Genomic DNA, 72,089 nt, shown 5'->3' with positions numbered 1-72,089 from the left:
CGGACCTAGTGGGATCTAAAGAGGACACTCCAGTGACGGACTTAAGGTGCCAACATGGCACGACCCACCTGATTAACGGGCCATCATCACTCTTCAGCTTGTTCTTCCAATAATCACAGATCCGGGTGAAGTCCACCATGTACAACAAAAAAAAAAGAAAAAAAAAAGATGCCTTTTACCTACAAAACGACGGGACTTCCCAAGAATGGCAGATCGCGGTTGGATTTCCTATTATCCAAGCCCAAAATAATCTCCCCTAAGCATAAGCAAGCTGGGCTCCTGCGCAGCTCCATCTGTTCAACAAGGCCCAGAAGACGGGGATCACCTCTCAAGTCTTCGTCAACATGCCCTTGGAAGACATATACATGCAACAAGCAAAAGCCAAATGCCCTCCGTCTAGCAACATGAGAAACGGTGGGGTCGGCCCTGTTGATGAATCAATCTATGAAGTCCAACATTCTCACGCCTTTCGAGGTAACCAGACGGTCTACCTCAAGCCTAGTCAATCCAAGCAAGTCTCTGAACTTACTCTTATACCCTTGAGAAGTGGAAGGAATAGCAGGCAAATGTTCAGGGTCCCATCCACCAATAGCAGCAACTTCTTCAGGAAAGGGGCAAATATCACCCCCAGGGAACGCAAAAACATGATAGTTCGGGTCTCAGTAGTCAAGGCAAGCATCCAAGAATGGTTTCACAACCTTGATGAGTTTCAAGCTCAACAACGATCCAAAATTATAAGAGCCCATATCATGTTTCTCCATATTTGAAAATTCATTGGTCCATTCCTTCAAGCGGATCTCCAAAGTATTCATGATGAAAATTTTGTCTTGAGAATTTTATAGACGAAGAAGAGACGGAAGATTTGTATGAATAAAAGCTCCATCGACGTTTCTATTTATACTAATTGCTGTTTCCAAAAATCCGTCAGAACAAAACAGCTTGGGAACAGGCGCAGCACCTGCTGCGCCTCTTCAAAGGGACGTAGCTCATGCTGCGCCTCTTCCTCAGCTTCACTTCTGTGATTTTCCGCGTTGGATCTTTCCAAATCCCATGACGAGTAATTTCCTATTCCTACTGGTTATTATTTTGGTAAATACGGGAATATTACCATGTTTCAAGTTTCCCAATTCCGCGGGCGCGCATTTCGAGACGACATCGACATTTCTCCACACGTGCACATTTTCATTTTAGGAAATAAATTTCATTTTCATTTAGTTTCTGTTTCTTAATTTCATTTCTACATTTCTAACTTATAGATTCTCTTTTTTCTTTTTTTTTTAGGGGGTAACCCTCCCTACCGTCCGGTCATTTACGGCAAAATTTTTGCATTTTTGCATTATTTCAAGTCTCTCATTTTGCGCTAATCAAGGCCATATGTATATACAAATGTATGTTTTGCATGTTTTCTATGTAATTTTCGGCAGCATGGCGGCGCAAACCGTCATCTACCAAACCTGTTCAAAACTAGCCTGCAGGTACAAACAACACAATCCAGCAGCAAAGGCACTCAGGCCATCGTATATATACCAAATGAAGAAAATATACAAACTGGGGGCTCGAGCCCCAAACAAAGTCCAAAAATGTTCAAAATCAATGCCCAAAGGTCTAAATGTACAAAATACGACCAAATCTACACAAAACTACTGCTGGACGCCCTCCAACTCTGCAACTCTCGCCACAAGAACGGCGATCTCGGCGTCCCGAACCTCGAGCTCCCTCAACAAGCGAGCCGTCTCCTCCCGAGACTGGGCCAATTCTCGCTCCGACTCGCGGCCACCCTGTAAACAATAAACTGGCTCATGTCAATCGATTCGGGCAAAATCAGAAAATCAAAATTAAAAAATGAAACAGGCACAAGGTTCATACCTGACGGCCTCGACCGCCGACAAGCGCCTCGACGGCAGTAGCTCGCAGCCGGTTGGCCACCCTCCACAACGCCACGAACCGAGACGGCGCAACCTGCGTTTTCAAAAAAAAAAGAAGTTCTCAACAAATTGAACAAACTCAATCAAATGTGTTCTTACACAAAGGTTATACAAGTTAGAGGCTCACCCTCCGAATCAGATGCTGCCAGTCGTCTAGGCCAGCATCCGTCACAGCCACGTCAAAGTCACGCAGCTCGGAGATCGTCGTCCTCCCAGTCGCGTTAGTGTACTCAAGGGTCTCGGGGTACGCTGGGGGCTCGATTCCCGCCGCCTCGACCTCCTGCAAAGTCAAACATCACTTATCAACCGATGATCTTTCATCATAAGCTCTCAAAAGAAGATCAAGAATCAAGTCAAAATAAAGATGCTTACCACTACTGGCCAGTACGCCAACCTCCCGTAAAGGAACGCCGAGTAGTCCTCGCCAAGGAGAAGAAGGTCGTCACCACTGGCACCAGCCAAGTCCGCCTCCCTCTCGGCCTCAGTAGGCTCCCTGAACATCGTCCGGGGAGGATCAACGGGAACCGTCAACACATCCCGTGAGCACTGACGAGCCAAACGCTCGCCCAAGTACCACACAAGACCCATCGACGTCCTCAGCAGCAGTCGGCTCGAGCTCCTAGGTCGAAGGACCTCAGCCACGAACAGAGGCGCTCCAGCGTACTCCGCCCAAGGTCTGGGCACCCACTGCGACAAAATAAAATAAAGATCATTCCTATGATCAATTAAAAGACAATATAAGAAGTAAGTGAATATAAATGAGATGCTTACGCTATCCAGCTGAAGAGCGTTCACGTCCCGCCGGTAGACGTTGTGAGAAGAACGCTTGCTCTTCGTCCGACACATCACCCAATCCCTCACCACGGGATAAGCCTTCTCCAGCGGCTCCGTCCTCTTCGGCGCGAGGCTCGGGAAGTAGGAGTACACCCACGCCTGTAAAACAAAATAGTCAATGACGATCTTTCGTAATTTGATAAAGGAAGGAATTTACTTTGATCTAAAGGTAGGTTCGTACCTCCAGCAGTAGTCCAGGTCCTACAACGCCAGGAGAAGTCCCCTTCTCCATCAACTCCGGACGAACCATGGCCCTCATGAAGCGGATGAGGACCGCAAAACCAAGCAAGGACCCGGTCCCCAACGCCCTAGGGAGCTCGGGTCGGCAAGGAAGGGAAGAAGCTTCGTCGACACCTCTCGCCCTTGTCTCCGAGGTAAATCGAAGACAAAACCACCACAGCCCACAAAGGGCGAGCCCTCTCGGTAGACAGGAGGAGGAGCCGTCTCCCTCCCGTCAATCGTCACCAGCGCCGGGGTCTTCCCCGCAAAGTAATCTCGAACGTAAGAACTGGGTATCAAACCCGGCACTGTGACAGCCTTCGGCGACAAGTTCCAACCGATCAATCTCCTCGCCTCGGCCGAATCCGCCCTCATGGCAGCCTCCGGCCACACCACCTCCTCGATCCCCACACGGACCCGTAAATCATGCCGTAATCCTCCAAAGTGACTCCCACCTCACCAAAAGGCAGGTGAAATGTGGAAGTCGTATCCCAGAATCGGTCCAAGAAAGCACGGACCAGGCTAAGGTTAGCCCGCAACTTCCTCTTCGCGATGTCTCTCCAAACCTGAACCAGAGGACCGAACGCTCCACGCTCGATCATGGCCCTCTCCTCCGCCGACAGCTGCTCGTAGTGCTCCATCGCTGTCGTGTAGCCCGAGAACGACCTGATGTTCCCGGCCTCCTATTGCAATTTAAAACAAAGCTATCTTTAGTTTTGAATAAAATTTGAAAGGAATTTGAAATTCGAATGAAAGAGGATGGATAATGAGTAGTGAATTCCTATTTACCAGACTCTTCACCGTCCTGTAGGACAGGTGACCCTCTGCAGCCCACACCAGGTGCCTACTCTCCCAAGTCTCAGCCCACGTGAGAGCCCCTCTCAGCTGACGACCTCCTCGTCCGACGTTGGCCCGCCTCGGGGCCTCCTCCTCCTCAATGGCCTCCTCCTCGTGAGCCCCGTCTCCAGCAGCCATCACCGCAGCGGTGAAGGCCTGCTCTAAAGCCTCCTCGACAGTGGCAACGTTGATCTCCATGGGAGTCCTCCCGGAAGTAGAAGCCTCATCACCTGCAACGTTAAAGCAAATTTAGGCCGCGTCACATGACGACGAGCCTTGATTAAGGGATTTTCGAGCCTTCGAAGCCCTGAAACCGCTCTTTTCTCGCCATCCTTGGCCATGTTCGCACCTACCCGATCACTCATGTGGTAATTAGGGTCGAGTCAAGTCTAGTTTGAAGCCTAGTTCCGGGTTCGAGTCGAAATTTCGGCAGCATTTCGCTATAACGGCGATTATGCCCTAGAAAAGTGCCCTGGAAAAGCTGTCACAAATCAAAATTCCGAAATGGTAGAAAGTTTACCCATCATTCAAAGATCCCAAATATCAAGTTTCATCGCAAATGGGCAATCCTAAGGCCATTTTCGAAGCAATTTACGGTTTAGCTGTAAAACCGTCTCAAAATTCACTCAAAGGCTCATAACTTGATGAAAATTCAAGACAAATACATGGTTATGTTCCTAATATTACCTACTATCCATTTCTAATGTCAATTTGACAAGGCAAATGCATTTGGGGGAAAAGCCCCAAATTTTCGATCAAAAGGGTCGTAAACCCTAGAATTTTCGGCTCAAAATTGGACAATAATAGACGATTAATGCAAGATTGAGACACATACCTCGATTAGTCATGATTTATGCAAGCTTTTGGATCAAACCTTGGCGAAAATGGTGAAGATTTGAGAGAGAAATGTGGGATTTGTGTTTCGAAATAATGAACATAAACCTTCTGATTTTCGCGTTTTTACGCAGAAAAATCAACTTGGGGAATAGACGCGAGAAGGCGCCGCTTCTTCTTCCAAGAGACGCAGCTCTTGTTGCGCCTCTTCCTTGAGTTCCCTCTATACGGATTTTCAAAAATTCGTTATGAGTTCGTTATTTGTGGGCCCATCTTTGGTGCGCCTCTTCCCCGACGGTACTTTTGTTCTTTTAGTCCGTCTGGCGATTTTCTTTCGTTCCGACCCGTATTTCCAAGCCAGCAGCAGACTGCCGCGCGTCCTTTATTCCTTCCAAGACCTTTTGCTTGTTGCAACGAGCATTTGTTCTTTCACAAACCTCTACACACCTTCATTATGTCTCCAGCGAGAGTAAGCGGATATACTTTCCCTCTCATGACAAGAAGAATAACTCCCAATCGTGTCTCCAGCGAGAGTAAGCGGACGTACTGTCTCTCTCAAGACGCGAGGATCAACATCTACCTAAGCAGATTTCTCCTCAGTAGTTCCCGCCTGTGTCCTGCTACTCGCAATTATTTCTCGAAGACTGCCCAAGCAGTTTTCTTTCAGCAGCTCCCGGCCGTGTCCTGCTGCCTTTCCCGAAGCCATCATTTTATCCCTTTAGAGAGAATTATCTTTCAGCCTTCCCTCTAGAGAGGATTAGCCTTCAGATTTTAGCCTTCAGAAGTGTCAAGAAGATTCTTCAGAAGTTCCCAAACCCCAAAGCCTTCTTTCTTAGGTTCGTAAACCCGAAATTAGGACTTTTTAACTATAGGATCCCAATCCTTTTAGGTTCGTAAGCCTTTAAGTTCCCAAACCAATAGAGTTCCTATACCCGAGCTTTAGTTACCCTTAAGTTGAATTTATATCCAGGCCTCCTTCCCGTCGATGCTTTCCTTTAGGGTCCCACACCTTAGCACCAATCCTTATATAACTTTTAGGTCTTACCCTTAGCTCCTATGCTTACCCTTAGCTCCTATGCACCTCTGGAAGCATCTCAGGAAGAAGTCTCAGGTATGGTTTTTTCTTATGGTTGGCGAGCCTCCTTACGTAGTCTAATGGACTTTAAACGACCCTCCTCGATAGTCGACAGACTCTAAAATGTTCCCGACGACAGGTCCTTGGCTCAGACCCCTTGAGCCGCCTCGCGTCGCCATAGTCGTCAGGTTGTAATCTTCGATTGACCTGATGGCTATACTTTGACTTTCGCCTTGTCCAAGCCTCGATCAAAGTGGGGGCTCAGAGATACCTCATTTCGCACCCTCGCAAACCACCCGGTGATGATTGGGCCTCATGTTTGATACGCGGAACGATTTGTGACGATTCGTAAGATTATCGTCAAGTGATTGCTCAAATATTAATGTCTACCTCTTAGTTGTCATCTACGTCCCGATACGGTCGTTTTGGCAAGAATTAGAGTACATTCGAGTCCGGGCCTAAAACCGTCTCCATTTTCTCGATAACCGTTAAATCCCGAGTCGAATGTTCTGGAATGTTCCGGATATTTCTATTCCATATTTCATAAAATTTATCTTTTAGTAAACAATTTCCCGTAATATTCATATAATATATTAAGGAAAATCGAATTATTTCCGTCCTACCATAACTCAAACACGGAGATCTTTCTTCTGCAGAGGAAACTCCTTGGGAACAGACGCAAGGGTGCTGCGCCTCTTTCCAAGAGACGCAGTGGGCTGCTGCGCCTCTTCTCAGGCCCTTTTCTGCATGTTTCTCGTATCTTTTTCATATCTTTCCGAGATTCACTTCCAAAGAGTCTCCGAAACCCTAATTCCGTCACGTGATTAGTATAAATAGGAGCCTTCGCTCCTCAAATTTCTCACGCGAGTGTCCGCCCTTCTCTTCTCCCTTTGCATTCTAGACTTTGTTCTTACTTTTGGCGCCTACGTGCTTGAACTTTCGACCACGTAAGCTCGGATCTTCTCGAGTACCAGCCTTTCCGTTGCATGACCGACCAATTTGACCAACTCCACAATTAATCAACTTAATCAATCAACTTAATCGTTTTCCTCTTACGAGGGCACTTTCTTTGCATTCGCGTCGAGCATCACTAATCGATATCTTAGTCCTTCTCGTTTCGTCAACATGTAAGTCTGAGGGTGTATAATCCTTATTTATTTATTGTATTTTATTTATTGTATAATCAATTGTAAGATTTATGTCGAAAATACCGATTAAAACCGATTTATAAAACCGTCTTTAAAAACCCTCTTTTTACGGATTTCCAGAGAGATCGACAATCGAGAAAGGACGCAAAGAATCGCTGCGCCTCTTGAAGGAGCGCGATTCTGCTGCGCCTCTTCATGAGGCCGCCGCAGCCTCGCTTCCTTTCTTCTTCTTCGTCCTCTGTAATTCGTTTTCTTGTTTTATTTGTATTCGTTTGTTCTGTATTTCTTCATCGTCACCAATATTTCACATGTATATTCATCATCATTAATATGTTTTAATCATCGTTTTTATCCGACTTAAATCCCTAATAATCCAATATTTGCGGGTTTTCGTCATTAAATTCAATTCCGGGTTGTAGAGATTCAATTTGTTCATATTGGGTTTACGAATTCGTCTTTGATATAGTTTTCATCTGTTTATTCACATGTTCATTGCATATTCGTCATTAATCCATCATATCTAACCTAATTAATCGAATTAATTTGGACTAATTAATATTATTCACTTCTGTAATTATTCCATCTTGTATTAATTCGTTTGCATCCGTCTCACTCATATTTTATTGCTTTCATGACCCATTCATATGTTAAATAACCTATTAATCACTTCCATCCGAGCAAATAATTTAATCCGTCTTTGAATTCATCAATTAACATTAACGATTTGCGCTTAAAACTACGGCGAGAACTCACCCTAGAACAGACGCAAATGTCACGCGCTCTCTTCGGAGGGCGCAGCTCTCTGCGCTGTTCCAGAGATGATTTCTGCTCTCAAACTCCGTTGTTGCTTGACTTAGTTTAATTAGATTACGTATTAATTAACTATTATCCGTAATATCGCTAATTCCTGTTCGTTTATTTCATTCTTTAATTTTCTTTTATTCTTTTATTCCTTTTTCTCAAATTATCCGTTTTAAAGGTATTTTCGACATAAATCGCCTAATCCATTGTAATTATTGTAATTTTAATTATTGTAATTTATAATTATTGTATTTCTTTTATCATTTGAATGTTTTCACATGTAATTGAGCATTAAATCCAAGTTCGACATTAATTGCATGTTAAACTAATTGTTAACCGACTTAGTCTAATTCTCACATGTTAGGATTAAAACTTGGATGTTGCATTGCATACATATAATCGACGATATATCAAGTACGAATAACTTCCCTAATCATTAGTAGAGGCCGCTATCGAGGCGGGCGGGATTAGGTGTTCGATCAAAAGAGCTTCCTAATACGTACCCTCACCCCTTACTCCAGATCTCCGTGAGCACCCGTGTTCATTGGCATCCACGAGAGTCATTCTAGACATAGAATGCTAAGGGTAACGATTGCTTAGTGTTCATGTCTTTACTTTATGTCTTGACATGACATGAGGTATTCGAACGGTTCCAATTTCCCATAAAAATTGGTGGCGACTCCATACAAAAATGCAAACGCTTGTTTCTCTTTTCCATCCCAAGCGCCCCCGTGGGCGGCCCGCTGTCCACACATCTACTTACAATGGATTGTTTTTCATATACTTAATTGAATTAAGTACCTTGAAGCGATAAATTGTTTTGGTAATTACATTTGTTAGAATTCGTAATTGACCAAAATAACGCAACCACTTCAATGAAAGTTTTAAGACTAAAACGAACAAATGAAGAGTTATCTTCATGTATTCAATTTTGCTTCTCAAAGCAAAGACTCATTGAAATGAGTGGGAGCATTCTCTTAAACCGTTAAGATGAGGACGAGGTTCAAGAAGTAAAGATTATAATGGAATTGATACAAGGTAATGTTAAAAGTAAAGTTATTGAGAATAACGATACTAAACCTATCAATCCCGACCGATAAAGTTTCCATTGTCTTAAATGTTGGACACTAGAAAGGAAACTATCCCAAATTATTGAAGAATCAACAAGTTAGTTGTGGGACATCTAATGGGATCTTCTTCTTTAAATGATTGACATTAATTTTGCTAGTACCACTTCGTCAATATTAGAAACCAGTGGAGGTTTTCATCATTGTACTTGATACATAGAATGATTAGAATATGACGACTAGCAACAATGATGTTGAGAGATAGAGTCATTGTGTAATCAATCTAGTTTTGGGTTTATAGTTGTACTTAATTATGACTATTAAGTGCATAAACTCTAAATAAGAATATAAGTTTGTTAAGATACAAAGAGGTTTCACTTTTGTGGCCCTACACACCACAATTTGATGTATGGCTAGCCCATTATCAAGGTGATTATATTCTAAACCAAACTAGAATGATATATCATGTAGATGATGCAAGACTCAAATTGGTAACCCAAGATTAAACCTTAGATTTTGGAATGATGAACGCAAAGAGTTATCGAGTACTCTTGAAACCATTAGATTGTTAATCTTATGGTATATGCATATCTTGTATTCAAAGCAAGATGTCTCGTGCCTTTTGGTTGAAAAGGAGATCGAGATTGTAAATCATTGATCCAAAATAGGTTGATCATTTTCTTTTATCAACGATTTAAGTTGACGCTAATATGTTCACTTAATAAGGTAAATAGAGAAATCTTTGAAGAAGCTCAAAGAGTTCAAGGAATCACGATTTAGTCGTGATAAGGGTTATCAAAGTGAAGACTTTGATATAAGCCAAATGAAATGTGATATAGTATCACATGTTAATCTCTCTTAAACACGCATTATGGGATAATGTGTGGTTGGATAAAGAATTCAAACGCTATTCGATATGGTTTGGACTTCAATCAAGTTACCTTGAGTTACTCGATCCTTTTGGGGAATTTATCATTTTTGTCTAAATTATTTTCCACTAAATCTAAAACGAATCATATAAGATATGAAATGGTAATGTGCCATGTTTGTAAGTTCTCACAAGAAACAAATGCTCATTTTCCCTTACTATAAACAAATGCCATGTTTGTGGCTCGTGAAGCTGTCTTTCTAAAATACAAGTTTATTTCTAGAAGACAGAGTGAGAGAAATTATTCAAGAGCCACAAAGAAAGCCACAAAGAATGTTATGTCGCAAGAAACTGGTCTTTCTTGGTACATGAGACGTTTTGTGTAAGACGTTGTTTCTTTAAAACCTAGGAGGTTAAATTCGTCACTTGTTAAAGATGATGAATTCATGCTACTTTTAAGAAAGCAAAGAGCTTATAACTTACAAAAGAAATCGTTTGATTCAAGTTGATTACTTCTGGAAAGTAATGAATATATGACTTACATAAGAGTGTTTAAGTCACAACTCACTGCAAGGCTTAGAACCATGAAAATCCGAAATAAAAAGGCTTGATTAGTGACAAAGGGTTTTTGCACTAATAAAGAGAGATTTCAAAGCAAGATTGGTGGCAAAGAGTTTTGCACTGGTTGGAATGCTTAAGTCTATTTGGATCTTCTTAGGGATTGTGTTTCATTATTATGAAATACATAGCAAGTAAATCTAAAACCCACTTCTTCAATTAGAAGGAATGTATTCAATACATGTCTTGAGTTTTGTAGATTCTTCCAATCCTAAGATAATGTGAAACTTAAGAGAGAATCTAGTAGGACATCAATGAGTTGGAATCAATGTTTTGATCATGTTATAAAACTTTTCTCGATAAGTCGAGAAATTGTGTTTATACATGGAGTTTAGTGGGAGTTACGGAAATTTTAATTAGTCTTATATGTGGGTGACACATTGATCATTGCGAATGATTTAAGACTTTTGGAGTATTATAATACATGTTTAATATCCGGATTTATGAAGATAAATCCACATGATATCAGCGTCAAGTTGATAAGATTCATGACTAGTTCAATCAAATTGAACATATTTGATTGATTTCATTTGCTTCCGCTGCCGAATCAATTAAATAGGAAATGATGTATAACACTTCATATACCTTAAGTATGATGAATTGTTTCAAAATCGAATTTAAGTAATAAGTTACCAAAGTAAGCCATAAAGATTACCCTTAAGTGCTTGCAAAAGCATTAAGGATATAATGCAAAGTGTTTTTGATGCAATTTTGTGTAAGGGTGTTACACAAGTGACAATTGACAATTGAGATTGCGTATGGTTTCTGACAAAACCATAATCAAAACACATTAGGATGGTTAAGATACCATTGTGGCTATGTTATTTAAGAAATAGATTTTCTAGAATCGTTCTAGGCAATAAAGAACAATGAGAGATATTTATAACGGAAATTGAGTACACTTGCAATCATGAGATGTGCAAGAGGATGAGTCCCGCACACTGTGAAAACAATGGGAGCTATTCTTAGGCTAGGGGGCCTATGTCTTGATTGGATCTCGACACGTACTCAGAAAGTTTTGTGATACAAATGTATACATTACAAAGGAAAACGAGTATGTAGTAAGGTTAAGTAAGGTACAAGAAGTTGATAAAACCTACTAACCAAAGCCTTCTCAAAGGCTAAACATGATGAGTCATGTCATTTCAATTGAATTGAAATGACCAACTACATACAAGATCAAATTAGATTATAGAACATGAAATAGTAATCAGGCATTGACTATTCATATGTGATAATCGCATTTGTCATTCGAGTTTTACTTTAAAACTCTTTTATTATACTTTGTTACATCCAAACGGGTTGTAGAGACAATTGAACCCCGTTAAAGTGAACACGGATTAGCATTGTATTCGCCCATAGTCACTTACATGAGGTGACGTCTCGAAGTGACTAGAATGTGATGCGACTGATGGCAAGTTCAAGTGCCATAGAGTCATGTGAGATGACTAGTCGATCACATAGGCAGACTGTTAGGAACACTTTGTCGGGCAGTGACCGCTTACAGAGTTCTGGCAAATTTATATAGCCTGGTCGTGGCGAGAGCTACTATAGTATTCTAATGAGTCGATTCTTTTGACTAAAGACTGTTCGCCTAAGGTGGCACAGTTTTAGATTAACTTTGATTTGTGTTACTACGACCTTCGTAAATGGGGTCAAATGGGCATATTTTGGGTTATGATGGATGTGACTAGTCGAAGGGAATAAGTGCGATAGGAATTGTCCACCCCCTTGTCAGGGTTAAAACAATATCTCAGGGCCACTCGAGGAGTAATGAACTGGAAATGCGTGACCACGCTCGGAAGGTATCTATGATAGATAAATCCGGTCAATCAGTTATTCTCCAGATCGAGGAAACCACTCTCGATATGATCACTTGCAAGTACGACCCGAAAGACACCTTGCATTGAGTGGGAGATAGTAATAGGACAAGAGAATTGGTGACGCACACTTGTCGAAGACAAGTGGGAGATTGTTGGGAAATGTGTCCTCAACAATAGTGCGATCACATGATTTAAATATCATGATTTAAATCTCATTACAAGAATACGGAAGGGATGATACATTACATATATAGTCAATCGTCCACACATATCGATAATGATTGGTCAAGGCTAGAGTTTGACATTACTGTCGTGCGACGGTGGTGATCAATTGATCCCTTGAGGTCACACCTAAAGGACAATTCCCTTAATTGAAAAGGTTAATTAGTTGTATGCCGATCTGATTAATTAATTCCTTAAAATTGAACAATTTTTATTATAAGAGAGAAAATGACATCTTATTTTAATGTGATTAAATGAGATTTTATTTAGTAATTTAAGAAGTTATATTACTAAAATTAATCGGTGTTTGCGAAACACGCGAGATGAGAATGATAAGTTAGTTATAATTACAAGATATTGTGAATTATACTAACTAGTAATTAAATGACCATTTTATGAGAAAGTAATTTTAAATTACTAGTCAATTTGTTAAATATGATTTATTTAATTTGTAAATGATATTTAATTTGTTAAATGTGCATTTTAAATTAAAACATGACATAAGACATGTCACATGTCACATGACATACAATTGTACATTTGACAAAAATAAAATGGACTCCATATTACACTAGATAAACCGAAATTAGGTGGGAGTTTTAGTGGTTTTTGGTCTTATTCATTTGTCTTATTCATATGTCCATGATAGTGACTTGACAATTACAAAGCCTTACACCATTTGTCTTGTGAAGACAAAAAGAAAAAGAAAAATGTTCCTAATACCCACTATTGCAACCGGTTTTGGCATAGGATTTTAGAGAGTTTTTCTCTAAAATTTTTCCCATTCTCTTATGTTTAAGAAAACAAAAACTTCTCTCTCTTGTTCTTCATAAAATTCATTTTTGTGAATCAAATTTGTTTAAATCAAACACTAATAATACTAGAAGTAGTATATGAGTATTAGTAATCGATTTTAAGGTAAACTACATTACAAACATCTAGTACATGTTAGTTTGTGGGATTGAGGGATAGTCTTGGGTGCAACTAATTGGAGGGCTTCTATTTTGAAGTCATGAATGTTCATCCAATATTGGAAAGCTCAAGAACTAACAAAAAGGAGATCTTGTTGGTGCCCATAATAGCCGAAATCACATAGTAAGGAAAATGATTTCTTCTTATCTTATTTATGTTTGCATGCATAAGATCAACATTTAATTTTATGACTAAATTAATTTGAAACATATATGAATATGTTAATTAATGAGATATAGATTTCCAACAAGCTTGCAAGGTCAACGGTTCAATAGCTTTATCATTGGTTTAACTCGTTTACATTTGATTTCGCACTTTGGTTTTGACTAGATTGCATTAAATTGGTTTGGGCGTACCAAAAACATAGTTAGCTCTGAGTTTGTATACCGTTCCATTAGTCCCCTTTTATGTCTTGTGTCTATTGCTTTCTTAGGGACAAGCAAGGGATTGGTTTGGGGAAGTTTGATTCGTGCGTTTTATATGATTTTATTCCATCTTTTTGCACGCATTTCTATGCATTTTATATGCTATTTCATTGCTATATTCCCCGCGTTTGCTACTTTGGGTACATGTTATGGATTTGACAGGTTATTCGCCTAAATGTGAAAATATAAGCCAAATCCTATCAACAAAGGTGAGATGAGATCCCGTCCCTAGTCTTGATGTAAACGAGCTCGTAAATTATTCTTTTGGAGTTCGTAGTGAAGTAAGGAAACTTATAGAGCAAAAGAAAAGCTTCACATTACTAGTGCCTACTTTGAAGAGTTATAACTCAAGTTTTACAAATGATAATGAAGTGATTCAAATTGGAGATGAAATTTTATCCTGTTACCTTTCCAACACCACCTAAAACGCTCGATTTGCCCAAGTAACAAAGAAATGGCGGTCGTTTGAAGTTCAATGCGCGACGAAGAAAAAGTCGACCGACTGGTTCTTTTAGCCGATCGACTGATCTCTGTTGTCGATCGACAGTGATGATTAGTTGATCGACTTATTTTACTCAGGTTGTTTTGTTATTTAGTCAATCGACATGTTTTAGTATTAGGCCGTGGAGATTTAGTGTTGATTTCGGCCCATTAGTTGCTTGTTTAATAATCTACTCCTTTTTGTTATTTAAGGGGTAAGAAGTAAACACTTTAAGTCATATCTTTTCATACTGTTAAACTTTCCAACGTTGCTTTTGTTCTTACTTTTGGATCGGAAACTTTGTAGTTCTTCCCTATTATTTGGTAATCAATTTCCTTTAGTTCTCCCTTTAATTCTTCTTCTTAATTTCTCTTGTTTAATTTATTTCCTCTGCTTTCTATTATTGCAAGTTTTATGCTAGATCGTTATTTATATCTCGTTATTATGTTTAATTCAAACTTTATTATTATTGTTGAGTTTATCGTTTCAATTATGCGTAGCTAAATTTCCCTTGCTAGGATTAGGGAAGTGATAAGTATAATTTTAGTGTCATTTTACCCCATATTTAATCCTTTTATTCGACTCGATTTTGTGTGCTTATATGATTAAATAGCTCATTTTATTTACTAATTCATAATAATTAGTCGTATTAGTTAAATTTAATAATTAGTCGATTTTATATAAAATGAGTATTATCACTATTAATTTATTGTTATATTGATTTAATGTATAGGCGAGACGGGAAAGCAAGGAGGAATAAAGACGGAAAATGGTGATGCAAGCAAGTCAAAGACGGGTCAAAGCTGTAAGTTAAAGGAGGAAGTCAATGACAGCTTGACTTTGACCTTTATCCAACACTCTTCACCTTCATTCGTATTTACCCTGCCATCTTCAATCAAGACATCAACAACTCCTCTGTAATCACCTTCATCATCATCATATCAGTTCACCATAATCGCCATGGCTGCAATTCCCGAACTCGGGATTAAAACCCGACTAAATTCCCCCGCATCATTTTATCACCATTCCAACCAATTCGTTCACCACCACCACGACTCCATTGCCGCTCACCTCAACAATCACCAGCAACAATCCCCCCCAACATCACTAACACCAAATTCAATTCATCATCAGTCGTAAACCACCATTGCTGCATTCCGCCATTAACCACCACAAACCCGACTCCATCACCATTTCCATGTTCACCTCCGACCTGCAACAACTCAGTTCAATCCAGCCCCTCCGTCCTTCATCTGCTACCATTTTTGTTCGCCGAAAACCCGTCATCAACCTCGCATACACCACCATTCACCTGCTGCCACCATCCATTTCACCATAACCAATCAACACATTCATCCACCATTAACAACCAGCCGTCAACAATTCATCATCATCATCACCACCCCTGTCCTCCATCTCCATTAAACCCGCAACAGCAGCAGCACGGCATCCCGACATCAATCAACGACGACAGCAGCAGCCACCATCATCAACCACGACTCCGTCCTCTCTGCCTCACCGCGCAACCACCATTAACCACCTCCTTCAATCACGATATCACCAAACACAAGCAACATCAATTCGCAACAATGCTATTCCCAGCTGGGACCCGTCACGGCCAACCGCTCACAACACAATCGCATCAAAATTTCATCCCCAGCCGGGTCACCGACCGCCGACACCCCCACCGGCTGGGAGAACCATTAAATTCACTTGAAGTTTCCAAGGGATCCCCAGACGGTCACTTGACCGGTGGCCGGTGGGCCGGCTCCCAACCCCTTTTTGCGTGTTTTCCTTTTCTTTATTCCCTTTTGTCCATTTGTTTGAGAATGCGTCGTGCAGAGTTGGAAATTAGGTGGATTATTATTATTATTATTATTGTTTATTATTAATATTAGACTAGTAGTATAAAAAAGTCACATTGAGAATAGAATTAGACACACATTATTCTAAACTACCTTAGAGATTAGACTAGAAAATTAGTTAGATTATTACTCTCTCTCTCTCTCTCTCTCTCTCTCTATATTGTAGAACCCTAATATTTCCCCTCATTTTATTTTCAATAAAAATTGTAATCTTTCTTTAATTATTAGTTTAATTCTTCCTTTGTTTATCCAAGTTCTTCATTTTCTCATTAGTATACAATTAGTCATTTGGGTTATATTTGAAGATTTGAAGAAATTCATTCTTCCATTATTATCCAAGCTTGTTCCTTTCCTCTTATTTGGTATAATTCTCATCTTTTATTTGCATTTATTTTCATTTGTTTACATTTCTTATGTTGTTTAACTGTTATTCATTCAAAGTTCTCATCTTTATCATGTTTACAATGTTTACTTGTGTTTTGTTGCAATTTGTTGTAAATTTCTCACCCATGAACATGAGTGAGTAGTCTAATCTAGGGTCTAGGGGGAATTTGGGTAATTAAGGGGATGAATTTGGGTTGTTAACCTTTTGAATTGGGTGATTATGTGGTTTCTACTCTTAATGCATTTGAAGTGTTTGTGGAAATGCCTCAATGAAAATTGGACATTTCATTAACATGTTTGGCTTACCTTGGTGCATTGTGCTATTAGATAGTTTTAGAAGTGCTTATAGATGAGTTTTAATGAAAGTTAGAACATCTCTTTGATGCATTCGATCCGTCTTGGTGCTCATGCTATTGGGTAGTCTTTATGTTTTATTTGTAGCTAGTTCATCTCGATCAAGTGACAACTTATTGAGGAGCTTAAGGTGACTAAGAAATTAGTCTTAAACCCTTGACCACTATTATTACCCTTCTTGTTAGACCTTGTTTCTCCCCCTAATTGCCCTTTGTGAACCCAAAGACCTTAGTCTTCCCTTATTAATTAAAAACAATTTCATTTAGTTTAAATTTTATACCTTGTTGCATCTTAGTTTATAATTAATCAATCTTGTTTTGTTTGACTAAACTAAAGACTTAAACAAACCAAGTATCTAACCCCCGCCATCTTTGTGTTCGACACCCGAATAAATACTATTTTTATTTGGTTCTTTATAAATTGTTTTTGATTGGGAAACGACGGAAAATCCTTATATCAGGAAGCCATGGTTATAAGACGGTCTTAATTAGGTGATTAGGTCTGGCATTAATATATATATCTGTGTTGTTAATTGTAGCATCTAATAGCATTTAATTAGTTAAGTCGACATAATTAATTATTTGACCCGGGAAACTTTGACCTAGATCGAGAGATTGGAAGAAGTTAAACCTGCTACAAACAATATACCATCTTAATTAGAGCGAAAGCTAAATTAGTACTCTAGGGCGAATAGCGGACCGAAAGGACCTTTTCATTACCCCTCAGACCGTATTTGTGTCGACCGTTGACCTTACCTTGATCGTTGCTGACCCAAAATCCTAGCCCTTTTCTTTTATTTGAAATCCTTTTCCTTAATTTAATTTCCTTGTCTTGCTACTTTAGTTAATAGACAAAACCAATCAACCCCCAAAATTTGTGACTTAGACAGACTTAGATTTAGCAAATAGAACACATTTGTCTTCCTGTGGATACGATCCCGACTTCCTCTACTGCATTAGTTTAGGCTAGTTGGTTTATCTTTGATAGGTGTGCGATTTAGCCTGTGACTAAGCACGGAACCCATCCCTTCCACACGCCGTGCCACGCGGGAAACTCCTAATCATATCCAAAACAACGGCCGAAGAAGCAACAAGGGGAAAGTGATCAACGGGCAAAGGAGGCAAGTTGGGAGAGGGGGCACTGGGGTGCTTATCTTGCAGAGCAACAAGAGTGGCATCGGAATAAGGATCAATACCCGATGAAGAAAGCACCCGAACAGTGGCAGTATAGTGGCCATCACAAATCTTCCTCCGACATTACCGGAGGTTAAGCTCGCTCAAATCAAGGTCCTCCTCCATATGAAACGAAGAAGGAACCCCATCCAAAGTCTCCCTCCAAAGCTGCAGACTACCCCCAGGCACCTCCCATGCGAGAATGTCACTGGAAATACCCGCCTTCTGACGCTGACGCCTGACAGCAGTCCTACACTCAAGATTACTCCCCGGGGAGAAGGTCTTAAGTATACAAAGAGGCAACACAAGCAAACGAATCCAGCAGGAGAGGTCACTAGTATAAGAAATATAATATTACTATTATATTATAATTCACAATATGGTAATATTGTGATTGTCTAAAAATTATAGTAGTCATAGTTTTCCATATTATGTCAAATATATCTCTAAGATATATTATAGTTAGATTGTATTTCAAGTTATTATCCTTTGTAATTGCTATATAAGCAACCCTTTGTCATCAATATTCAAGCAAATCATTCATTCAATCTTATATTCTTTACATGGTATCATAAGGGTAAAATCCTAGGGACCTCTTTTTATACAAACTCTACCATAAAAACACCACAGATATCTTTCTGCTTCCGGCCGGAGATGGCTTGTCATCTCTTCCATCTCCGGCGGGCTTAATGATTAGCCTACACCAATCTAATTTCTGTGCATCACATTAATCTCATCTCTTCCATCTCCGACGGGCTTAATAATTAACCTAATTACTATCAATTTTTCGTACAATTCTTTCTATCCTACACTCTCTTTGACCATGATCTTGAAAACTCATAAATCAAATTTTGCCCGTCTATCTCAAAGCTTCAACTTTCATTCCAAAAATTTCACTTATTCCTGCCTCTTGTTTCTTTCATTAAAGTCCAATAAATTCTTCCTTGTTCATCTTGCATCTACCTACAATTTTCTCTACAATAAATTCACTTCTTTCTAAAACTTTCTTCTACAAATTAACCAGCCTATCAAAATTGCGTCATCGAACCATAAAATTCGAGCGTCACCTTGCTCACATTGTCTTGCGATTCCGAGCCGCCATCTCTTTCTTCATCCCAGTTGAAAGTTTCGACCCCATATTTGCGGTTAATATTAAACCAAAATTTTCTGTCCTACTCTTCTCACCTTTCTTAATCAAATCTCGCAATTAAAATTCTTTCACTTCTCGTTGTTCTCTTATTAACAACAAGCTCCCTTAAACTTTGTCCCTCCTTTAAACTTTGGGTTTCCCGCTACGTAAACCTCACGTCTCAAAATTATTTCCCTTCTCGGTAGACTCATGCTTGCTCGTCAACCGACTTATCCCTTTTCAGTGGCCCTTCATGTCATAGTTGTATGTCTCAAAGCTATCCCGAGCATCGATTATGTCCTTGCCTAGTTGCGCTCTCTTATTTCTCTTACAAACTGATAAGCCCACCTGATGAGTCATAATTATATACATATTTTTGCCTCCCCTTAATTGCTTTTGATACGGTTTTCGTGCTAGTTTATATCATTGACATGCCTTTTATATTAGAATGTCAATACTTCTGCTTTTTTATGTTTAATGCAGGAATGATGTAGCTGAGGAGCAAAGGAATGAAATGGGCATCGCGGAGTAGGCATGAAGGAATACACGAAGTATGGCACGGAAACCCATAAGAATAAAGGAAGAGAAGTAAAGAAGAAAACACGAAGAAAAGAGCTAAAGAGAGTGGTGCCTCGATCAACTAGACCCATGCTCGATCGAGTAGGCTCGATCGAGGAACCAAGTGTTTCCTACTTTTCCGCAATTTTCCTTAAGCCGGTTATGTTTTATTATAAATACCCAAAGTCGTACCCTAATTTATGGACGCTTAATTTTTCCGTAGGTTTAGTAGAATTACTCTAAAACTCTCTTAGAATACTTTAGATTAGTTTACATTAATTTAGCATTCGGATCTATTGCCTTTAATTACGGTATTGTTCTAATCTTTCTTCAATAATTATAATTCAATTGCTTATTCATCTTTTATGCTTTCAATCATGTTTGTTATTATCATTGCTATTATTGTTCTTCTCTTTAATATGAGTAGCTAAATCTTTAATCTAGGGAGAAGGGAAATCTAGGTTGTTAGAAGGGGATTAAACTAATGAATTGATAGTTAAAATTGCTTATTTGTTGTTGTTCATGTTATTGTTCTTCATCTAGTAAATTAATTACTGGCCAGGGTTAATTGACTAGTATAGCGAATTGAGACTTTTACCGACTGGGTTAGAATCAATATAGGCCACAATAACTGAATAGAGATAATGTAATGATATCGATTGCATGTTAAATTAGATCTAAAGGAATATTGAATCGACCGATCATATAACCTTAAATAACATAATTAGCTCTATCAATGAATTAAATCACACCCCGTATGACTACCTAGTGAACCCAGATCCCTAGACTCTGTAATATTATTGTTATTCATCCTTTATTTACTTTGCAATTAGCTGTTAGAAATCAAATCAAACAAACCCCCAAAATTGGTAACTTAAAGACGGACTTAAATATTAACAAACTAGAATAATTACCTCGCCTCTCTGTGGATTTGACCCTTCTTACCGCTAGCTATTAGTTAGTAGTAATTTAGGTTTATTTTGATTAAGGTGATATGACTTTAGCCTTGTCACCACCAATCACTTATCTCAAATTTTACGTCCACCGTCAAAGCCTTTATCTTTCTTTAATGTTATCGTGATAATGGATGTGTCCTCTTTCAGACAATTTCTACTTCTGCCCTACCCTTTCTTACGTACCAAAGTCCTGTTTTGCTTTTACTTACATTGTTCTTTCTTCTGTCTCGACGCAATTGCTAGTCACTTGGCTTTTTAGCTTGTTCTCTTAATCTCTATTGAGGTTTACCCCCTGCTTTTACTTTCTTAATCTTTATTATGCGTATCTCGTACCTTGCTTATAAATTACCCCGTTTCTTATCTCAAATTTACTCGTCAACCTCAAATATATGAAGTTTACCTCATCTCAAATTTTCTATCCCAATTTCTTACATGCCTCCGTATTGACCCTCTTTCTCTTGATCACCGTTATCTCCTAAAATTATACGGAGTATATCTCTCCTGCCCTTTCCAACATACGGTCAGAATAGTTTTCTTCCCCTCTCACAAAATAAAATACATGCCATGTTTCTCAGAGTATACCCTAACCTTTTTGCAATCTTTCACTAATTACTCATGTCCTTTAAATTTCGGCCATCGTTTCCTCTGGCCACCATCAATTTCTCAATTAACTTATGCTATTTTTCTGCGCTTTTTCAAATTTTCTAGAATAATTTTCCCTCCATCACACAAATTAATGTCTCTTTCTTGACCCTTCCAAAATTTCTTCGGGACAGCTTCCTCACTTAATCTTTCACACATAATTCCCTCACCAAATATTCATCTCCTCTCTACAAGTCTTGATCCAACGATTAAATTCGACTACATACAACACCGTACAAATTTTATTCCCAATATCATCAAGTCTCACCCTATGCTCACTTAATCGCACATCCTTGGCGTCCCAGGCTCCTCCAATTTCTCTCTTTTCCTCCCTTCTTCAGTATGGCAGAATTAAGTCTACTACCACTCGTGTCTTGCGACTTGTCATGGGTCAACATTGTGGTTCCGTCTCCTTCTTCTCAAGATTGTCCTTCCCCTTCGGTCGTCCATCTTGCGGGGACGTATAAGGAATATAATATTACTATTATATTATAATTCACAATATGGTAATATTGTGATTGTCTAAAAATTATAATAGTCATAGTTTTCCATATTATGTCAAATATATCTCTAAGATATATTATAGTTAGATTGTATTTCAAGTTATTGTCCTTTGTAATTGCTATATAAGCAACCCTTTGTCATCAATATTCAAGCAAATCATTCATTCAATTTTATATTCTTTACAACTAGGAGAGTCAGCAACATCATCTAAAGCCCCTTTTAAAACCCGAGCAAACCTAAGGCGGCACTTAGGAGGGGTAGATTTCACGGTGCGTAACCCCAAGGATAACAAACGATCAAGCAAAGAGATAGACCAACCAACAGGCTCAACCCCCACATCATCAGACGAGAGAACCGACAGAGACGGAGCAGAAGGTCTAGGAATATCAGAAATAATAAAGCGAACAAGTTTATCACCATAATCCGGAGGCGCCACAACATCGTCCTGACTATGCCGACATCTAATATGAAAGGTATGAGTTTTAAGGCACACCCCACATATCCAAACCCTCATCCGCTTTAAAGTAATCTCAGCATTAGAAAAAACAGTCAAACTATTAGAAAGAGTTTGACGTGTAAGTACCATAGCTTCACCACGACAATGACGATCTTGAAAGTGCCGTAGCATGGCGGTTTTAACAAGACCCCTACCACCACCATCCTGACACCCATGAAGACCAAAAAAAGGACAGTGATACCAAACAATATCGGGCATGACAAATAATGTAAGCAAAAACACACAATTGATCACGCGCCAATTGTAACACCCCCAAATACCAAGGTGCCTTACCAAGGACCACCCTAGCATGTGAAGCTGCTACGATCTCGGTTGTCCAAGGTTAGTATATCAAAAGTAACCATTCAGAAACATTTATTAGAGTATAGCGTTTAGCGATTACAACGTCTGGCACTGGTACACTCATGCCTCTTATGACCCACTCCACCACAGTTGAAGCAGGTAAGGTTGGAGTTATCACTAATACTCCGGCCGCCTCCTCTCCCCCACGCTCGAGATCCCCCTGCGTAACTAGATCCTCCAGAAAAGTTCCTAGCCTGATTGTGATTGCCTTTCTTGCGGCCCGACTGGTTGCCACTCTCGTGTTGGGTTTCTTTAATCTCATTACTTTACATATTCATATATGTTCAAATTTATTTAGTCATAAAATAAATACTAGATCTTATCCATGCATGCAAACTAAAACAAGATAAGAGAAGAAATCATCAATCTTACTATATGATTTCGGATTAATGGGCACCAACAAATTCACCTATTTGTTAGTTCTTGAGCTTTCCTTAAAATGGATGAACAAGGTTCAAAGTAGAACCTCTCCCAAAAGTGAATACCCAAGGAAACCTCTTAATAACCAATATTATTTTGTACTAGAAATAATACAAGTCTTACTATAAACTTGACACAAAAATATTTTGTATTTCCTCTTGAATGATTTCGGCCAAGAGGAGAGATTTGTGAGTTTTATTTCTCTAAGTTTTCACAAAAATGGTACAGAGAAAATTTTCTTACACTAGAAAAATGTTATGAAAAATGAATGAATAACAAGAGAATAACCCTTGTCCTGGCCTCTTGTGAGGGAAAAACCGGTTGGAGGGAGTAAGAGTGCCCAATGCATGAGCTAGTTTTTCTACCCAAGAAATCATAGGCATGCAAGGCTACAAGCAAGGTCTTATCATTGTGTTTTCCACTTAAAAATAATTAACACAAATTTAAAGACCCTAACCCTCCCATTTCGGTACACTTAATAAAATGGGAGGTCCATTTTATTTTTTATCATTTGTCAATTGTGACATATGTGACATGTTACTTGACATGTGAAATTGTAATGTATTTTTAACATATTAAAAATCAACATACTCATAAAATATGTCATTTACAAAATCGACTAGTAATTCGTAATTACTTGTACCAAAACGGTTTATCAAATTATAAATTACAACGTTTTGTATTTATAATAAATTATTCATTCAATTTCAATTCTAAATTGTTTCGTAAACAATAATTTTATCTAAGTAATAAAACAATTCAATTACTTAGACCGTATCTAATTTAATCGAATTACAATAAGACACGTTAACTTTACTCACAAAATCATCCGTCAATTTTAAGCAATTTAATTAACTCGTATCGGCATACGATTAATTAAATAATCAATTAAGAGTATTTCCCTATAGGTATAACCTAAGGGGATCAACTGATCACCACCGTCGCACGACGTGAATGTCAAACTCTAGACACCAATCATTACCGATATGTGTGGACCATTGATCAGTAAAATATTACACCCCTCATGTATTCTTAAAATGAGATTTAAACATGTGATCATTATGATCAACAGTTGTGATCGCATTATTGTCGGAGGACACATATTCCAACAATCTCCCACTTGTCCTCGACAAGTGTGCGTCACCAATTCTCTTGTCCTATTACTATCTCCCACTCAATGCAAGGTGTCTTTCAGGTCATACTTGCAAGTGATCATATCTAGAGTGGTTTCCTCAATCTGGAGAATAACTGATTGACCGGAATTATCTACCATAGATACCTTCCGAGCGTGGCCACGCATTTCCAGTTCATTACTCCTCGAGTGGCCCTGAGATATTGTTATAACCCTGACAAGGGGTGGACAATTCCTATCGCACTTATTCCCTTTGACTAGCCACAGCCATCATAACCCAAAATATGCCCATTTGACCCCATTTACGAAGGTCTTAGTAACATAAATCAAAGTTAATCTGAAACTGTGCCACCTTAGGCGAACAGTCTTTAGTCAAAAGAATCGACTCATTAGAATACTATAGTAGCTCTCGCCACGACCAGACTATATAAATTTGCCAGAACTCTATAAGCGGTCATTAGGCCCGAGAAAGTGTTCCTAACAGTCTGCCTATGTGATCGACTAGTCATCTCATATGACTCTATGGCACTTGAACTTGCCATCAATCGCATCACACTCTAGTCACTTCGAGACGTCACCTCATACAAGTGACTATGGGCAAATACCATGTTAATCCGAGTTCACTTTAACGGGGTTCAATATTGTCTCTACAACCCGTTTGGATGTAACAAAGTATAAAAGGAGTTTTTAGTTTTAAAAACTCGAACGACAAATGTGATTATCACATATGAATAGTCAATACCCGATTACTACTTCATGTTTTTATAATCCATTTTCATCATATATGTAGTTGTTCATCTCAATGCAATTGAAATGACATATGACATGACTCATCATGTTAAGCCTATAAGAAGGCTTTGGTTAGTAGGTTTTATCAACTTCTTGTACCTAACTCAACCTTACTACATACTCATTTTCCTTTGTAATGTATACATTTGTATTACAAAACTTTCTGAGTACGTGTCTAGATCCAATCTAGACATAGGCCCTTCTAGCCTTATAATAGCTCCCACTATTTTCACAGTGTGCGAGACCCATCCCTCTCGCACATCTCATGATTGCAAGTGTACTCAGTTTCCGTTGTGAGCATCCTTATTGTTCTTTATTGCTTAGAACGATTCTAACAAATCCATTTCTTAAAAAAACATAGCCACAATGGTTCCTTAACCATCTTTAGGTGTTTTGAATACGATTTTTGTCCGAAACCTTATGCAATCTCAACAGCCATTAGTGTAAGCCCTTACACAAATTTTGTGAATTGTATCAAAAAACACTTAACTTTGCATCTTTAATGCTTCTTCAAGCACTTAAGAATGATCAATATGGCTATTTGGTAACTATTAATTAAATTCGATTTTGAAACTATTCATCATACTCAAAGCATATGAAGTGTTATACATCATTACTTATTTAATTGATCCGGCAACGGAAGCAAATGGAATCAATCAAATATGTTCAACTCGATTGAACAAATCATGAATCTTATCCACATAAGACTTCTTATTTGGCGCTAATATCATGTGGATTTATCTCCATAAATCCAGATATTATAGATGTATTATATTTCTCCAAAGTCTTAAATCATTCCCAATAATCAATATGTCATCCACATATAAGACTAATTAAAATTTCCGTAACTCCCACTAAACTCCATGTATAAACACAACTTCTCGACTTATCGGGAAAAGTTTTATAACATGATCAAAACATTGATTCTAACTCATTGATGTCCTACTTAAGACCCTCTATTAAGTTTCACATTATCTTAGGATTGCAAGAATCTACAAAACTCAAGACATGTATTGAATACATTCCTTCTAATTGAAGAAGTGGGTTTTAGATTCACTTGCTATATGTATATCATAATGAAACACAATCCCTAAGAAGATCCAAATAGACTTAAGCATTTCAACTAGTGCAAAACCCTTTGCTACCAATCAAGCTTTGATATCTAACAATTCACTTGGAATTTATTTCGGATTTTCATGGCTCTAAGCCTTATATTGAGTTGTGACTTAACACTCTCATGTAAGTCATATGTTCATTACTTTCCAGAAGTAATTTGAATCAAACAATTTCTTTGTAAGTTGCAAGCTCTTTACTTTCTAAAAGTAACACTAATTCATCAACTTCAACAAGTGATGACTTTAACCTCCTAGGTTTTGAAGAAACAACGTCTTACACAAAACGTCTCATGTAGCCAAGAAAGACCAGTTTCTTGCGTCGTAACATTCTTTGTGGCTCTTGAATAATTTCTCTCACTCTGTCTTCTAGAAATAACTTGTATTCTAGAAAGACAGCTTCACGAGCCACAAACCGGTTGTACTCGTGATTATAGTAAGGAAAAATGAGCATTTGTTTCTTTTGAAAAACTTACAAACATGGTACCCTACCATTTCATATCTCATATGATTCGTTTTAGATTTAGTGGAAAAATAATTTAGACAAAATGATAAAATCCCCAAAAGGATCAAGTAACTCAAAGTAACTTGATTGAAGTCCAAACCATATCGAATAGCGTTTGATTACTTTATCCAACCATACATTATCCCATAATGCGTGCTAAGAGATATTAATTTGTGATACTATATCACATTTCCTTTGGCTTATATCAAAGTCTTCACTTTGATAATCACATAACGACTAAATCGTGTGTCTTTGAATTCTTTGAAATTCTTCAAAGATTTCTCTATTTACCTTATTAAGTGAACACATTAGCGTCAACTTAAATCGTTGGTAAAAGAAAATGATCAACCTATTTTGGATCAATGATTTACAACCTCGATCTCCTTTTCAACCAAAAGGCACGAGACATCTTGCTTTGAATACAAGATACGCATATACCACAAGATTAACAATCTAATGGTTTCAAGAGTACTCGATAACTCTTTGCGTTCATCATTCGAGAATTTAAGGTTTAATCTTGGGTTACCAATTTGAGTCTTTTATCATCTACATGATATATCATTCTAGTTTGGTTTAGAATATAATCATCTTGATAATGGGCTAGCCATACATCAAATCATGGTGTATAGGGTCACAAAAGTGAAACCTCTTTTGTATCTTAACAAAATTATATTCTTATTTAGAGTTTATGCACTTAATAGTCATAATTAAGTACAACTATAAACCCAAAAACTAGATTGATTACACAATGACTCTATCTCTCGACATTATTTGATGCTAGTCGTCATATTATAATCATCTTATGTATCAAATACAATGATGAAAACCACCACCGGTTTCTAATATTGACGAAGTAGTATTAGCAAAATTTATGTCAATCTAAAATAAAGAAATAAGTCTCATTATATGTCCCACAACTAACTTGCTTATTCTTCAATAATTTGGGGTAGTTTCTTTTCTAGTGTCCAACAATTAAGACAATGGAAACTTTATCGGTCGAGATTGATAGGTTTAGTATCGTTATTCTCAATAACTTTACTTTTAACATTACCTTGTATCAATTCTATTCTAATTTTACTTCTTTAAACCTCACCCTTTTCTTAACGGTTTAAGAGAATGCTCCCACTCATTTCAATGAGTCTTTGGTAAGAGAAGCAAAATTGAAATTCATGAAGACTACTCTTCATTCGTTCGTTTAGTCTTAAAACTTTTATTGAAGTGGTTGCGTTATTTTGGTCAATTTTGATTTCCAACAAATCTAGTTACCAAAATGATGTAACGTTTCAAAGTAATTAACTCAATTAAGCATATGAGAAAAAATTGTAAGTAGATATGTTAGTCAAGAATAAAAAACCCTTTTGATCACAAATAACTTTCATCTATACTCTTCACATGAGATCCTTACAATGGATAATACGAGGTTTTTAGAAGAAAATTCCTATTTGTCTTTAGTTACGATGTTTTAATGGAGATTTGAATCGAAATGATATCGTATAAAAATTGTGGTAAAGAAATAGAACAATATGATAACGGAATAGTGGAAAACTTAACATTTATCGTTTTATTAATACTTGTAAATAACAAGTAAAGCATTTACATAGTGACCTCTACCCAATTATGATAAATGATTCCAAGATCCAAGTTCATATTAACTTGGGCATCGGTAAAGCCGAATACAACCCTCATCAATATAACTCGGTGGATTAACTTTTTAATCGATTCTACTTTTAGAACTCTTGGTCGATAAAATTACATTAATATTTATCTTTAGCCTGAAACACATCCGGCAACCGTCGAGAATACTTTCGTTGAGTTCAACCCAAATTTCGAATAAATGTGTCCATGATCCAAATTTACATCAACTTGGGCATCGGTAAAGCCGAATACAACCCTTATATTTATAAATTCGATGGGTAGACATTTATCACCCACTTCCCCTACGTAGCATGGTTTGTACCCCGGTAAAGCCGAGTGCACTCCCTCACGAAATAGGTTTTCATGGTTTCTAATTTTTGGTAAGGCTAAGTCTCAATTGTTTATTTTAGCGAGAGGTCATGTTAATTTATTATCTATCACGTTTTAAGTGAACTAAAGCGGTGAACTACGATAATTGTAATTGACACGGTCGATAAACTCGATTTAAAATGCATGTTTAATTATGGCGATTTAGCGATGCATGCAACATATAAATAAAATGCAAAGCATAAATATAAAGTCCTAGTATGGCCTTCCTAAAATAGTAAATCTAATAAACTATTACAAACTAGATTTTGTGCCCGTGCGTTGCACGGGTTTCAAATTTGACTTTCTTTTAATTGTTGTGGACCTTTTTAATCATTTTAAACAGTGTTCACAATCATGAATTATCCTTCATACTATAAAATTGAAGGCAAATAAAATAGTCAAAGGGAATAAAAAACATTAAGATCAATTTTTTTTTCATTATAGACATTGTGTACTTAGACGTTTTTTTTTCTCTTGAGTAAATAACTAATAGCCATGCCAAATTCTATTTCGTATTATTTTTCTTTTCAGGTTTTTAAAATCTACTGTATTTGTGAAGAATATAATAGTTTTTTATTCAGTTGGCAAAAAATCGCTTTATTCTCAAACTTACTCCAATAAAAACATAAAGAACTCAATATCGTCACTCATCACCAATTCAGCATTGACCCAACTTATGAAGGATTAATTATATAACCCTTTTGTCCTACTCATTTGTTTGTCTTTTTTCTTACTTGTGAGAGGTATTTTAATAAAAAACAATTAAATTATTGAAACGGAAAGAGTACCACTCTTGCGTATATATAGGGTGTAGTAACCAATTCTCAACGTACCGAATCCTACAAAAGTGAACGATATATTAGTAACAAATTGATAAATCGTCACTTGTTTAAAGTGTTGGAGCTTGTGTCCTCCAGTTAGTGCGGATAACGTCATTGCACATACACTTGTACGGACAAGTGGGAGCTTGTTGGGGCTGGTGTCCTTAACAGTTAGTGCAAGGACTTATAAATCTCTAAAAGGATCAAAGGGCATACTTTTGGTATTATTATCAGTTGATCCACGTTTATCAATAACGGTTGGCTTGCTAGATAATAATACCAAAAGTATGCTGTGCTTAGATCGGAAGGAGTCGAGTTGTAGGAAATATTCAGCCTTTATCAGGTACTCGATATTTCTCAGGGCCACTCGAGGAGCTGTAACTGAAATGCATGGCCATGCTCGAATCCGAATTCGTTTTATCAGTTAAGTTACTCTCTAGTCGGGGAAACCACTCTTGATCCAGATCGATTGTAAAATACGACCTTTGCGGATCCGGATCTGCAAATTGTTTTACATTGAGTGGGAGAAATTTTAAATGAATATGAGAATCGGTTATCGCACATACACTTGTACGGACAAGTGGGAGTTTGTTGGAGCTTGTGTCCTCCAGTTAGTGCGGATAACGTCATTGCACATACACTTGTACGGACAAGTGGGAGCTTGTTGGGGCTGGTGTCCTTAACAGTTAGTGCAAGGACTTATAAATATCTAAAAGGATCAAAGGGCATACTTTTGGTATTATTATCAGTTGATCCACGTTTATCAATAACGGTTGGCTTGCTAGATAAGTTTGACGTTATTGTCATACAGATGGCGGTGATCAACTGGTCCCTAAAAGTCACACCTATAGGATACGTTTGAGAGATGTGACGGTATGAAAATACAGTCATGTAGATGCCAAAATTGACTAACCAGTTAGTCTGAGTTATTTGACTAATAATTAGTCAAAATGTGATGTTGAGATATTTTATTTAATACGGATTAAATAAAAATGGCTAAGACGAATTAAGCGGTTAATTCGTAAAATTGAATATAAACGATTTATATTTGATTAATGTATATTGAATAAATTAATTATACGATATTGTCTTTGTCGGACATGTATTAATAATTCAACTAACCCGTCTTATTAGTTGATGCTTTAATAACCGATAACCGATGACGATTTATAATTAGACCGTGTCATATACATTTAGTAATTTGGATTCGGACCATGAGTTTATATGAAGAGGAATGAAAAAGCCCATGAGGCTCCCTCTCACTCGGTTTGGCCGAGCCAAACATAGACAAAAGGAGCCATCTCTTCTTTTGTTAACCTAAGCATTTCATTTGTATGAAAACTAGGGTTTTGAGAAAAATTGCCTCTCAAAATTCGGATCTCACATCCAACCAAAACTCACAAAACAATCCTCTCTATATTGCAAGGCAATTAGAGGATTCATTCTAGCACAAGGGCATTTCTCGGACGATCTTGGGTGCAACAATTAGGAGGAGGTCTACTTTGATCTCTCATTGCCGAATTGCACTAGGACCGAAGGTTATTCCTTAATCTTTATCGTTTCATTGTTAATTTCGTTTATGACAATAAATTGCATATAAAATTTGCGTTATAATCCTATATAGAGAGGGTTTTATACGGATATTACCCCACAAGTGGTATCAGAGAGAGGCCACGTAAATTTTCTATGTGTTTTTCATCAAACGAAATGGATCGATTAATTTTTTTTATGCAAAATTCCACACGACAGAATTTTTTTTATTGCACGATTGTTTTTTTTTTTTTTGAAAACCGTGTCCTTTTGTTTACACGGCTGATTTTCTTGGAATTCGTGCCATGTTCTTGTTTTTGTTGTCGATTTGATCTTTGCATATTATTTTGTAATCGATATTCATTGTAATATGTTAGAGATCTATCAATTGCTATTTCATTTCTATACGGATTAGGTGATATCGCAATTGGTTTTTATCAAATCGGTAATTTTTGTATAAAATTTTTGATAAACCGTGTGGCATGTTGGTCTCGGCATTTTTTTTTATATGTGCCACGGCCTGTTTTTGCATAGGAAACCGTGTCCAGTTTACACGGTTGTATCCTTGTCGATTTTCTGTTTTGTTTTCGTTTTGTTCTTTGCGAATTGTTGTTTTAAACGATAATTACAACAATATGTGAAGATCATGTCAATTGTAATTTTGTTTTAATCCGGATTAGATTAAATTGCAATTGAGTTTTTACTAATCGTTTTGTTGTTTGATCACTTGTTTGATCTCGTTTTGAGCGGTTTTTTTTTCCTTCTTTTTTTTGCTCACGGCAATGAGCAATTTTATAAAAAAAAAAAAAAAAAATTTTTTACGGGTACTGTTCACGCCCAACAGTAAAAGAAAAAAAAAATTGTTTTGTTTTTTTTTTCGGCCAATTTTGCATAATACGAATTATGCACTCGCTTGATAGTGAACCGGTTCACCCACGAACAATCAAATTACTTTAAAACGATTTATAGTAACGGATTATCTCGGATTAAAATTAACTTAACTAAAGCGGTTTTGTCATATAATTTTAATTATCTTTGGTGGTTTGGATAAATTTAACATAATTACGGAATTATGTCACGAATAAATTTAATTTAGTTGATGCATTTTATTTATCGTTTTTGATTATTCTGAATGCTTTTAATTACGTATTTATTTATTTATTTTTTTTACAATCGATTGTAACTTAGTGTGGCCTTAGTAGAACGTGTTACCGTAATGATGGAACACGGTCTTGGTTGTATTTTGAGATCTCGTATCTCCCTTTTTATTTCTTTTAATTACAGTTTTTATTTAGAATGTAAATAGGTTTATATTTGTAAATTTTATATTGTAATTTTTGAGAAGACTAAAGATGGAGACCGGATGCTCACTCCCGCTACATGGATCAAGATGGAACATCAAGACAAGCTTCTCGGGTCCAACGGTGGATTCCAAAGTTGTTTTATGTTCTTTTTATTAGGATAGGCCACACTAGGAAATTTTTATTTACGTATTGCATTCTTTTTATTTATTTTCGTAACGATAATATGCATCATATTCCGCCTAAAAACCAAACCACCTAATAATTGCATGAAAACTGACACATATAGAGGTCACGAGTTAGTTTTCTTTGACATTCTCATGTCACACGTTTCAAGCCGTCATCTAAATTAATTCATTCACGCAGTTGCTAGTTATTCGTTCACTTAAAATGAATTAAAACTTAGTTGATGGGATCTTCCTCGTATAAACAAAAATTGAGAATAGTCTTTATAGGTCAAACTCCAATGAGTCCCTTCTTCGTCGGTAGGCATAATATGACCCCTTCTACGTCGGGTAAGTTGGAACTGATTGACCTATTTTATCTCAACACTATGGTCACTCGTACGATCCTGTGATCATGGTGGACTATAGATAGGATTTACGGAAATCTATCGACCAAGAGTTCTTACGGAAGAATTAGCTAAACAGTTGGCTTATCAATTTACGGAAATTGAGTCTTGGGATCACTTGTATCATTCTTGAGGGAGATCAATTATGCAAGTGCCATTGAGTCTACACGTTAAAATAAATTTTAAATAGACTTAAATCACCTCGATGAGTTGCTTATTTCGTTTTTGTTTTTCTTTCTTTTCAGTGTAGAACACGAATTATTAAACTGCTTATAACATAATGGCTGGTCATTTGAACGACCCAATGCCAAGTGCCACATTGGACCGTGAGTCCTGGCTTCGGATCTTCATGAATCAGATGAATCAGTCTACTCGACTGAAGAATGATGGATCAAACTTCGCGGACTGGGAGGCAAAGATTATTACGGAATGCTTTGCCGCTGCCGACGGAAGCTCAAATTTCTGCTTGAGCCCATGCCGCCAAACCCAGGCCCCACGGCTGGAATTAACGAGATCGACAAGTATAACGATTTCGCCTTGGAAGCGGGTGCGATTAAAAACGTACTCATTTTTGCAATGGAACCCAATTTGCAGAAACGCTTCATAGCCCAAGGTGCAAACAAGATTTTCACCACGCTCACCAAGGAATTCTCGAAAGCACCGAGAATCGTGACCTATGAGCATACCACTCGCTTCTTTGATGCGAGACTCCAGAAGGGCCAACCGGTTAGCCCACACATTCTCAGCATGATTGAGAATGTCGAGAAGCTGGAGACCTTTGATTGTAAGATCAGCGAGAACATTGTGATCGACCGCATGCTTCATTCACTCCACGATGGTTTTGCGCTCTTTAGAGCGAATTACTATATGAATGATTTGAAGAAAACTCCCCATGAATCGCACTCCCTTCTCGTACAGACCGAGAAGGACATGAAGTTCAGTGGGAGCATAAAACAGGATGTTCTCGTTGTGTCAAACAAAGGCAAGGGTAAGGGCAAAGTTCAGCCAGGCCTAGCAGTAGACAAACCGAAGTTTAAGAAGTCGGGATCAGGTAAGAGTGGGCCTGGTGAGTCGAGCAACTCATCAGGCGCGACAAAGAGCAAGAATGATAACATGGAATGCCATCATTGCCACAAGACTGGGCATTGGAGGCGTACATGTCCTGTTTATCATGAGGACTTAAAGGCAGGTCGTGTTAAACCTGTTGGTATGTCTTCTTCTTCTTCTACTTTTATTCATATGATTGAGATTAACCACGCAAGTTACGGAACTTGGGTACTTGATACTGGTTGTGGTTCTCATCTGTGTAATCATGTGCAGGGGCTCCGAAACATCGAACCCCTCGTAAAGGGTGAGGTGGACTGCGTGTTGGGAATGGAGCACGAGTGGTCACGTCGTCTCAAGGGGAACATATGTGATCCAGCTTTCCTAGCGGATTTGAGTTATTTTTATATAACTCGCTATTATGTACCCGTCTTTCTAAGAACATTATTTCGGTTTCGCACTTGATAAACTTGGTTTTTCATTTGTAATAGAGAATAATACTTGCATTTTCTCATTACACGATATGATTTACTGACAAGGCGTCTCCATGAACGGAATTTATGTTTTAGATCGGACCACCGAAATATTACACGTAATGAATAAAAGGTTAAAGGTTGGTGACAAAGATCAAACGTATCTATGGCACTGCCGTATGGGACACATTAATGAGAAACGCGTAAAACAGCTCATCAAAAATGGAGCTATCTCGGCCTTTGATTTTCAATCATTTGGCACGTGTGAATCATGTCTCATCGGTAAGATGACTCGTATTTCCTTCAAAGGTGTTGGAATGCGCGCTGCTGACCTATTAGGACTCATACACACGGATGTATGTGGACCTATGTCAATCACCGCACGAGAAGGCTATAGGTATTTCATCACTTTCACGGACGACTTGAGTAGATATGGCTATGTCTACTTAATGAAGCATAAAAGTGAATCCTTTGAGAAATTCAAAGAATACCAGAATAGGGTACAGAACCTATTGGGTAGAAAGATTAAAACACTACGTTCAGATCGTGGTGGCGAGTATCTTTCTCACGAGTTTGATCAACACCTCAAAGACTCGTGGGATTGCCCTACGCTTAACTCCACCTGGAACACCTCAATTGAATGGTGTGTCCGAACGGAGAAATCGAACACTACTTGATATGGTTCGATCCATGATGAGTCACACGGTTTTACCCGATTCATTATGGGGTTATGCTCTTTTGTCGGCCGCTCTAATACTTAACCGAAGTCCGTCTAAAGTCATTGACAAGACTCCATATGAACTATGGAAGGGAACGGTCCCTAACTTGTCCTTTATACGGGTTTGGGGCTGCGAAGCTTATGTCAAGTGGAGACACGAGGATAAGCTCGGCCCGCGATCGGTCAAGACATACTTTATAGGTTATCCTAAAGGAACCCTTGGTCATTACTTCTATTCGCCAACCGAACAACGTGTTTTTGTTGCGTCTAGTGCGACATTCTTAGAGAAGGAATTTCTCGAGAATGCAAAGAGTGATAGAACCTTCGTACTGTCGGAGGTTCCAGAACCAAATACCGAGCAACCATTGGAGGAATCAATTCCTACAATCCCTACGCATGTGAATATTCCCGAGGAACCTAGGAGGTCGGGAAGAGTCTCTATTCCTCCCATTTAGATACATTGGTATGGTCGAGGAACATGACATAGATGACATTCTACTCTTAACGAGTAGTGAACCCGCAACCTATAAAGGTGCCATGACTAGTTTCGACTCAAAGCTATGGCTTGAGGCCATGCAATCCGAGATGGACTCCATGTATGAGAACAACGTGTGGGATCTTGTTGACTTACTCCGCTAATGTTCGTCCCCTTCAATGCAAATGGCTTTACAAGATAAAGCATTCAGTGGAAGGTCAACAAGATATCTACAAAGCACGACTAGTTGCTAAAGGTTTCACCCAAGTGCCAGGTTTGCACTACGATGAGATTTTTGCACCCGTAGTCATGCTGCGTTCCATTCGGATTATCTTAGCGATTGCCGCTTTTCATGACTATGAAATTTGGCAAATGGACGTGAAAACCGCCTTCTTAAACGGCTTTTTGGAGGAAGAGTTGTACATGGTACAACCCGAAGGTTTCATCGATCCAAAACATCCTAAGAAAGTGTGCAAGCTTAAGCGTTTCATTTATGGACTTAAGCAAGCATCAAGGAGTTGGAATCATCGCTTCGACCAAGTGATAAAAGAAAATGGATTTACTCGATCGGTCGAGGAACCATGTCTATATATCAAGTCGAGTGGGAGCAAGATTGTCTTCCTAATATTGTATGTTGACGACATACTCCTGATTGGGAATGACATACCTCTCTTAACTTCGGTGAAAGTATGGTTGAAAAACCATTTCCAGATGAAAGATCTGGGTGAGGCACAAAGAATTCTGGGCATCCGCATCTATCGAGATAGATCACGTCGGATGTTATCTCTCGATCGGAGTCTTACATAGACAAAGTCCTAGAGAGATTCAAAGATGACTAACTCCAAGAAGGGGTTTCTTCCTATGGCTCCAGGGGTGCATTTGAGCAAGTCTCAAGCACCAGAGACACCGGAAGAGAAAGAGCGCATGACACGGATTCCTTATACTTCGGCTATAGGATCAATCATGTATGCCATGATATGCACACGTCCCGACGTGGCATATGCATTGAGTATGACAAGTCGATTCCAACAAAGATCCGGGTGAATCACATTGGTGGGTCAAAGAACATTCTTAAGTACCTACGGAGGACTAAAGATTGGGCATTGACTTATGGAGGCTCTCAAAAGCTATGCGCAACCGGTTCTGTGAGATGCTAGCTTCCAAACGGATCGAGATGACTCGAAATCTCGGTCTGGATTCGTTTTTACTCTTAATGGCGCTGCAGATCATCTGAAGAGTTCCAAGCAAACGATTCTGACAGAGATTCTACGACGAGTCCGAGTACTATGCCGCGTCTGAAGCTACAAAGGAAGCGATATGGATGCGTCAATTCTTACATGGACTATCCGTAGTGCCTAGTTCGAATGACCCGATCACCATCTATTGCGACAATAGTGGTGCCATCTTCCAAGCTAAGGAGCCAAAGTCTAGCAACAAGTCTAGACATGTACAACGGAAAGCTCATCTAATCCGAGATTACGTGGAGCAAAAGGAAGTAGTGATAAGAAAGATTGCTACAGATGATAACATAGCAGATCCTCTCACTAAACCATTACGACAAGATAAGCATGAAGGGCACGTTAATTCCATGGGAATTAAACGTGTTCCTAAGTTGTAGTACTCTTTTATGGATTAGATTCATTCCCTTTTGTACTCTATACGACCTCATCGTTTTGATATTTATATATTTTGTTTTTCATGTGGAATTGTGCGACAATTTTTGAACACCACAAAGTGAACTGAACAAACATTATATTTTAGTCCTTAATTGCCCACATGAGCTGATAACTCTGGCAATTATTTTGTGACGTTGGTTGATGGTGGGTTCAACGAGCCATAAGTCAACCGGTTGACTGACCAATCACAGAGGCGATTTATACGGATATTTCGTAGGACACAATTGTGACATCGACGTGGAGTCCTAAATGTTTTATAACATTCGGTGCCCGGTCGTGGATAGGACTTCCATGGTGATCCTAAGAGTCGATTCTTTTGACTATCGACTGTCTCTTGAGACTAAGGCAGATTTTGGGTGACTTTGGTTTCTTTCTCACGGTCATCCGTAACAGGGGGCCAAGTAGATTTTTTCTTGGTCATTTCATGTTGTGCTTAGATCGGAAGGAGTCGAGTTGAAGGAAATATTCAGCCTTTATCGGTACTCGATATTTCTCGGGGCCACTCGAGGAGTCAGAATCGAAATGCATGGCCATGCTCGAATACGAATTCGTTTTATCGGTTAAGTTACTCTCTAGTCGGGGAAACCACTCTAGATACGGATCGATTGTAAAATACGACCTTTGCGGATCCGGATCTGCAAATTGTTTTACATTGAGTGGGAGAAATTTTAAATGAATATGAGAATCGGTTATCGCACATACACTTGTACGGACAAGTGGGAGTTTGTTGGAGCTTGTGTCCTCCAGTTAGTGCGGATAACGTCATTGCACATACACTTGTACGGACAAGTGGGAGCTTGTTGGGGCTGGTGTCCTTAACAGTTAGTGCAAGGACTTATAAACCTCTAAAAGGATCAAAGGGCATACTTTTGGTATTATTATCAGTTGATCCACGTTTATCAATAACGGTTGGCTTGCTAGATAAGTTTGACGTTATTGTCATACAGATGGCGGTGATCAACTGGTCCCTAAAAGTCACACCTATAGGATACGTTTGAGAGATGTGACGGTATGAAAATACAGTCATGTAGATGCCAAAATTGACTAACCAGTTAGTCTGAGTTATTTGACTAATAATTAGTCAAAATGTGATGTTGAGATATTTTATTTAATACGGATTAAATAAAAATGGCTAAGACGAATTAAGCGGTTAATTCGTAAAATTGAATATAAACGATTTATATTTGATTAATGTATATTGAATAAATTAATTATACGATATTGTCTTTGTCGGACATGTATTAATAATTCAACTAACCCGTCTTATTAGTTGATGCTTTAATAACCGATAACCGATGACGATTTATAATTAGACCGTGTCATATACATTTAGTAATTTGGATTCGGACCACGAGTTTATATGAAGAGGAAATGAAAAAGCCCATGAGGCTCCCTCTCACTCGGTTTGGCCGAGCCAAACATAGACAAAAGGAGCCATCTCTTCTTTTGTTAACCTAAGCATTTCATTTGTATGAAAACTAGGGTTTTGAGAAAAATTGCCTCTCAAAATTCGGATCTCACATCCAACCAAAACTCACAAAACAATCCTCTCTATATTGCAAGGCAATTAGAGGATTCATTCTAGCACAAGGGCATTTCTCGGACGATCTTGGGTGCAACAATTAGGAGGAGGTCTACTTTGATCTCTCATTGCCGAATTGCACTAGGACCGAAGGTTATTCCTTAATCTTTATCGTTTCATTGTTAATTTCGTTTATGACAATAAATTGAATATAAAATTTGCGTTATAATCCTATATAGAGAGGGTTTTATACGGATATTACCCCACATAAAGTTATGTTATGAATCTGTACGGAAAACGCCCTACTTAAGATGTGTTGTCTTATATTCTCAAGTGAAATGATACTATTCGTCTTAAGGAAAACTAACCAATAACGGAAAGTCAGACATTAGAAAATTTAGAATCCCTATATATATTAGCTGCACTATACCATTTTTGTAACCGGTTAGCTACTCTTCACGGTATAAGACTGTAGGTCTCTCTCTTAGTTTTTCAATTAGTATTAATAAACAAAATTGTTTGTTGAATTATTTAAAAAAAAACATAGAAAAGTCAACCATAAATCAAAACTGTAAAAAATAACTCTAAATAAACTTAATTTGACAGACTCCAACTTCTTTTTTCCTCCTAATTAAATTTAAAAATATTATTATATATAAAATTTTCCCCAAAAATTGTATATTTATTTATCTAATTAAAACAAATTCTATCTAATTAATAATTTCACTATCCCCACGTTTCTAGTAACGTGATCAACGAAATGGACTTGAACAATATGAAACTTAGGTAGACAAATAATTAGTGTATAACAACAAATCTTTATACATGTTTTTATAATGGAAATATATATACATGTTTGTTGGTTAAAATACATATTTTTTTTAATCTCCTATAGTCCTATTTCATACACTTTTACTTGTAACCTTGCAAGTAAAATATTATTGGAGACCCGGAAAATAATAATACCACCACTTTATTAATTTTATTTATTTTGAAAAATCCAAAAGGTAATGTATTATTGTATTGCATGTTTGTTAGGTGTTCAAAACTGCAAAATTAATTAATATTAGCTGATGAAATATCGAAATTGGGAAGACAAATTATAAAAGGATTACCTTCTATAATCCGATACTCCACAATTATAAACGAAAAAAAATGTATTTTCTTAAGATGAAAGTTATTGAGTTTTGCTTTATTATAATGATGATATCCATATAACTGTGGGTGTTATTTTTGTTAAAACCCCTATACTCTAACCCGACTAAGAAAAGGAATAACAATGAATCTTAAATAAGTGTAACCATTAGACTTTTGAACAAATCTAAACCTTGAGACAGAAATTTGGTGAACATTCATGTTACATTCATACCAGTTATGACTTATGAGGAAAGTTAGCAGTAAGGACTCTTATACGGGTTGATCAATCATATCCTTGTATTTATACATGCGATGATCACCTTTGCCATCTTCATATAGTACGGAGTATAATGAAATAAAACAAAAGAAAGGACGTGTTTAGACTTTATTTTACCCATAAAAAATACTGAGTAGAAAACTCAAACTAACTGGCAAAGCGTGTAAATTAATAGTACTCCGTACTAAATTTGATAAAATAAAAGATGCATAAGAAGTCCCTTACCACTCAAAAAATTAACGTCATTATTAGAGATATTAGATATTATATGATATTAGGAAAGATATTATTATGGTTATCATAATAATATCTTATAAAATATATTAGAAATAATGTCTAATATCTCTAATAGTCATATTCATCAATTGGCGTTCAACCTTCTGCAATTTTCTCCGTGTATGTTGTTCAATTGGAAATATCATGTCGATTGTGCCGCGTATCTGCAAATGTCTACAAAAGCACCATCGAACTAACAAATACATACGACCATAACGAAAACCGAATACGATAAAACGTTCATAAACTTATTTATTTTTTAAGACGGAAAAATTCTTTATGAGATAAAGGAAAAATTAGGCTTACAAATAAAGTCTAGTGAATTTATAAATACGAAAAATGTGAATACCTCATGTATGCAAATCTCATAGAGTGTGGATCGTATTGTGCTGCATTAAAGGAAATAAATCGCAGTCATAAGTTAGTAAGTAAGATGATTAAAGTATAAATTAAAAGTCATAGAAATTGCATTCTCAAGAAAAATACAGTAGATCATAAGGGAAAGGGGAGGGGGAATTTCAAAGAATCACAAATAAAATAACGTATATAGTAGTTGTAAACTACCGTATATTTATATTTATACCATGAAATATGGTATTTGTATTAGTGTAGAAATTTGCAAAGTGTACATGTATATATATTTGATTCATACTATATTAGACTCCTTTTTGTTTCGTAATTCATCGTAGTCCTAATGTTGTGAAGATTGTGTTACCAACCTACAAACTTTATCTTTAAATAATCTTGAGTCCTATTGCTGTGACGATTGTGTTACAAAATTTATCTTTCAGTTTGATTTTATTCATTTAATTTAAAATTATTTAGGTGTTTTAGAATAGTTGGAGACTCTAGAATTGCCTGAAAAAAGCCTCTTTTATATATATATATAAATTCGGAAACCAACTCCTTTGGTCCCTAGAACTTTGGTCTTGGCACGCATTTCAAGGCAACACTCTCTTTGATGGATCGCCTTCTCGAATGGCACCGTCTTCAAAGAACTCCGAAATAGTGAAATCACAAAATGAATTACATAATTTCCTATTATACATTTGTAATAAAATAAAAATAAATCTATTAAATTACAAAACGGTGATACGAGATCACAATAATTACAACCAAATCGATATTCCCATACATTTCGGGTAATACCAATTAAAACTAAAGCCATACTAAGTAAAATTACATAATTCAAAAATTACATAAAATTAAAATATGACAATCATAAATAAAATGCAGCATTATAATATGTATGAACATGCTCAATTTTATGCTAAATCGCCTTTAAAGAGCCAATATCGTATATTAATCGGTTTTTACGGATTTGCGTGATTTAACTTATTAAAATCACAATAATTACATAAATTCATATTTATGTACAAGTTAATTACCCTAACCATCTTGTAGATACCTCGTTTCTGCACCTCCCGCAAACCACCCGGTGATGATTGGGCCGCATGTTTGATACGCGGAACGATTTGTGACAATTGGTAAGATTATCGTCAAGTGATTGCTCAAATATTAATGTCTACCTCTTAGTTGTCATCTACGTCCCGATCTGATCGTTTTGACATAATTAGAGTACATTCGAGTCCGGGCCTAAAACCGTCTCCATTTTCTCGATAACCGTTAAATCCCGAGTCGAATGTTCGGAATGTTCCGGATATTTCTATTCCATATTTCATAAATTTTATCTTTTAGTAAGCAATTTCCCGTAATATTCACATAAGATATTAAGGAAAACCGAATTATTTCCGTCCTACCATAACTCAAACACGGAGATCTTTCTTCTTCAGGAGGAAACCCCTTGGGAATAGACGCAAGCAGTCTTTGCGCCTCTTCCAAGAGACGCAGATGGGCTGCTGCGCCTCTTCTCGAGCCCTTTCGCATGTTTCTCGTATCTTTTTCATATCTTTCCGAGATTCACTTCCAAAGAGTCTCCGAAACCCTAATTCCTTCACGTGATTAGTATAAATAAGAGCCTTCCCTCCTCATATTTCTCACGCGAGTGTCCGCCCTTCTCTTCTCCCTTTGCATTCTAGACTTTGTTCTTACTTTTTGGCGCCTACGTGCTTGAACCTTCGACCACGTAAGCTCGGATCTTTCTGAGTACCAGCCTCTCCGTTTGCATGACCGACCAATTTGACCAACTACACAATAATCAACTTAATTAATTAATCGTTTTTCTCTTACGAGGGCACTTTCATTACATTCGCGTCGAGCATCACTAATCGATATCTTAGTCCTTCTCGTTTCGTCAACATGTAAGTCTGAGGGTGTAAATCTCTCCTTTATTTATTGTATTTTATTTTATTGTATAATCAATTGTAAGGTTTATGTCGAAAATACCAATTAATACCGATTTCTAAAACCGTCTTTAAAGAAACCTTTTTTACGGATTTCCAGTAGACTAACCGTCGAGAAAGGACGCAGCAACTGCTGCGCCTCTTCGAAGGAGCGCAGTTCCTGCTGCGCCTCTTCGTGAGGCTGCCGCAGTTCCTGCTTCCTTTCTTCTTTCTTCGTCCTCTGTAATTCGTCAACTTTTATTTCTTTTCTTTTGTTTCCGTTAACTCTTCATCATAATAGCTAATAATTCACATGTATAAAATTCATCACTCGTTAATTCATATAATTCATTGCTAATCCGACTTAAATCCCTAATAATCCAATGTTTGCGGGTTTTCGTCATTAAATTCAATTCCGGGTTATGGAGATTCAATTTGTTCATATTGAGTTTCTGGAATTCGTCTTTGATATAGTTTTCATCTGTTTATTCACATGTTCATCGCATATTCGTCATTAATCCATCATATCTAACCTAATCAATTGATTTAATTTGTTGGACTCATTAATATTATTCACTTCTGTCATTATTCCATCTTGTAATTAATCCATCTTGCATCCGTCTCATTCATATTTTATCGTTTCATGACCCATTCATATGTTAAATAACCTGTTAATCACTTTCATCCGAGTCAAATAATTTAATCCATCATTAAAATCACCAAATTGACATTAACGGCTTGCAATTACGGCTTCACAGCCAGAACTGAGCCAAGGAACAGACGCAGCGTCTGCTGCGCCTATTGCAAAGGACGCAGCTCTGCTGCGCCTGTTCCTGGCTGAGTTCTGTCCCTGAACTTCGTTTCTGCCTTGACATAATTAATTAGTTTACGTATTAACTAACTATTAATTGTATTATCGCCTAATTCCTGTTCGTCATTTATTCTTTTATTCTTTTACTCGTTTTCTCAAATTATCCGTTTTAAAGGTATTTTCGACATAAATCGCCTAATCCATTGTAATTATTGTAATTTTCATTATTGTAATTTATAATTATTGTATTTCTTTTATTGCTTGAATGTTTTCACATGTAATTGAACATTAATTCCTACTTCGACCTAATTGCATGATAAACTACTTGTTAACCGACTTAGTATTTGTAACACCCCGTATTTTATTAAGATGGATAAAATTCTTTTAATTGCTATTTTGAATTTAATTACATCATTTAACGATTTATATATATATGCTTAGCTAATTAATTAATTTCATCATAATTCGATACGTTAATTTTAATAATCATTAATAAGTTTATTTAAAGTTAGTTCGAGTTTATTGAAATTAGTTCGAGTTTATTTATTTAATAATTTCCGTTTCTTTACGAGTCCTTATGAAAGTTGTTTTAAGTGAACCCGAGATGGATTTTGGGAACAAAACCGTCCAATTAGCTATTTTGAGCTTATTTCACTAAATTAGCAATTTTTTATTAATATCCGTTAGTTTCGTAAAAATCGCTAATAATTCCGTTTCAAGCCGATTTCTTATTATTTACGTTAACTAGCTGAGTTTATTTTATTTTCACTCATTAAATTTATTTATTATTGATTCCATTTTATTACTGAAACTTTTACTTTAAATCGGTTAAATTTAACTCGAAACGGTTTTAATAACGATCGAAGTTTCTTAACGACGAAGAAACGTACGTATAATATATAGCAGGCTAGCAGGCACGTCACTCATTCTTTCATTTCCCCCATCTCTTTTGTTCTTCTTCGTCCTTCTTCGTCCTTCTGTTTGATCCTTCTTCAACCTTTGTCTATAATCCGTCCTGGTGCTCCGTTTGTCATCCGTTTTCAACTATTTTTGTTCCATAGCGCTCCTTTCGTCGTTCTCGTCAATCCGTTGTAAGTAAAATTCATTTTCGTTATGTATTTTTACAAACCCAATTTATATTTTTAGCTTTGTTTATTATAAGACGGTTGTATGTACTAAAATAGACGGTCTGGTAGAATATTTGTTAGTCATAAATGATTAGTTCAATCGGAAAAAGGTAATAATGATAGGTTACTCAGTATTACTTGTTAAATTTGTGTATTTTGAAAGCTGGTTAGTATGTTTTATAGTTGAGACGGTGTATAATAATATATAGGGATCCTTATGGATGTTAATTAGTCAGTTGTATAGTTGAGACGGTGTATACTGATATGTGGAGATGATTGAGACGGTGTATACTGACCTCTAGGGATCATTTGGGATGCTAGCTAGTAAGTGGTATATTTAGGACGGTGTATGCTGACATGTATGGATTGTTTTGGGATGCTATTTGGGATCTTGTTTAGTTGTGGTATTGTGCAGTAAATTAGGACTGTTTTTGAGTCCGCTTTGCAGGTACATGGGACATTTTTGGGACTGTTTTGACTCGGTTTAGGACTGGTTTAGGATTGATTGAACTCTGTTTTGGTACCGTTTTTGTGCGCCTTCTTCCATTTGTTTTGGGACAGTCGAAATGGAGGCCGTGTGGGCTGTTTTGGCCTCGGTTTTGGGAGCCGTGACAGCCGAGTTGGGCTCGATTTTGGGACGGATAAAATGGTGCTTTATGGGACTATTTCTAGGGCGTAAAAGTTGTGACAATTTTCTGGTATGCCTCACAAAAGGGAGGGTCAAAATGGTTTATGAACATAAGACAAGAGCTTATGAATATGATTTACATGTTTTGATTTAAATTAATTTCCGTCTCATATTTTATATAACGATAACTCGTTAATATCGTCCCTTCACATAATTATTTTAGGTGGCTCATATGTGGTTGAAGATGAAGAGTAATTTTGGGTTTTAGAAGCTTTCTCAAGTTTATTGCTTGTCTCTTTGCTAGCGTAAGGTAACTATTCCGAGTTACTCGACGAATAAATGTCACATTCTTTGCTTTTTGTATGATTTTGTGAATGTTATATTTAGTATAAGTAGCATATGGGTAATTTTATGAAATGAGTAATGTTAGTAGTAAATATAGTGTTGATGGTAAAATTATTCTTATGATGGTAGTTGCAATGTTTGGATGATTGTGCCGAAAACTGAGCCTTAGTCCCTTTGACTGAATCGATGTCAGTCAATTGTGTGATTGGTCAGCCGCAATTTAACCCGTACTGTCGCAGGGTCAGGTTGCGGGTAAAAATTCGGTTGGATGAAATTTTGAATGAATTAGATAGTCGGCCTTTTTCTTGTTTTAGGCCATTCATTATATTTTTATCTCACATGTGTAATTAGTTGATTTAAGTAGTTTTTTATATTGTATAAACGGCCCTAGATTCCCCGAAGCCTTTAATTTGGTTAATATTGTTAGAATTGGAAATTTGTATTGAGGATTCTGTTGGGATTGTATGCTGTAAATAGACATTTATATAGCCTTTCACATGATGGAATGTTAGCATTTAGGTTGGTAAGTAGGACTTTTTGCCCTCTTAACGTTAAGTGGGTGTCTTACTTGACTTGTGTGGTGAGTCTTGTGTGGTGTGGGCTAAAGTATTCAAGCTGGGACTAGCTGTGACTAGGTCCTAGGTGAGTATTTCGGCCTTCATCATAGATAGGTCTTTATAGTCTCTGACGAGTATATGTTCACTGCTTGATAGCCTTTGTGTTCCTGACTAGTGGATTTATATCCAAGTTGGGGCATGACCTCAGGTACTTATTTTGATAGTATGGGGTCAGCTTAAGTACTAGCCAACCCTTCGGTGGTGTCCTTAGGGTACTCACTTCACTTTGTTTTAAAAAAAGTTGTGGGTCTTGGGTGCGGTGGTGTGTATCCGCATGTCTAGGTCTGCGCAGATTTTAGGCTAGGGTTGTGTTGTCTCTTGGCCATGTTTTCTTAATAGTAACCGCTGAGCCAAGATACCGGTTCGATTACCTTCCCTACCTCGTGGTATAGACTCGAGTTACAAAGTGACTATTGACCGTACTAAGAACTTATGCCTGTCTTTGATATATTGCCCTTTCTTGTTTGATGATTCTATGAATCATAGAAGGTGAGATGCAAGCCGGCTATGGTTGATAGAGTTTGGATTCCTGGATGTTATGTGATTCACATGATAGTGTAATATGAGTCGGTCTAGTATTCACATGCTAGGACTATGTGGCGTTATATTGTTGTTCACATGATAAGCACGATTGCCTTAGCATCTATATGCTAAGGCAGTGTGTGATTTGTATTCATATTCTTATGTTTACATGTTATATTAATTATGACATTTCGTGGCTGGGAGAACTCGGAGTTACTCCCCACTGACTGTGGCTTTCGTATTTGTATAAAATGCGAATGACAGGTAGGTGATGCATATATGGGGTACATGGACGAGCTAGCGAGCAAAGTAACCTTGGGACCTAGATTGGCTTTATTTTATGGTGACCCTTAAACCCTTTTTATGTCACATACATTTTAGGGACATATGTCTCCCTCTTTACATTTAGTTGTATAATTTGCTATTCGCGACTTTAGCGATGGTTATGTTATGAAACTTCTAGTTAGACCTTGTATGTTTGACACCTTCCAATTTGGATATCTTTATAACGAGTTCGGTTTTAAAATTACGGGTTTTTACCCAAATGAACCTATTACAAACATATCCATGCAATTTTATTCTAGAATTACGTGTTTACTTTTCCGCAATAAATGAGGGTGTCACGGTTGGTATCGAGCATATTTTTCTCCCGACGCACGTTTGTGCACCCCAATATAAATAACTTGACCTTAAAATTATAAACTTGAGAGATGGGTAAGATGGGTAGATTTAGGACCTTATGTTGTAGTCTATTTGTGTTTGCTCTTTGTTAGGTACTAACCTGTTTGTTGATTGTCATTTAATAATTGTTGCGTTCTTGGATCAATGACTGTGAGCTTATCTATAGCTAATGGAATTATTACCCTTATTATAAAAAAAAAAATTTGAACTAAAGGTTTTGAAAATATTTTAATGTTTTTCACTAGTTTTAACGTCAATTAGTGTTAAAGCTTGTTATTGGAGACGTCTGATAATTAGTTTTATCATTTGTTGGTGTAAAAATGTATTTTTATGTCTTTGAATTGGAATATTGATGTTCTTGAGTGATCGCCAAGAGTATCTCCGTTCCATTGAAAGGACATTTATATTTTACGAAGATCAAGATTTAGTGCCGATTGCTGAGGATTGAAGATTTGTTCAACATTTGAAGAATGCTTTTACTTCCTTGCAGATGTTTCTCGTTCTTTTTGTATCTCGCCTTATTCTTAATCTCTTGGTGCTTATCCTCCTTCTAAACTCCCTTCAGTTTTACTTTAAAAGCTACGCTTGTACTCCTAACTTGTCTTTTGTTCCTTGCTTATCCTCCCTTAACGCCATTTGATAGTACTCTTTCTTGTGAGGAATGTTGACCTGGGTTGGAAAATTCGACTTTTGAGGAGATTGTTTGTGTCTGACCCTTAACCCTGGCTTTGAGAAGTCGTGATGTTAGAAAGACTTAGGTAAGGTGATGAGACATACTTAGTGATTCTTATACCTAGTTCCTTGACTAAGTAAGTCGAGTTGTGATTGGCTTCCATAATCACTTTGGACATGAGAGTTTGATAATGGGTATGACCATATGAGAAAAGCTAATGTGGGATTATTAGTTGGCTCTTGAGAGTTCTTGAGTTGAGAGAGATTTAGTATTGAGAAGAATTTGTTAACCCTATAGTTGTATAGACCTTGAGGTCGCATTGAGTACTTGAGATGATGGGATGATGTCGTAGCCGAGTGTAGGCCGAGTGTAGTTCCGCTTTTGGGAATCCTTGATAAGTAAAAGGATAGAGAAACTTGAGATCCTATTGATTTTTCAGATTTTGGGGTTGGTATGTTACTACCTTGTTTTGAAATGAGAACCTTGTGGAATATTTGAGGAACCTTCTCTTGGAGTTTAGAGCTTGGTATTGGGATTCTTGATTGAAGGTTTACCTTTTTGAGAAACCCATAGTTGACACTAGTTGGATACGAATGTATCTTTGTTGGAAGCCTTGACCTTAGGCTTGTGAAAGTTGTTTCTGGATGTTTGAGGATTTGGAGCGATGAAATCACACTTATAGTGGAGTACCTTGTTTCAGGGAATAGATTTGGATGAGGTAACATAAGCGATTGAGGAAAACCTTGGGAGTGATGTGGTTATGAGTTTTGTTGTTAGGAAGTTTTCGGAACCGTTTTGAGTGATGTTGTTGTTTGAGATAAGAGTGTCTGGCGTTTCTTTGTTGTTTAATTTTCCCTTTCTCCTCGTTCATAAGCGTTACCGTTCATACCTCATTTCCTTGCTTCATCTTGCTCCTCCTTTAAATTTGACACTCGTATCTGGTGAAACTATATCTTTGACATCCTTGTAATTTTAACTTCAATTTTTACCCTATGAAAGTCATTATAGCTCTCTCGTGGCTTAAGTTTGAGCTCTCTTAACATACTTTGTTTTTATGCTATCTAAGTTACTTTCCTTTTTGTACAATTTCTAAATATTTCAAGCTACCATTTTTGGTTCGTTGCTAAAATTTTATGTTACTATTACAAAATTTTCCCTACTTGTAAAGATTTGGAAAAATGAAAATTCGATTTAATTCTCTAATTGCTCTTTAAGTATAGACTTCTTTATCATAGTTGTGAGTTGCTAAACCTGAGATTTTTGTAAATTTTATCCAATTTCTATTCACTTTGATCTAATTATGATGCTTTTGTCAAAGTTTAATGTTACACTTTCAGGGATTTGACCCCCAATTGGGTTTAAAAGTGAAACCTTTATTTCTATTTTGGCTTTTTGCAAAAGAAAATTTGGGTAAATTACCTTTTCTTTTGATTTTAACGTTGATCGGATGTTAGAACTCGTTATTAGAAACGTTTAATAACTTGTTCTACTCTTGTCGACGAGTGATTTTCGGTTTTAAATTTGTTTTTGACTTGGAAAGTTAGCGCTCTTGTGTGCACGACAAGGGCAATTTCGTTCCATGAATGAGACTTATACATTTGAAAACTTTTCATAAATGTTTCTGAAAGTATTTTGATTTTCGATTTATACAAATGATTTGCCTTTGACCTTATCTTGGATTTGGAATGTGATGTTCTTGAATGCGCAACGAGAACACTTCCGTTCCTCTGATGAGAATCTGGTTTTGTTGGAAAATTTTATTTGAAACTTTTGAAAGAATTTTGATTCTTACGATAAGTGACCTTTTAAATGTTTTGGTTACCGATTCCAATTTCAGTTTTATTTTTATAACCTTTCATTTATACTTTCAAGTTTCGAGGACGAAACTTTTTAAAAGATGGGGTGATTGTAACACCCCGTATTTTATTAAGATGGATAAAATTCTTTTAATTGCTATTTTGAATTTAATTACATCATTTAACGATTTATATATATATGCTTAGCTAATTAATTAATTTCATCATAATTCGATACGTTAATTTTAATAATCATTAATAAGTTTATTTAAAGTTAGTTCGAGTTTATTGAAATTAGTTCGAGTTTATTTATTTAATACTTTCCGTTTCTTTACGAGTCCTTATGAAAGTTGTTTTAAGTGAACCCGAGATGGATTTTGGGAACAAAACCGTCCAATTAGCTATTTTGAGCTTATTTCACTAAATTAGCAATTTTTTATTAATATCCGTTAGTTTCGTAAAAATCGCTAATAATTCCGTTTCAAGCCGATTTCTTATTATTTACGTTAACTAGCTGAGTTTATTTTATTTTCACTCATTAAATTTATTTATTATTGATTCCATTTTATTATCAAACTTTTACTTTAAATCGGTTAAATTTAACTCGAAACGGTTTTAATAACTATCGAAGTTTCTTAACGACGAAAGAAACGTACGTATAATATATAGCAGGCTAGCTAAAGGTGCACGTCACTCATTCTTTCATTTCCCACGTCTCTTTTGTTCTTCTTCGTCCTTCTTCGTCCTTCTGTTTGATCCTTCTTCAACCTTTGTCTATAATCCGTCCTGGTGCTCCGTTTGTCATCCGTTTTCAACTATTTTTGTTCCATAGCGCTCCTTTCGTCGTTCTCGTCAATCCGTTGTAAGTAAAATTCATTTTCGTTATGTATTTTTACAAACCCAATTTATATTTTTAGCTTTGTTTATTATAAGACGGTTGTATGTACTAAAATAGACGGTGCAGTAGAATATTTGTTAGTCATAAATGATTAGTTCAATCGGAAAAAGGTAATAATGATAGGTTACTCAGTATTACTTGTTAAATTTGTGTATTTTGAAAGCTGGTTAGTATGTTTTATAGTTGAGACGGTGTATAATAATATATAGGGATCCTTATGGATGTTAATTAGTCAGTTGTATAGTTGAGACGGTGTATACTGATATGTGGAGATGATTGAGACGGTGTATACTGACCTCTAGGGATCATTTGGGATGCTAGCTAGTAAGTGGTATATTTAGGACGGTGTATGCTGACATGTATGGATTGTTTTGGGATGCTATTTGGGATCTTGTTTAGTTGTGGAATTGTGCGAAGAAATTAGGATCATTTTTGAGTCCGCTTTGCTGCAGTACTTTGGACATTTTTGGGACTGTTTTGACTCGGTTTAGGACTGGTTTAGGATTGATTGAACTCTGTTTTGGTACCGTTTTTGTGCAGCCTTCCGATTTTTTGGGACATCGAAATGGAGGCCGTGTGGGCTGTTTTGGCCTCGGTTTTGGGAGCCGTGACAGGCTGAGTTGGGCTCAGTTTTGGGACGGATAAAATGGTGCTTTATGGGACTATTTCTAGGGCGTAAAAGTTGTGACAATTTTTTGGGTATGCCTGTCAAAAGGGAGGGTCAAAATGGTTTATGAACATAAGACAGTAGCTTATGAATATGATTTACATGTTTTGATTTAAATTAATTTCCGTCTCATATTTTATATAACGATAATTCGTTAATATCGTCCCTTCACATAATTATTTTAGGTGGCTCATATGTGGTTGAAGATGAAGAGTAATTTTGGGTTTTAGAAGCTTTCTCAAGTTTATTGCTTGTCTCTTTGCTAGCGTAAGGTAACTATTCCGAGTTACTCGACGAATAAATGTCACATTCTTTGCTTTTTGTATGATTTTGTGAATGTTATATTTAGTATAAGTAGCATATGGGTAATTTTATGAAATGAGTAATGTTAGTAGTAAATATAATGTTGATGGTAAAATTATTCTTATGATGGAGTTGCAATGTTTGGATGATTGTGCTTTAAAATCGAGCCTTAGTCCCTTTGATCAATCGATGTCGATCAATTGTGTGATTGGTCACCGCAAATTTAACCCGCACTGTCGCCGCAGGTCAGGGGTTGCGGGTAAAAATTCGGTTGGATGAAATTTTGAATGAATTAGATAGTCGGCCTTTTTCTTGTTTTAGGCCATTCATTATATTTTTATCTCACATGTGTAATTAGTTGATTTAAGTAGTTTTTTATATTGTATAAACGGCCCTAGATTCCCCGAAGCCTTTAATTTGGTTAATATTGTTAGAATTGGAAATTTGTATTGAGGATTCTGTTGGGATTGTATGCTGTAAATAGACATTTATATAGCCTTTCACATGATGGAATGTTAGCATTTAGGTTGGTAAGTAGGACTTTTTGCCCTCTTAACGTTAAGTGGGTGTCTTACTTGACTTGTGTGGTGAGTCTTGTGTGGTGTGGGCTAAAATATTCAAGCTGGGACTAGTTGTGACTAGGTCCTAGGTGAGTATTTCGGCCTTCATCATAGATAGGTCTTTATAGTCTCTGACGAGTATATGTTCACTGCTTAATAGCCTTTGTGTTTCTGACTAGTGGATTTATATCCAAGTTGGGGCATGACCTCGGTACTTATTTTGATAGTATGGGGTCAGCTTAAGTACTAGCCAACCCTTCGGTGGTGTCCTTAGGGTACTCACTTCACTTTGTTTTAAAAAAAGTTGTGGGTCTTGGGTGCGGTGGTGTGTATCCGCATGTCTAGGTCTGCGCAGATTTTAGGCTAGGGTTGTGTTGTCTCTTGGCCATGTTTTCTTAATAGTAACCGTTGAGCCAAGATACCGGTTCGATTACCTTCCCTACCTCGTGGTATAGACTCGAGTTACAAAGTGACTATTGACCGTACTAAGAACTTATGCCTGTCTTTGATATATTGCCCTTTCTTGTTTGATGATTCTATGAATCATAGAAGGTGAGATGCAAGCCGGCTATGGTTGATAGAGTTTGGATTCCTGGATGTTATGTGATTCACATGATAGTGTAATATGAGTCGGTCTAGTATTCACATGCTAGGACTATGTGGCGTTATATTGTTGTTCACATGATAAGCACGATTGCCTTAGCATCTATATGCTAAGGCAGTGTGTGATTTGTATTCATATTCTTATGTTTACATGTTATATTAATTATGACATTTCGTGGCTGGGAGAACTCGGAGTTACTCCCCACTGACTGTGGCTTTCGTATTTGTATAAAATGCGAATGACAGGTAGGTGATGCATATATGGGGTACATGGACGAGCTAGCGAGCAAAGTAACCTTGGGACCTAGATTGGCTTTATTTTATGGTGACCCTTAAACCCTTTTTATGTCACATACATTTTAGGGACATATGTCTCCCTCTTTACATTTAGTTGTATAATTTGCTATTCGCGACTTTAGCGATGGTTATGTTATGAAACTTCTAGTTAGACCTTGTATGTTTGACACCTTCCAATTTGGATATCTTTATAACAGGTTCAGGTTTTAAAAATTACAGGTTTTTACCCAAATGAACCTATTACAAACATATCCATGCAATTTTATTCTAGAATTACGTGTTTACTTTTCCGCAATAAATGAGGGTGTCACAGTATTAATCTTCACATGCTAGGATTAAAACTTGGATGTTGCATTGCATGCATATAATCGACGATATATCAAGTACGAATAACTTCCCTAATCATTAGTAGAGGCCGCTATCGAGGCGGGCGGGATTAGGGGTTCGATCAAAAGAGCTTCCTAATACGTACCCTCACCCCTTTTTCCAGATCTCCGTGAACACCCGTGTTCATTGGCATCCACAAGAGTCATTCTAGACATAGAATGCTAAGGGTAACGATTGCTTAGTGTTCATGTCTTTACTTTGTGTCTTGACATGACATGAGGTATTCGAACGGTTCCAATTTCCCATAAAAATTGGTGGCGACTCCATACAAAAATGCAAACGCTTGTTTCTCCTTTCCAACCCAAGCGCCCCCGTGGGCGGCCCGCTGTCCACAGTTTAGCGACTCCACTGGGGATAATACACTTACGTGTAGCTAAGGGTGAAACTTGAACAAGGTTAGATAATAGTTTGTACAAGACAATTGTCGGTTTTTCATAACTCGGTCTTCCTAGACCGTTTTATTCGGCCTTCCTAGGCCCAACCCAACCCATTCGACCAATCGTCCCGTCTAAACGGTCCTAATTCTTATTTGGGCCTAAGGATGAATATCGATTGACGTCATCCATACCGTGATGCTTACTCTTGTTTGTATCAAGGGCCTTCACTACTTGAGGAAATGGACTAGGAATCGACCTTACTCTTGTTTGGTACGATCCTCTCCACAGACTTCGGGTTTGATGATTCGGTATGGCAACCCACCCTTTAAACCAAAACCCTTTTAAATGCACTCAGCATCCCGTTATAATGCTTGTATAAATGTGTATACCTTACGTGATCACCATTTCTAAACGAAACCATGACGATTTTTCAAAAAAAAAAATCCAAAACCTTTTCTTAATCAAAAATTTCGAAATAGGCCTAGATTAGCGCAAAATCCGGTCAAAACTCTGTCCGTTTGTCGTGTCAAAATTCGGGCCACAAGCCCATTTCAAAACCTCACTTCGAGTCCACTCCTACAACTACACTACAGTTGGCTAGGACACACATTTTCAAAAACCTTGTCTTTCTTCAAAGCTCACTCAACACAAGTGGCACACACCCACTTCACGAGTCAAAACATTTCTTCTTTTAGCAAGTGTGTTAGAATGGTCGATCGTGTTTTGATTCGTCGCCGATATCTTATCCAGTTTTCAAGATGCCTGGATCCAGTGATGATACAAATCTCCACCAACTTCAAGATGGTAATGATCGAATCCTAGCCGCGCTAGCCCAAATGCAAGTTACCCAAGAACAAACCTATGACCGCCTTGAGCTCATCGAAGGCCGTATCTATGCCGTAGAGGGAAGGTTGCCTCCTCACGAAAGTGAAGTACTACGTAACTCCGATGATGAATCTAGGGATGGAAATCCTCTCATGGGGATGACTATAGCTGAGAAAAGACTCCAACATCTAGAGGAGAAATTGATGTACCTTAAGGGGAATGATATTTACATGGAGAACAATCGCAAGTATGAGGCCGTCAATTCCAAATTGCCAACTAACTTCAATATGACGGATATCCCCAAATTCAAGGGGCACGAAAACCCTTTGAACTACATCCGTGCCTTCAAAGATTACATGTCTATCAAAGGCATCAAACCCGAGATGTTCCTAAGGATCTTTCCTTCATCTCTTGACACTATCCCGAAACAATGGTTCTACTCCTTAGATCACAAGAAGGTCGCTACTTGGGAAGATGCTGCAATCGAATTTTCTAAACAATATGCGGATAATGCCGAGATCCAAGTTAACATGCGCACTCTAGAGGTTCTTACCCAAAATGACAAAGAAGGATTCACCGACTTTCTAAGTAGGTGGAGGAAAACTAGTACTCAACTAGTTGAGCGCCCAGACGAGGCTACCCTTGTGGAGAAGTTCGTGGATAATCTCAAGCCCATCTATGCCAACCATTTGAGATATCAAAACATCAAAAGTTTCAAGGACTTAACTGTACTAGGGACAAGGATCGAAGATGACATCCGTAAAGGACTCTTGTCCAAAACGGTAGGTCGAGGATATCAAGGTTCAACAAGTCGTTCATACGGCTCTACTAGCAAGACCGATGAAGTTAACCTTCTCGAGCCATCTAAGAAAACTACCCCACCAAGGAAATTCACAAATCTTGGGGACACTTACTCCAACGCTCTAAAAAGGTTAATGAAGCAAGGCAAACTCCAACCCATTGGACCTACTCCCGAACCCGAAAGGAAGTCCAAATTTTGGGACGAGAACTCGTACTGTGAATACCATAGGGGCAAAGGGCACGACACAGAAAAATGCTACAAATTAAAAAACGTGCTTCAAGACATGATTGAAGATGGTCGATTGCCAATACCACCGGGAGGTAAGCCCAACAACACTCAGAATCCTCTTGGAGTTCTAGTGATCACAAGTGATGAATCTACCTTAGATTGCTCACACCTCATTTCTCCCATCGAAAATGAAATTCATGCAATCGAGAATGAAGGGTTCTACTCTACTATCTCCCCTACCATTTCTGACTTCATCACATGGGCAAGGAGTGTGGATAGACAAGTTTGGGAATTAGAAAACGTGGTGACAACTTTACGTAATCCCAACGCGACGACCAAAGAACATGTGCCACTAATCTTCTCTCAAAATGCCACTATGCAAGAAATAATCACCGTGGTTGATAAGCTAGTCGACCAAATCATACGACTAGAAGATGATATCATGAGAATGAGGGAACTAACTGCAATCAATGGGGTTTGGGCCGATGATGATGAGGACGAGTATCTCATTGAAAACTCCCTAGTCAAAGAAATAGTCCAAAATGGTGAGGACCAAGATGTGGACCACCTAACTCGTTCGGGTCGCCCATATCAAAGCACTACTCAAAATGGTCCAACCAACGTTGTCACACCAAATGACAACGAAGACGACTCCACTGATCATTTGCTCAAGCAATTACAGAAGACTAAGGCTGATCTTTTAGTCTGGCAATTAGTAGCAAGCTCATTCCCACATCGCCAAGCTTTACTGCAAGCTTTGGCCAAACTAAATGTAGCACCTAACTCCACTTCTGAAGATGTAGTCAACTTGGTCTTCCAAGAATCACCGAAGCTAAGTAATCCTATTACTTTCTCAGACGAAGATTTGCCACCTTTTGGCGGTAGTCACAACCTTGCTCTTTACATCACCGTCATTTGTTTAAAGAAGAATGTGCCAATGACATTGGTAGATGATGGCTCCGCGGTCAACGTCATACCCCTCAAAACGGCATACAAGCTAGGTATGAAAGAGTCGGATTGGACTCCTACCAATCAAGGTGTGCACACATATGATGGTACACGACGAAAGGTGGTAGGACTTGTTAACCTAACCATAGCCACAGGGCCAATTGAACGAAAGGTTAACTTCCAAATAGTGGACATTGAAGCTTCATTCAACATACTTCTGGGAAGGCCGTGGATTCACGCTTCCAAAGCGGTAACATCCACCTTTCATCAAAAGATCAAGATCCCACTAAATGGCAAAGTAGTGACGATCACTTCGTCACCCATCAAGGCAATAATCGAAAAACAGTCGAACAATCAAGTCCTTGCGGATCCCGTATATGAACTTGGGGGCTTCCAAAGTGTAAGCGTCATAGAAAGTGAGTTGGCACCCTTATACTATGATCCCTACTCCAACTTGGTGGTCAACCACATACTCAAATCCCAGGGATACTTCCCTGGAATGCCTTTAAACCCCATTCGGAAAAATACCTTCGCACCATATAAGGAAGGCAACTCAAAGAGGATACCACTTGGGCTAGGGTACAAACCCACTAAAGAAGAGGTTCTCGAAATGCTCGCTCAAGTTCAAAACCGCAAGTATGTAGGAGTCCAAATGCGACCCTACCGCCCTACCTTAAATGGGTACTTTGTTTAAGAAGGAAGTCTAGAACTCTTTCACGGATTTCCCGAACCTTGGCATTATCTCGAGAGGAAGCTAGCTGGAATCGAGATCTTTCACGATTGCTACTTTATCCCTCCAGAAACGGTTCCTACCGTCAAAACCCGTCAAGCACCTTGCTTAGACGAACAAGCTGTTAGCCTATTGTTTGGAGAAGATCGATTTGTCAGGGCCGCGCAGGATGAGATCATTACCATGATACTTCAAGACGATCACTTCAACCCTACCGCGCTAATCACAGAAACTGGCGTGAGTCAACAGAAAGGATGGAGAAAATCAATCAAGTGGACCAACAATCAAGGAAGACTCTTCAAGCTCACCACTGGAGAAGGAGAGATGTTCAAAGGAGAACCAGAAGACGATGAGTTCGAGTCGGAGTCGGAGTCAGAGTCGGAGTCTAGAGAAATCATTAGAGAGTCTACTCCTGTCGTCATCCCCACTCCCTTCGTTTCTCCTAGCTTAGCCTCGAGTAGTCACAGTAGTTCGGGAAATGCCCCAACCACTGTCCCTTTACCGCCACTGACCATGGATCAGTTGGCTTCTTTGTTTCAACTTTACTCAAATTTTAATATGAATAAATCAGGTTCTGCTTACTCTCTGTGTTCTTTTGAGTGCAATTCTGTTTACGATGATACTGAGGATGACCAAGACCCAGACTTGACCGAAATACCTCCCTACATAGCCAAAGAAATACTGCAGGAAGGGGAAGGGGGACCAGTAATAGAGGACACCGAACCCATCAACGTAGGAACCGAACTAGAACCCCAAGAACTTAGGATAGGGACTACCTTAAGCTCTACCGAAAGGGCCGATTTCATAGACCTCCTAAATGAATTCAAAGACGTTTTCGCTTGGTCCTACAAATATATGCCAGGGATCGACAGGGATATCGCCGAGCATAGGATTCCAATTAAGCCAGGTTTCAAACCTGTAAAACAGAAGCTTCGACGAATGAGAACAGAATGGGCTCTAAAGATTAAGGAAGAAGTTGACAAGCAATTCAAAGCCGGGTTCATTAAAGTTTCCGAGTATTCTGACTGGGTAGCTAACATAGTACCCGTACCCAAAAAGGATGGGAGAATCCGTATTTGTGTTGACTTTAGGGATTTAAACAAAGCAAGTCCAAAAGATGACTTCCCTCTACCTCACATCGACATATTGGTAGACAATACTGCGGACCACGCGTTACTATCCTTCATGGATGGGTATGCGGGTTATAACCAGATCAACATGGCCATGGAAGATATGCATAAGACCGCATTCGTCACCCAATGGGGAACCTACTGCTATACGGTAATGCCGTTCGGATTGATCAACGCCGGAGCTACATATCAACGTACCGCAACTACACTCTTACATGGCATGATGCACAAAGAAGTTGAGGTATACGTAGATGACATGATTGTCAAATCCAAGGTAAGAGAGGGACATATTGCGAACCTTCCCAAGTTCTTCGCGAGACTACGAAAATACAACATGAGACTCAATCCTCAGAAATGCACATTCGAGGTAACATCTGGCAAACTCCTGGGATACGTCGTTAGTCAAAGAGGTATAGAAATAGATCCTTCCAAAATCAAAGCTCTGATCGAAATGCCACAACCTCAAACAGAAAAAGAAGTCAGGGGATTCCTAGGAAAGGTGCAATATATAAGTCGATTCATATCGAAGCTTACGATGATTTGCGAGCCTATCTTCAAGAAACTCAAGAAAACAGACCACACCATGTGGGATGACGATTGTCAAAAGGCATTCGATCGAATCAAAGAGATATTAGCTAAACCATCAGTGCTCATGCCACCACAACGAGATCAACCTCTTGGTTTATATCTCACAGTAACCGAAACAGCCATGGGTGCCATGCTGGCTCAAACCGTAGGAAGTGAAGAAAGAGCTATCTACTATCTTAGTAAGAAGTTCTTGGAATACGAGTGCAAATACTCACAACTCGAAAAGACGTGCCTCGCTCTTGTGTGGGCAACGAAGAAGCTACGCAATTACATGCTTGGCTACTCCGTCAAAATATATTCTAAAATGGATCCAGTCAAATACCTCTTCGAGAAACCCGTCCTCAACGGACGTCTAGCAAGATGGACCCTGATGCTCTCAGAATTCGACCTCAAATACGTGCCACTGAAAGTTATAAAAGGTCGCGCCGTCGCCGAATTCTTCGCAGAAAATCCTATCAATGACACACAAACAATAGATACTTGGTCATTTCCAGACGAGGATATACTCCAAACTGATGTAGACTCCTGGGACCTGTACTTTAATGAAGCATCAAACTTAAGAGGATTTGGAATAGGAGTGTTGCTCATTTCTCCTGAAGGCGAGCATACACCAATTGCTGTCAAACTCGACTTCGAGGTGACAAACAATGCCGCAGAATACGAAGCTTGTCTCATTGGACTACAAGCGGCATTGAGCTTAGGCATTAAAAACCTCCGAGTGCATGGGGATTCATCACTGATCATCAACCAAGTTACAGGATCTTGGAAAATCCGAAGCAAAAGCCTCGCACCTTATCAGGCTAGAATAGACCAAGTCGCTCAATTCTTTGATCACGTAACCTACCTACACCTGCCTCGGGAAGAAAATCAATTTACAGACGCTCTTGCGAAACTTGCATCTTTGATCAATATGCCAGATCACATGGTAGAAATGCCTTTGTGCATCGAACGACGGTCAGAGCCGGCTTATGTCCACCAAATCACCGATGAAGAGGAAATCGCACAGGAACCCTGGTTCCAAGCAATCCTGAACTTTAAGCTTAATGGTACATATCCACCAGATATGGACAAGAGGGGACAACGTGCTATACGCCTACTAGCTTCCCAATACATCCTCATGCAAGGAGAATTATACAAGAGAACACCTCTTGGTGTAGTCTTACGTTGCCTTGATCATTCACAGGCACGAAAGGTGATGGAAGAAGTTCACGACGGAGAATGCGGTCCTCATATGAGCGGGCCCATGATGGCAAAGAAAATCACACGTTTGGGATATTATTGGACCACAATGGAATCCGATTGCATCAAATACGTAAGACATTGCCACAATTGCCAAATCTTCGGGAATGTGCAACATGTCCCTCCTTCATTGCTCTATAAAATGACATCCCCTTGGCCATTTTCTGCATGGGGAATTGACATAATCGGGAAGATAACCCCAGCCGGAACAGGAGGTCACTGCTTTATTATAGTAGCAATCGACTATTTTACCAAATGGGTAGAAGCGGCTTCCTACACTGGTCTTACGGCTAAAAATGTGGCAAAGTTCATACAAAACAACATCATCTGTCGGTATGGATGCCCACATGAGATCATTAGCGATAACGGATCACATTTCTAAGCTGAGACCGAGCAACTGCTAGCCAAATACAAGATTAAACATCACCACTCTTCGCCCTATAGACCACAGACTAACGGCGCGGTAGAGGCGGCAAACAAAAATGTTGTCACAATTCTCAAGAAAATGATTGACAACTATAGAGATTGGCCAAGCAAGATACCCTTTGCTCTATGGGGGTATCGTACATCTGTCAGGACGCCACTGGGGCTACTCCTTTCTATTTGACCTACGGCATGGAAGTTGTACAACCAGTCGAGCTAGAAATACCATCCTTGCGTATTTTACTCGAAAGTTAAATCCCGGAAGCCGATTGGAAAAGGGATAGGTATGAAGAACTCATCCTCCTGGATGAACGTAGGCTACGCGCCTTGCATAATGTCCAAACATATCAAGCACGTATCAAACGGGCTTTCAACAAAAGGGTTAGGCCAAGGAACATCAAAGAAGGAGACCTAGTGCTCAAATCGGTTAGAGCTCTCTTACCAGTTGACCCACGGGGAAAATTCAAACCTAATTGGGCCGGACCATTTCTAGTCAAATCCATACTCCCAGGGGGTGCGGTTAGGATCACAGACCTAGATGGGAATGAGTTTTCAAACCCAACAAACCTTGACCAACTGAAACGATACTATGCCTAGAACAGGACCAAAAACGCGCCTCGCATAACCCCACGTGTCGCTCTTGTGGCACTAAATAAACGGCCCCTGGCCAAGCTGAAATAAGCTAATGTCACTATGCTCTTGCATTTTGACAAATTTGTCATCCTCATATCATCAAATAAACTAAATTCGCACCTTCAGAGTAAGCAAAGGCACATGCTTCTTTTCTAAGTTCATTACAAGCTCTTGCTTAGAACAATTATTCTTTTACATTTACTCGAACTACGCGCAAGGGTTTGATTTCGCTTTTTAAGCGAATACGTAGGCAATCCTTCACGGGATTCAACCCATCATATCTAAAATGTAAATAGAAGGACATTTGCATTGCATTTGAAATTCGACAAGAATAATAAAAAGAAAATCACAACGGTTTCATAACCATTTAATCTTTTTTTACTTCATTCATTTAAATAATAATAATACGCTACATAATAAAAATAGAATAGGCTAGGATTCTAAAAACCCCACCTTTTTATTACAACAATAATAATAATAATCAAATAATAAATAAAGACTCGGGCTATTCCTCCATCTTCCCCTTGCCCTTGTCATTCTTGTCATATTTCTTGTCACGACCTCGAGTCGGACGCTCTTGCGCCACTTCAGACCTAATCAGCAACGGTCTTTCTCGAGGCCTAGCTTTTCCATTTTTGCCAATCACCATTTCCGCGACAGGAGTAGTCTTCGGTTTCTTCGACGGATGAATGACTTGAAACACGACTTCTTCTTCTCCCTCTGTCAGACGCTTCTCCTTCTCTTTCTCTCCCTCGCGCACCTTGTAGTCGATGGGCTCGCGCTTCCTCAATTTCTCGCGCTCTTCCGGAGTTGTAGCCTTTCTCCATCTCAGATAAGAAGCCGACACCCATAAAGCATTAGCGGAGAAATTCTAGAACCACAAGTTTCTTTGGGCCCATTTAATAGCCCACTCTCTTCGGCTCTCTGTAGTAAGCGCCATAGCAGTCTGCGGGACAGTATCAAGCCTAGGGATCATCTGTTTCAGCCCGACTTGTCTCATCAACCTTTCCGGGAAGATGCACACCATAAACTCCAATCCGGGAATGCGCACGGACCTAGTGGGATCCAAAGAAGACACTCCAGTGACGGACTTAAGGTGCCACCATGGCACGACCCACCGAATCAACGGGCCATCATCACTCTTCAGCTTGTTCTTCCAATAATCACAGACCCGGGTGAAGTCCACCATGTACAACCGCGTCCTCATCGCAATCGAACGAGCATGATAGGAAAGCGCATGAACTGGGGGCTCGATCAATCGGAGCCGTTCCATAAGCCAAACCTACTAGAAGCGGGTATTAGACATCAAAATAAAACAACAAAAGAAAAAAACGAAAAAAAAAAACGAAAACGAAAAAGAAAAAGAACAGAAAAAAAGAAAAAAAAAGAAAGAAAAAAAAAGAAGATGTCTTTTCCCTGCAAGATGACGGGACTTCCCAAGAATGGCAGATCACGGTTGGATTTCCTATTATCCAAGCCTAAAATAATCTCTCCTAAGCATAAGCAAGCCGGGCTCCTACGCAGTTCCATCTGCTCAACAAGGCCCAGGAGACGGGGATCACCTCTCAAGTCTTCGTCAACATGCCCCTGGAAGACATATACATGCAACAAGCAAAAGCCAAATGCCCTCCGCCTAGCAACATGAGAAACGGTGGGGTCGGCCCTGGCGATGAATCGATCTATGAAGTCCAACATTCTCACACCTTTTGAGGTAACTAGACGGTCCACCTCAAGCCTAGTCAATCCAAGCAAATCTCTAAATTGGCTTTTGTACCTTTGAGAAGTAGAAGGAATAGCAGGTATATGTTCAGGGTCCCATCCACCAATAACAGCAATTTCTTCAGGAAAGGGGCAAATATCACCCCCAGGGAACGCAAAAACATGGTAGTTCGGGTCCCAGTAGTCAAGGCAAGCATCCAAGAACGGTTTCACAACCTTGATGAGTTTCAAACTCAACAACGACCCAAAATTATAAGAGCCCATATCATGCTTCTCCATATTTGAAAATTCATTGGTCCATTCCTTCAAGCGGATCTCCAAAGTATTCATGATGAAGAAATTATTTTGAGAATTTTATGTAAATAGACGAAGAAGAGACGGAAGATTTGTGTGAATAAAAGCTCTATCGACGTTTCTATTTATACTAATTGCTGTTTCCAAAAACCCGTCAGAGCAGGACAGCTTGGGAACAGGCGCAGTACCTGCTGCGCCTCTTCAAAGGGACGCAGCTCATGTTGCGCCTCTTCCTCAGTTTCACTTCTGTGATTTTCCGCGTTGGATCTTTCCTAATTCCATGACGAATAATTTCCTATTCCTACGGGTTATTATTTTGGTAAATACGGGAAGATTACCATGTTTCAAGTTTCCTAATTCCTCGGGCACGCATTTCGAGACGACATCGACATTTCACCATTTTACCACATGTGCACATTTTCTTTTTTTAGGAAATACATTTCATTTTCGTTTTTAGGAAATAATTTTCATTTTAATTCGTTTATTTTAACGAATCTCAACATGTATATATTAATTTCTTAATTTCATTTCTTAATTTCATTTCTACATTTCTAACTTATAAATTTCCTTTTTTTCTTTTTTTAGGGGGTAACCCTCCCTACCGTCCGGTCATTTTCGGAAAATTTTTGCATTTTTTATTTTACATTCTTTTGAGTCTCTAATCTTGCGCTAATCAAGGCCATATGTATACATAAATGTATGTTTTGCGTGTTTTCTATGTAATTTTCGGCAGCATGACGGCGTAAACCGTCATCTACCAAACCTGTTCGAAACTAACCTGCAGGTACAAGCAACACAGCCCAGCAGCAAAGGCACTCAGGCCGTCATATATATACCAAATGAAGGAAATGTACAACAAACTGGGGGCTCGAGCCCCAAACAAAGTCCAAAAAATGTTCAAAATCAATGTTCAAATGTGCAAAATACGACAAAAGCTACACAAAACTACTGCTGGGCGCCCTCCAACTCTGCAACTCTCGCCACAAGAACGGCGATCTTGGCGTCCCGAACCTCGAGCTCCCTCAGCAAGCGAGCCGTCTCCTCCCGGGACTGGGCCAACTCTCGCTCCGACTCGCGGTCACCCTGTAAACAATAAATTGGCTCATGTCAATTATTTCAAGCAAAATAAAAAAATCAAAAATCAAAAACGAAATAGGCGTAAGGTTCATACCTGACGACCACGACCGCCGACAAGTGCCTCAACGGCAGTAGCTCGCAGCCGGTTGGCCACCCTCCACAATGCCACAAACCGAGACGGCGCAACCTGCATTTTCAAAAAGAAATTCTCAACAAATTGAACAAGCTCAATCAAATGTGTTCTTACACAAAGGTTATACAAGTCAGAGGCCGCTCACCCTCCAAATCAGATGCTGCCAGACGTCCAGGCCAGCATCCGTCACAGCTACATCGAAGTCACGCAGCTCGGAGATCGTCGTCTTCCCGGTCGCGTCAGTGTACTCAAGGGTCTCGGGGTACTCTGGGGGCTCGATGCCCGTCGCCTCGACCTCCTACGAGGACAAATGGTTTTCATCAATCTATGATCTTTCATCATGATTCTCAAAAAATCAAATCAAAATAAAGATACTCACCACTACTGGCCAATACGCCAACTTCCCGTAAAGGAACGCCGAGTAGTCCTCGCCAAGAAGAAGAAGGTCGTCACCACTGGCACCAGCCAAGTCCGCCTCCCTCTCAGCCTCAGAAGGCTCCCTAAACATCGTCCTGGGAGGATCGACGGGAACCGTCAACACGTCCCGTGAGCACTGACGAGCCAAACGCTCGCCCAAGTACCACACAGGACCCATCGACGTCCTCAACAGCAGTCGGCTCGAGCTCCTAGGTTGAAGGACCTCAGCCACAAAAGGAGGCGCTCCAGCATACTCCGCCCAAGGTCTGGGCACCCACTGTGACAAAATAAAACAAGGATCATTCCTACGATCAACTAAAAGCAAGAAGCAAGTAAACATAAATGAGATACTCACGCTGCTCAGCTGAAGAGCATTCACGTCCCGCCGGTAGACGTTGTGAGAAGAACGCTTGCTCTTCGTTCGGCACATCACCCAATCCCTCACGACGGGAAAGGCCCTCTCCAGCGGCTCCGTCCTCTTGGGCGCGAGGCTCGATAAGTAGGAGTACACCCACGCCTGTAAAACAACATAATCAATGATGATCTTTCGTAATTTGATAAAGAAAGGAATTTACTTTGGTCTAAAGGTAGGTTCGTACCTCCAATAGTAGTCCAGGTCCGCGGCACCAGGAGAAGCCCCCTTCTCCATCAACTCCGGACGAACCATGGCCCTCATGAAGCGGATGAGGACCGTAAAACCAGCAGTGACCCAGTCCCAACGTCCTAGGGAACTCAGGTCAGAAAGGAAGGGGAGAAGCTTCGTCGACAGCCTCTCGCCCTTGTCTCCGAGGTAAATCGAAGACAGAAACCACCAAAGCCATAGGCGAGCCCTCTCGCTTTCCCAGACAGGAGGAGGAGGAGCCGTCTCCCTCCCATCAATCGTCACCGGCGCCGGGTCTTCCCCGCAAAGTAGTCTCGAATGTAAGAACGGGTATCAAACCCCAAGATCAGAACACCTTCGGCGACAAGTTCCAGTCGATCAATCTCCTCGCCTCGGCCGAATCCGCCCTCATGGCAGTCTCCGGCCACACCACCTCCTCGGTCCCACACGGCAGACCGGAAATCATGCCGTAATCCTCCAAAGTGACTCCCACCTCACCAAAAGGCATGTGAAATGTGGAAGTCGTATCCCAGAATCGATCCAAGAAAGTGCGGACCAGGCTAAGGTTAGCCCGCAACTTCCTCTTCGCGATATCTCTCCAAACCTGAACCAAAGGACCGAACGCTCCGCGCTCGATCATGGCCCTCTCCTCCGCCGACAGCTGCTCGTAGTGCTCCATCGCTGTCGTGTAGCCCGAGAACGACCTGATGTTCCCGGACTCCTATTATGATTTAAAACAAAGCTATCTTTAGTTTTGAATAAAATTTGAAAGAAATTTGGATAAAAGAATGAAAGAGGATGGGTAATGAGTAGTGAATTCCTATTTACCAAACTCTTCACCGTCCTGTAGGACAGGTGACCCTCTGCAGCCCACACCAGCTGCCTGCTCTCCCAAGTCTCAGCTCACGCGGGAGCCCCTCTCAGCTGACGACCTCCTCGTCCGACGTTGGCCCGTCTCGGGGCCTCCTCCTCCTCGACGGCCTCCTCCTCCTCGTGAACCTCGTCCCCAGCAGCCATCACCGCAGCGGTGAAGGCCTGCTCTAAAGCCTCCTCGACAGTGGCGGCGTCGATCTCCATGGGAGCCCTCCCAGAAGTAGAAGCCTCATCACCTGCAACATTAAAGCAAATTTAGGCCGCGTCACATGACGACAAGCCTTGGTCAAGGGATTTTCGAGCCTTCGGAAGCCCTGAAACCGCTCCTTTTCTCGCCATCCTTGGCCATATTTCCACCAACCCGATCACTCATGTGGTAATTAGGGTCAAGTCAAGTCTAGTTCGAAGCCTAGTTCCGGGTTCGAGCCGAAATTTCAGCAGCATTTCGCTATGATGGTGATTATGCCCTAGATAAGTGCCCCGAAAAAGCCGTCACAAACCAAAATTCCGAAATGGTAGAAAGTTTACCCATCATTCAAGGATCCCAAATATCAAGTTTCATCTCAAATGGACAATCGTAAGGCTATTTTCGAAGCAATTTACGGTTTAGCTGTAAAACCGTCTCAAAATTCACTCAAAGGCTCAAAACTTGATGAAAATTCGAAACAAATACATGGTTATGTTCCTAATATTACCTACTATCCATTTCCAATGTCAATTTGACAAGGCAAATGCGTTTGGGGGAAAAGCCCCAAATTTTCGATCAAATGGGTCATAAACCCTAGATTTTTCGGCTCAAAATTGGACAAATGTAGACGATTAATGCAAGATTGAGACACATACCTCGATTAGTCATGATTAATGCAAGCTTTTGGATCAAACCTTGGCGGAAATGGTGAAGATTCAAGAGAGAAATGTGTGATTTATGTTTCGAGCAAATGAATACAAAGCCTCCTGATTTTCGCGTTTTTACGCAGGAAAACCAAATTGGGGAATAGACGCAGCAGGAGCTGCGCCTCTTCCAAGAGACGCAGCTCTTGCTGCGCCTCTTCCTTTTGTTCCATCCATACGGATTTTCAAAAATTCGTTATAAGTTCGTTATTTGTGGGCCCATCTTTGGTGCGCCTCTTCCCCGATGCTATTTTTTATTCTTTTGGTCCGTTTGGGGATTTTCTTTCGTTCCGGCCCGCATTTCCAAGCCCGCAGCAGACTGCCGCATATTATTTATTCCTTCCAAGACCTTTTGCTTGTCGCAACGAGCATTCATTCCTTCACAGAATTCGACACACCTTCATTATTTCTCCAGCGAGAGTAAGCGGATATACTTTCCCTCTCATGACAAGAAGAACAACTCCCAATCGTGTCTCTAGCGAGAGTAAGCGGACGTACTATCCCTCTCAAGACGCGAGGATTTACATCTCCCTAAGCAGATTTCCTCCTCAGCAGTTCCCGCCTGTGTCCTGCTACCCGCAATTATTTCCCGAAGACTACCAAAGCAGTTTTCTCCTCAGCAGTTCCCGCCCGTGTCCTGCTACTCGCAATATTTCTTGTTTCCCCGCAGAGTGCGACAAAGGTGTCGTTCTCCAGAAGTTCCCAAACCAAAGCCTTCTTTCTTAGGTTCGTAGACCCGAAATTAGGATTTTTTTAACTACAGGATCCCAATCCTTTTAGGTTCATAAGCCTCCAAGTTCCCAAACCAATAGAGTTCCTATACCCAAGCTTTAGTTACCCTTAAGTTGAACTTACATTAGGCTTCCTTCCCGACAATGCTTTCGTTTAGGGCCCCACACCCTAGCACAATCCTTATATATCCCTTAGGTCTTACCCTTAGCTCTTACGCACCTCCGGAAGAATCTCGAGAAGAAGTCTCAGGTATGGTCTCTTCTTATGGCTGGCGAGCCTCCTTACGTAGTCTAATGGACTTTAAACGACCCTCCCCGGAAGTCGACAGACTCTAAAATGTTCCCGACGACAGGTCCTTGGCTCAGACCCCTTGAGCCGCCTCGCGTCGCCATAGTCGTCAGGTTGTAATCTTCGATTGACCTGATGGCTATACTTTGACTTTCGCCTTGTCCAAGCCTCGGTCAAGGTGGGGGCTCTGAGATACCTCGTTTCTGCACCTCCCGCAAACCACCCGGTGATGATTGGGCCGCATGTTTGATACGCGGAACGATTTGTGACAATTCGTAAGATTATCGTCAAGTGATTGCTCAAATATTAATGTCTACCTCTTAGTTGTCATCTACGTCCCGATACGGTCGTTTTTGACAATTAGAGTACATTCGAGTCCGGGCCTAAAACCGTCTCCATTTTCTCGATAACCGTTAAATCCCGAGTCGAATGTTCGGAATGTTCCGGATATTTTTATTCCATATTTCATAAATTTTATCTTTTAGTAAGCAATTTCCCGTAATATTCACATAAGATATTAAGGAAAACCGAATTATTTCCGTCCTACCATAACTCAAACACGGAGATCTTTCTTCTCGGAGGAAACCCCTTGGGAATAGACGCAAGCAGTCTTTGCGCCTCTTCCAAGAGACGCAGATGGTCGCTGCGCCTCTTCTCGTGCCCTTTTCGCATGTTTCTCGTATCTTTTTCATATCTTTCCGAGATTCACTTCCAAAGAGTCTCCGAAACCCTAATTCCTTCACGTGATTAGTATAAATAGGAGCCTTCGCTCCTCATATTTCTCACGCGAGTGTCCGCCCTTCTCTTCTCCCTTTGCATTCTAGACTTTGTTCTTACTTTTTGGCGCCTACGTGCTTGAACCTTCGACCACGTAAGCTCGGATCTTTCTGAGTACCAGCCTCTCCGTTTGCATGACCGACCAATTTGACCAACTACACAATAATCAACTTAATTAATTAATCGTTTTTCTCTTACGAGGGCACTTTCATTACATTCGCGTCGAGCATCACTAATCGATATCTTAGTCCTTCTCGTTTCGTCAACATGTAAGTCTGAGGGTGTAAATCTCTCCTTTATTTATTGTATTTTATTTTATTGTATAATCAATTGTAAGGTTTATGTCGAAAATACCAATTAATACCGATTTCTAAAACCGTCTTTAAAGAAACCTTTTTTACGGATTTCCAGTAGACTAACCGTCGAGAAAGGACGCAGCAACTGCTGCGCCTCTTCGAAGGAGCGCAGTTCCTGCTGCGCCTCTTCGTGAGGCTGCCGCAGTTCCTGCTTCCTTTCTTCTTTCTTCGTCCTCTGTAATTCGTCAACTTTTATTTCTTTTCTTTTGTTTCCGTTAACTCTTCATCATAATAGCTAATAATTCACATGTATAAAATTCATCACTCGTTAATTCATATAATTCATTGCTAATCCGACTTAAATCCCTAATAATCCAATGTTTGCGGGTTTTCGTCATTAAATTCAATTCCGGGTTATGGAGATTCAATTTGTTCATATTGAGTTTCTGGAATTCGTCTTTGATATAGTTTTCATCTGTTTATTCACATATTCATCGCATATTCGTCATTAATCCATCATATCTAACCTAATCAATTGATTTAATTTGTTGGACTCATTAATATTATTCACTTCTGTCATTATTCCATCTTGTAATTAATCCATCTTGCATCCGTCTCATTCATATTTTATTGTTTCATGACCCATTCATATGTTAAATAACCTGTTAATCACTTTCATCCGAGTCAAATAATTTAATCCATCATTAAAATCACCAAATTGACATTAACGACTTGCAATTACGGCTTCACAGCCAGAACTGAGCCAAGGAACAGACGCAGCGTCTGCTGCGCCTATTCCAAAGGACGCAGCTCTGCTGCGCCTGTTCCTGGCTGAGTTCTGTCCCTGAACTTCGTTTCTGCCTTGACATAATTAATTAGTTTACGTATTAACTAACTATTAATTGTATTATCGCCTAATTCCTGTTCGTCATTTATTCTTTTATTCTTTTACTCGTTTTCTCAAATTATCCGTTTTAAAGGTATTTTCGACATAAATCGCCTAATCCATTGTAATTATTGTAATTTTCATTATTGTAATTTATAATTATTGTATTTCTTTTATTGCTTGAATGTTTTCACATGTAATTGAGCATTAAATCCTACTTCGACCTAATTGCATGATAAACTACTTGTTAACCGACTTAGTATTAATCTTCACATGCTAGGATTAAAACTTGGATGTTGCATTGCATGCATATAATCGACGATATATCAAGTACGAATAACTTCCCTAATCATTAGTAGAGGCCGCTATCGAGGCGGGCGGGATTAGGTGTTCGGTCAAAAGAGCTTCCTAATACGTACCCTCACCCCTTACTCCAGATCTCCGTGAACACCCGTGTTCATTGGCATCCACAAGAGTCATTCTAGACATAGAATGCTAAGGGTAACGATTGCTTAGTGTTCATGTCTTTACTTTGTGTCTTGACATGACATGAGGTATTCGAACGGTTCCAATTTCCCATAAAAATTGGTGGCGACTCCATACAAAAATGCAAACGCTTGTTTCTCCTTTCCAACCCAAGCGCCCCCGTGGGCGGCCCGCTGTCCACACATCTTAGGACTCAAAATTAGTCTCCACTAACATTTTACAATAATTAAACTTGATTTCTTAATATTGTTCATAAATGAACTCAAAAACACAAAATTATGCTATAAACGTCAAATTAAATTATAAAAATTTCAAATAATTTTGAAATTTGAAATTTAAACTCATGAACATTCTGGAAAAAATACCATGACACTCATAATGTTCAAAACTTAGGTTAAAAATTTCGAAAATTTATCGTGAAAAACAATGTTGCGGTTTATCGATTTTAACAATTATGACCATAAAAATATGAGAAAAATTATATTCATCAACTTTTCATTTTTAAATCTGAAATATATGATAAAATGAATCATGTGACGTTTTTCCTTTAGCCATGAAGTATGTTTTAGCATTATTACTAATTATAGTCACTATTTATGTGAGTTTTCATCAAAAATTCATAAATCATGCATAAAGACATCATTATAGCCAAATATTTCACACACATCTTTTAACGTTGCATGTGACAACATACTAAATTTTCATGACCAGATTCGAAATATAACTCATATTAACCTATTTACCCATTTAAATACGATTTTAACTTGAAAAATCCATATTTCGAGCAAAACAACTCATTTTATCATGAAAGTTTACAGGCAATCAGTAGATAATATATGTGAAAACATATCCAAAAATCACTGAAAATTTCGAAGTTTAGCTATTTTTCGTCCAAAAATGACATTTTTATTATAAAAATCACCTTTTAATGCCAATATTATATAAAATGAACAATAAAATCCATAAATAAACCCAAATGTCCTAAAAATCACTTAGGACTAGAAATTTTTAACATGCAAGATTATTTTTAGGTTTATCTTCATAAAACCAAATTAATTAGTTTTGTATGTTAATCATATAACTCGGAAAAACTATAAACCGATTTGCATGCAAACAACCTAAGGCTCTGATACCACTTGTTGGG

General features: G+C 38.8%; 2 long non-coding RNA genes across 2 annotated transcripts; both read left to right on the top strand.

Moving 5' to 3' along the window:
* Positions 1 to 45,417: 45,417 nt before the first annotated feature.
* Positions 45,418 to 47,155, top strand: LOC141598469 (uncharacterized). Its single transcript, XR_012523535.1, has 2 exons — positions 45,418 to 45,513; positions 46,952 to 47,155. It is a non-coding gene; the product is annotated as an uncharacterized LOC141598469 (long non-coding RNA).
* Positions 47,156 to 51,578: 4,423 nt separating this feature from the next.
* LOC141598468 (uncharacterized) lies at positions 51,579 to 53,318 on the top strand. The gene is made up of 2 exons (XR_012523533.1): positions 51,579 to 51,674; positions 53,115 to 53,318. It is a non-coding gene; the product is annotated as an uncharacterized LOC141598468 (long non-coding RNA).
* The last annotated feature ends 18,771 nt before the right edge of the window (positions 53,319 to 72,089 follow it).

Source organism: Silene latifolia, chromosome 9 (genome assembly GCF_048544455.1).
Source record: "Silene latifolia isolate original U9 population chromosome 9, ASM4854445v1, whole genome shotgun sequence".
Lineage (NCBI taxonomy): Eukaryota > Viridiplantae > Streptophyta > Magnoliopsida > Caryophyllales > Caryophyllaceae > Silene > Silene latifolia.
Note: the sequence above shows the minus strand (reverse complement) of the source record. Positions and strands in the feature narration are given on the sequence as shown.